The sequence below is a fragment of the Nelumbo nucifera genome, chromosome 4 (genome assembly GCF_055504915.1).
Source record: "Nelumbo nucifera cultivar China Antique chromosome 4, China Antique-T2T, whole genome shotgun sequence".
NCBI classification, from domain to species: Eukaryota; Viridiplantae; Streptophyta; class Magnoliopsida; order Proteales; family Nelumbonaceae; genus Nelumbo; species Nelumbo nucifera.
Genome location: NC_142652.1, coordinates 97,409,309 through 97,481,397, shown reverse-complemented (window position 1 = coordinate 97,481,397; position 72,089 = coordinate 97,409,309). Strand labels below are relative to the sequence as shown.

Below are 72,089 nucleotides of genomic sequence, written 5' to 3'. Positions count from 1 at the left end.
GAAACGAGGAGATCCAGCAATCAAGGTTTTATTTGTAAGCTAGACATTGAGAAGGCCTATGACTCAGTAGATTGGGATTTTCTATTAGAAGTGCTAAGGAAATGTGGATTTGGGGATAGATGGTGTAGGTGGGTGAGCGGATGCATAACATCTTGCTAATTTTCAGTTCTAGTCAATGGAGGGGTCAAGGGCTTCTTCCTAGCACGTAGAGGGCTCAGGCAAGGAGATCCTCTTTCCCCCTTTTTGTTCACACTTGTGGCAGATGTGCTCAGTAGAATGATTTCTAAAGCAAATAGGGAAGGGCTAATAAGAGGTTGGAGGATAGGCAGGAATAATGTCATAGTGACTCATCTTCAGTTTGCTGATGATATCATCATCTTTTGTGAAGGGGGAGACTTAGGGAGAGTGAGGAACCTAAAAGATCTTATTAAATTCTGAGTCTGCTTCAAACCTATCGATTAACTTTGACAAAAGTTGTGTGGTGGGAATCAATTTGGAAGATTGGGAGGTAGAGGCTATAGCAGGTTCTCGAGAGTGTTCCATATCTGATTGGCCTTTAACCTATTTGGGCCTTCCATTAGGAGCTAACCCAAAAGAAAGTCGGTTTTGGTACCCAATTGTGGAAAAGTTTGAAAAGAGGTTGGTTGCTTGGAAAAAAAGTTACATTTCGATAGGGGGTAGAGTGACCTTGATTAGGGCGACACTCGCTAGTCTTCCAATTTATTTTCTTTCTGTATTCAAGATACCCTCAAGGGAAGCCAAGAAGCTAGAAAAGGTGATGAGGGATTTCTTGTGGGAGCTAGGGGAAGAGAAGAAGGATCACTTGTGTTAGCGTAGAGGTATTTCTGTCTTTATACCTTGATTGATGTTGCTGATCTGTAATGTTGTGTTGAAACATGTGCTCTTAACTTAAGTAAGGGCACATAGGTCTTTTCAGTTATGTTTTAATAATAGTATAAATACTGACTGGCCGACTGGGAGAAGTTAAGTTGACTCTTTCAGTTCGAACCAGAATTCTCTCCTCTCTTTCTCTCTTTCTTTATCACTCTTTCTTCTTCTACATAATTGAACTCAGTCAGGCCGAACTCTAAGGCAGACCTGAATTATATCATGGTATCAGAGCTAGGTTAAATCTGCCTAGATTTCTGCTTGCCTAGGGTTCATTCTCTGCACACCCTATCTAGGGTTTTCTTTTTTTTTTTCTGTGTTCGATTGGAGATAAGGGAAAGGGCTGAAAAGGAGTGATCGCCCTCTTCCCTTGGGGGTCTCTATGCCTCCAGTCGGGTCGGATGTGGTCGGTTGTGATTTCTGAGATCGCCCTCTCCTAGTAGAGGAAGAATAGAGGGCTGAACTGTGTGTGGCTGTTGTGTGTGAAGCGGCTGTTGTGTGTGGACTGCTCTCCTACTCGCATGGGTGTTACTTCAGCGATAAGGTAAGAGACTTCAGTGCATGATATCTGTTATGGATTAAATAGGTGTGTTTCAGACCATTTGCTAGGGTTTCGGCCAGTTAGGACTAGGATTTATGCTGGTTTCTTTGTGCATTTTGAAGGAAGAGATATGATCATATAGTGGTGAGATTTCAGGTAGTTGTAGGAGTAGGGTTTATGGTGTGAGCACACTTTTCAGCAACAACAAGTGCTGAAATCAGTGTGACATGTGTGATTTAGGGTTTGTGGTGTAAAGAGCACACATTCCAGCAACAATTAGTGTTGCAATCAGTGTGACAGGTGTGACCTAGTGGTGTGGAGTGTGCAGATCTCAGTGATAATAGAATTCAGCAAGTGTGCAGAATTGGTGATAACATAATGGGAGACAATAATGATTATAAACCTAGTGTGATGGTGCCTACAGACTACCTGAATGTTCAGATGACCTCCATTAAGTTAAATGGAGAGAATTATGTGCCTTGGGCTAAATCCGTTGAAGTCTTTCTGAAGGCAAAGAAGAAGGTAAAACACATCAGAGAGGAGAAACCCTCCTCTGACTCTCACGAGTATGAAGACTGGGAGCAAGAGGATGCTCAGATCATCACATGGTTGTGGAACAATATGGAACCCAGGATTAGTGTGAACTTCATGTTCCTTGATACTGCCAAAGATGTGTGGGACCATGCGAATAAATTGTATTCGGGGCAGGACAATACAACCAGAGTTTATCAGCTTTATCAAGAGTACTTTAATCTGCAACAGGGCAATCAGAGTCTTGAGGAGTACTATGCCAACATGAGGAACATACGTAATGAGTTGAATGTCTATCATCCTCTTACTTCTAATGTCAAGATTCAGCAACAACAAAGAGAGCAGCTTGATGTGACTAGATTTTTGGTGGGACTAAAGTCTGAATATGAACCAGTACGGGCTCAGATATTAAGGGGATCAGCTCTTCCGTCCCAAGAAGAGGTATTTGCTCGACTTCGGAGGATTTCTATCGGATCTACTGAGAACTCTAATATCTCAGATAGATCTGCCTTTGTTGCATCGAGAGGCCGTGGTGGTAGAGGTGGAGCTCGGGGAGCTCAGTCTGGCCGTGGTGTTGGTAGTGGTTCTGCATATGGCCGAAGTGGCAATGGTGGGTCTACTTATAATCGTGGTGGTGGTCGTACTGGGAGCAGAGATTCAGGGGGAGCCCGTGGTAGAGGACGTAGCTCAGGCCCGAGGAAGTGCACTCATTGTGGTATGGATGGACATACCATCAACTATTGTTATGATTTACATGGTCCTCCCTCAACCTGGGCCAATCATGCTGCGACCGGTGACTCGTGTTCCAGCTTTAGACAGGAGAATCATTCATCTGCCAGTTGCCTCCTACATCCACAGATGGTCCCATGAAGGAGATGGTGAGTGTTCCCCGTGATGAATATGAGAGGTTTATCCAATCACAGCAGAACACGGCGACTTTTGCTCACTCAAGTATGGCTTATCTGGCATCTACACCCAATCCCAGGATCATTGACTCTGGAGCTTCCGATCACATGACTGGAACTCCAGGTGTGTTTTCCTCCTTATCTCATTGCTCAACATCACAATCTGTTACCCTTGCTAATGGTTCTACATCCTCAATTTGTGGTGTTGGTAATGTTGACCTAGATCCTGTATCCCTCTCATCAGTTCTGTATGTTCCTAAATTGCCTTTTAACCTTATGTCTGTTAGTAAGCTGACCAAATCACTTAACTGCTCCATTACCTTTTATCCTTCTATGTGTGTCTTTCAGGATCTCAAGACGGGGATGAAGATTGGTGGAGGGCATGAAGCAGGTGGATTGTATTATCTTGACGGTGGTGGTGGTAGAACTTCAGTAGCTCTCCAGTCATCTCTTTCTCCTCTCCAGTGGCACTGCCGATTTGGTCATCCGTCGCTCAAAGTCTTGAAGTCCTTAGTTCCGTCCTTGAGTCAGCTTTCTGTTTTGGATTGTGAGTCGTGTCAGTTTGGGAAACACCATCGTGTTCCCTTTAGTTCTAGGGTTGATAACCGTGTGTCAAGTCCTTTTTCTTTAGTTCATTCAGATGTTTGGGGTCCTTATAAAGTAATGTCATATAATGGATACAGATATTTTGTCATTTTTGTGGATGATTTTTCAAGGATGACGTGGCTCTATTTAATGAAAGAAGTGAATTGTTTACCATTTTTCAAAAATTTTATGCTGAAATCCGTAACCAATTTGGTACCCACATCAAAGTTTTTCGTTCTGATAATGGCCGCGAATATTTATCCTCATCATTTCAAGAATACCTAGACCAACACGGCATTATACATCAGACATCGTGTACCTACACCCCACAACAAAACGGGGTGGCTGAGAGCAATAATCGCCATCTCCTTGAAACAGCAAGATCCCTAATGCATCACATGCATGTTCCCAAACCTTTTTGGAGTGATGCAATGCTTACCTCTTGTTTTCTGATTAATCGGATGCCCACGTTCATCCTTGATGGTCAGTGTCCGTTTCAGGTCTTGTTTCCCACTTTGTCTCCGTTTCCTCTTACGCCGAGAGTTTTTGGGTGTGTCTGTTTTGTCCATAATCTGGGTCCCGGGAACGACAAGTTTGATGCCCGTTCTCTCAAGTGCATCTTCCTTGGATATTCTCGGACCCAGAAAGGGTATAGGTGTTACCATCCTGGTTCTCGACGGTCCTTTGTGTGTGCTGATGTCAGTTTCTTTGAGTCTACTCCGTTCTTTTTGGGGTCTGGTGATGCTTCTTCCTCCTCATCACCTCCTCCTCTTCCACCTCCCGTTGTCGATCCTCCTCCCTTTGTTCCAGTCATGACCAAATCCTTGCCTCCGGTGCCACCACCTGTTGAACGCCCACCTATCCGTCATGTGTATACACATCGCCCACGTGCACCAGCTACTACTCCTCCGGCTACATCTCCGTCGATGGATCCGACACCAGACCCCCACTTAGCATCTGAGATTGATCTACCCATTGCTTTGCAGAAAGGTAAACGTACTTGCACCCTTCATCCCATTTCTAATTATGTTTCTCTTACTCACCTTTCCGCTTCCCATCGCTAGTTTGTTACCTTGTTATCATCAGTTATTGTTCCTAAAGATGTCTAGGAAGCCCTTGCCTCTCCAGGGTGGTGCCATGCCATGGAAGAAGAACTCTCAGCCCTTCATCATAATCATACTTGGGACCTCACTACTCTTCCTCCTAGGAAGCAAGCTATTGGTTGTAAGTGGGTTTATACGGTTAAGTATCTGCCTGATGGTAGTGTTGAACGCCTAAAAGCGCGATTAGTTGCAAAAGGGTACTCCCAAACATATGGCATTGACTACATAGAGACCTTCTCACCGGTTGCTAAGATAGGGTCAGTTCGTGTTGTGATCTCTCTTGCAGCCATGTATGAGTGGCCACTATATCAGCTTGATATCAAGAATGCCTTTTTGCATGGTGACTTACTCGAGGAGGTCTACATGGAGCAACCTCCAGGGTTTGTTGCTCAGGGGGAGGATGGTAAGGTGTGCAGACTAAGGAAGGCTATATATGGGCTTAAACAGTCTCCTCGAGCATGGTTTGGTAGGTTCAGTGAGGTGGTAAAGAAGTTTGGCATGAAACAGTGCAAAGTTGACCATTCTGTATTTAGTCATGACTCTCCAGGAGGAAAAATACTGTTGGTGGTGTATGTAAATGATATTGTTATTACTGGGAATGATAGCATTGGTATTGACAGGCTGAAGACTTATCTGCAGGATCACTTTCAGACAAAGGATCTGGGTAAACTGAAATACTTCTTGGGGATAGAGGTAGCGAGATCCAAGTATGGGATTAACCTGTGCCAGAGGAAGTATGTGCTTGATTTGCTAGAAGAAACAGGCTTGTTGGGTGCCAAACCAATTGAAACACCCATGGACACAAATACCAAGCTAAGCAGTGATATGGGTGAAGTGTTTGAAGACCCTGGCAGATACCGACGACTTGTGAGCAAACTGAACTACCTAACCATTACCAGACCAGACATCTCATTTGCAATTAGTGTGGCAAGTCAGTTCATGCAAAAACCTCTTATTCCTCATTGGAATGCGGTTCTGAGAATTGTGAAGTATCTAAAAGGGGCCCCAGGTCGCGGTCTGATATACAAGAGTGGGGGAAAACTTGAAATAGAAGGGTATTCTGATGCTGATTGGACCGGTTCTATGTCTGATAGGCAATCTACTACAGGCTATTGCACGTTTCTGGGAGGTAACCTGGTGACATGGAAAAGTAAGAAGCAGTGCAGAAGCAGAATATAGGGCTATGGCGCATACCACTTGTGAATTAGTGTGGCTAAGGAACCTTCTACAGGAAGTAGGGTACAACATTAACACTCCAATGAAGCTCTATTGTGATAATCATGTTGCAGTTCATATCTCCTCTAATCCAATGTTTCATGAAAGAACCAAGCACATTGAGGTTGACTATCACTTTGTGAGGGAGAAGGTGCTGAATGGAGAGCTAGACACTACACATGTTAATACAGGAAATCAGTGGGCTGACTTGTTTACAAAAGGCTTGAGTCGGGGAAGAGTGGACTACATATGTAACAAGCTGGGAGTATATGATATATACTCACCAGCTTGAGGGGGAGTGTTAGCGTAGAGGTATTTCTGTCTTCATACCTTGATTGATGTTGCTGATCTATAATGTTGTGTTGAAACATGTGTTCTTAACTTAAGTAAGGGCACATAGGTCTTTTCAGTTATGTTTTAATAATAGTATAAATACTGACTGGCCGACTGGGAGAAGTTAAGTTGACTCTTTCAGTTCGAACCAGAATTCTCTCTTCTTTCTTTCTCTCTTTCTCTCTTTCTCTCTTTCTTTATCACTCTTTCTTCTTCTACATAACTGAACTCAGTCCGGCCGAACTCTAAGGCAGACCTGAATTATATCAACTTGATTAGGTGGGAGATAGTCAGCAGGAGTAAGGAAGAAGGGGGATTAGGATTGGGAAATCTAGTTCTTAAGAATGAAGCTTTACTAGGGAAGTGGCTTTGGAGATGGCCGTTAGAGAGAGAGGTTGTGGCACAATGTGGTGAATAGTATTCATGGCTGTTTGCAGAACGGTTGGGATGTTAGGGTATCTCGACGGGCAACTCTTGCAACACCCTGGAAGGCCATTCACGGAATTCTACCCCATTTTCTCAATCTGGTCAGGTATGATGTTAATTTTGGACACAATGTTCTTTTTTGGGAAGACATTTGGGTGGGCAACCAACCTCTTAAAGACCTTTTTCCCACTCTTTACTCTCTTTCCCTTTATAAGGAAGAGCCGGTTTCCAGTTTTATTTCCTACTCAGATTCTTCTTTGGCCCTAAATTGGGATTTTGGTTTCCGTAGAGGGTTACGTGATGATGAAAGTGCTTGTGTTTCAAATTTATTGTCTTCACTTGAGTCTATTTATTTAGATCCCCTCAAACCTGACACAAGAATTTGGACCCCTAACCCGAATGGTTTGTTCACTTGCTCCTCTTTCTCCAAGTCCCTTTGTTTCACTTCTACACCCCAGAATTTCCCAGTTAAAGAATTTTGGACTAGGCCCATTCCCCCAAAGATTGTTGTTTTTTGTTGGGAAGTTTATTATGGAAAGATTAACACCTTTGAAAACCTACAAAAGAGAAGACTAAATTGGTGCTTATCCCCTAATTGGTGTATTCTTTGTAAATCTCAGAATGAGGACTGTCACTACTTACTAATCTCTTGCTCCTTTGCTACAGCTTTATGGAATTGGATTCTTACATTGTTTGAGTGTAGGTGGAACCTGCCATCTGATACTAGTTTGTTGTTTAGTCCGTCTATTTTTGAATGACACACAAAGAGAGGGAGAATTATGTGCAAGTGCATAAGAGCAGCTTTGTTGTGGACAGTTTGGGAAGAAAGGAACACCAGAATCTTTTGTGAAAAAGAAAGGAGCTTCTTGGAAGTTAAAGAATGTATTTTGACAAGGGCAATTCAGTGGCTGAAAAATCTTTGATGCATACTCTTTTGATGACCTATGGAGAAGTTGGTTAGCAATGGCTAATACTTATACCAGGAAGGACAGACATGGGGTTGAATGGATGTCACCAGGGGAGGAGTTTATCAAGCTGAACTTTGATGGAAGTAGCCGAGGACATCCAGGACCTTCAGGCATAGGAGGAGTGCTGAGAAACAAAGATAGTAACGTGATATCTTTGTACTCAAGTCCCGTGGGTGTGGGAGACTCTTTAAGGGCCAAACTACTAGTTGTTGTACAAGGAATCCAGCTTGCAAATCAGCTAGGCATAGAGCATCTGATTATTGAAGGGGATACCCAGGTGATAGTGGGTTGGCTGGAGGATCCAAACATTGTGATTTGGGGTTTTAGAGATCTTCTCAAAAAGGTTAAATGGTTAACAAGGAATATGACGATCAGAGTTTAGTGGGTAGGCAGATCAGCAAACTCATTGCCTAATTCACTTGCAAAACAAAGAGTTTCCCGAGATACTTTATTTTGGGCTTCAGTGTAATTTCTTTTGTGCTTATAATTCTGTAATTAGCTTTAAAGGAAAGGTCACATCTCGTGCCTTTCCACGGGTTGCATGTAACTCTTATTTGCTGGCTTAATAAAATTTCACTCATTTATCAAAAAAAATGACCCATCGGCATTAGGACCCCAAATTCTAGAATCTGACCCACCTTCCCCCAAACAAACTAAATTCAACAATCCTAACAGCTCGGACATTGCAAGAAGTTCAGACTCTCTAAGATTCCTATTAAATCCAAAGTTCCAATTCAACCCTGGAAGGTGAGATGGTTGACTTAGGAACTCAGAAATAGGCTCACACATCTTCCCAAAATCTGATTTTGCTACTAGTAGACAAGTCATACCTGATAAAGTTTAGGAATGTAGGGAGAACATCATGGATGGCCTTCCAGGGAGCAGCCAAGTTAGCCCTACAGAGACATCTAGCATCCCATCCGTTGCTCGACATGCCATGAATGCTTGCGACCACTCTGTGCCATAATTTCTCATTTTCTTTTGGAAACCTCCAAAGCCATTTGCTAAGCAAAGCCTAATTCTTGAGTCTAACATTCCCGATTCCCAAACCCCCTTCCTCTTTAAATTTCCTCACCTTTTCCCGTCTAACCAAATGATCCTGCTTCTTTTCCCCAGGCTCCCAAAGAAAATCCCTCATGATTTTTTCAATTTTCCTCACTATCCCTTGTGGATTTAATTAGGGTTATTCCCCCCCCCCAATGAGATATAGTTCCTTTTCCATGTTGCCAACCGTTTCTCAATCCTTTCCACTACCAGAGACCAAAAGCTAGAAAATCTAGGGTTATCTCCAAGGGGTAAACCCAAATATTTCATTGGCCACTCACCTTTCTCGCAACCTAGGGAATTTGCTAGATCTCTCACTTGATCCTCTTCAATATTAATTCCAACCAATGAACTCTTTGATCAATTAATCCTCAAATTAGACATCCTCTCAAAGAGTTTCACAACCAACCTCAGATTTTCCACTCCCTCCCTGTTTTCTCCATCACAAAAGATAAGAATATCGTCTGCAAACTGTAAATGAGTTGTGACTAGCACATTATCCCTCCCAACTGACCATCCCCTAAATAATTGCACACCATTTCCTTTTGAAATCAATTTGCTTGGGGCTTCAGCAATCAGAGTAACTAGAAAATGAGAAAGAGGGTCACCCTGCCTAAGTCCACAGAATCCTTCAAAGAAATCATACATTGACCCATTAACTATTACAGAAAAGTGACTAGTTTGTAGGCATCCCATGATCCATTTACACCACAAATTTCCAAATCCACATTTCCTCATAATTTCAATCAAGAAGTTCCAATCCACTAAGTCATAGGCTTTTTCTAGATCCAGTTTAATAGCCACTCCCTTTCTCTTTAATCTCTTTTGAGCTTCCACGCATTCATTGGCAATTAAGATCTGATCAATAACCTGCCTATCCTGCACAAAGGCCCCTTGAGCTTGAGAAACGATTGGGGAGATCACCTTTCTAATCCTCAAAGACAACACCTTTGCAATCACCTTATAAATACTAGTGACTAGACTTATTGGCCTGAAATCCCCTGGTTGGTTGGCATTATTCTTCTTTGGGATTAGAGCTAAAAAAGTAGAATTCATTCTCGGACTTCATTAATACAATATTAAGTACAACTATCAACCCCTAAACAAGTATTGAGTCCCTAGTAATGTTTATTACAAAACTGCCCAAAACATTCTCTCCCTCTTAGTGCCTTGTTTAGCCAATGTATCAGCTAAGCCATTGGCTAATCTCCTTGTCCATTTGAAGAAAGCACCAATCTCCCTTGTTATATTGAGGATTTCCCTTATGGGTTGTCTATAAATCCAAGCTCCTAGCATACCTGATTGCAGCTAATCAATTAACAATTTAGAGTCTCCCTCTATCTCAACTTGGTGTAACCCCAATTGTTTGGCATATCTTACACCTTGAAGCAAGGCCATCACCTTCGTTCTCAATGAGTCCCCCACTCCTATTGACCATCAAAGTTCAGATTCATTCTTTGTTGTGTTGGTGGGGACTACAACTCCTACATAATAGGTTTTATGGAGGTTGTAGTTGCCACCACTCCCCAATTCCTGTAAATGTCTTCAGCAGAGAAGTCTTTAAATAAATTCGAAGTTTTCAATCATTGAATAATAATGGTTATTCTTTCTACAGTTTCCTCCTTGGATTTCTCTACTCCTTTGAAGATCCTATTCTTTCTTTCTTCCTAAACCGACCATAGGATAACTGCTCTTGTGGCCCTCCACATTACTCTTTTGTGCCTCTTTAGTTGCCTAAAAAAGCTTGGGTCAAAAAGGCTTACCACGTCCAGGGGAGGTGTCCACCTGCAACCAAAGATGGAAGAGAACCATGTCCAAAGAAAGCACACAAATGAACAAGAAATTAATAGGTGTGTGATCGTCTCACCAGAACACAAGCAAAGGCTACAAACATGAGGTGACAAGCAAAAACTTGGCCTTTTTCTTTGCAACATATCTAGAGTATTGATTTTTTGGAGAACCACCTCCCAACAAAAAGCTCGAATTTTTGGAGGTATAGGTCAACACCAAACCTCTTTTGAAGGAAAATTTCTTGCAAGGTTTGTTGATTGAATGAGGACATCAAAGGAGGAACAAGTGAACACACAAGATGGAAAAGTTTTCCAAATTCTACTGTCCAAACAAGATTGATCCAGATAGGATGACCCTAAAAGGTTAACTAATTCATCCACCAGTGTCATTTCCAACTCCCTTAGACCTCTCCTAAGACCCAGGTCCCAAGAATTATCAATAAAAACTAAAGAGATCACTCTCCTTTTTTGTTTTCTAACAATGAATAAATAGTAGGGAACCTATCACTAAGGGGACTCTCTCCAACCTAAACATCTTCCCAAAACAACACTTTGTTTCCTACACAAGCATCAAATTTAACATAAGGAAGGCAATATACCATGAATAGCTTTCCAGGGAGAGCGTCAAGAAGCCCTAGGGTCGACTCCTGCATCCCAAAGTTTATCATGTTCCAACGGCAATCTCCATAACCATTTCCCCAATAAAGTTGTGTTTCTTACTATGATATTTCCTATTCCTAGACCACCTTCATTTTTACTTCTAGAAACCACCTCCCACTTCACTAAATGGTCATTTTTGTGTCTCCTGATTCCCAAAGGAAATCTCTCATAATCTTCTCTAACTAGTTTGCCACTTTCATCGGTATCCTAAAGGTAGATAGGAAATACACGGGTAAGTTTGCCAATGTTGACTTTATTAAGGTCATCCTACCTCCCAAAGAAATGTAGTTTCTCTTCCAATCCACAAATCTTTTTGTAAATCTCTCAACCACTAGATACTAAAAGCTATCTGTATTTGGATTTCCTCCCAAAGGTAGTCCCAAATATTATAATGGCCAATCTCCTACTTCACACCCCAATAACCCAGCTAGCAGCTTCACCTCTTTACTCTTTAAATTTACTCCCACCATGCAGCTCTTGCCCCAATTAATTTTAAGGTTGTAGATCCTGTCAAAATTATGTATTATCCTTTTTAGGTTCATATGTTCTTCTATTCTTCGTTCACAAAAACAAGATAATATCATCTACAAATTATAGATGTGTAACCACCACTCCCTCCCTTCCAACTCTCCAGCCTCTAATCATATTGTTTGCATCTGACCTTATGGTCAATTTACTCAGCACATCGGCTACTAGAGTAAATAGGAAGGAGGATAGAGGATCTCCTTGTCAAAGGCCCCTTTTGGTAGGAAAGAGATCTCTTGCCACTCCATTTACCAAAATTGAGAAATGACATGAAGAAATGCAGCCAATCACCCATCTACACCATCTTGCTCCGAATCCCCTACGATTAAGAATGTCCATCAGAAACTCCCAATCACCATGTCATAAGCCTTTTCTAAATCCAACTTAAAAACAGTCCTTTTTGTTTCTCCCTCAAAGCAGAACAATTAGTAACAAAACAAAGAAATTATACTAAAAGAAAATGAAGAAAGAAAGAACAAAGTTAATTTTGATGTTATTTTTGAATAATTTCTAAAATTTTTAATGCCTAAAACTGGACACTTCAAAGGTATGCTTGATTTCCATTGTTTTTAAAATTCTACATGAAAATGAAAAAAAAAATGTCTAAAAAATTAGTATTTAGAAATTAGAACAATGAAGCAAGAAACTAAAACAAGATAAGGAAAATGTTTTGTGATGTACAATCTACATACCAAGTCTAGATACTCCACCTTCTTTTGAATAATGTTAATAGGTTTCTTCATAACATTTAAACACATCTCTCCACCATGGAATGAAATCCCAAGAAAGAAAAGCTTATAGCTTTCTTCATAACATATACACAAGTATCCCAAATATCCATCTTAAGCCCATGGATGAATAAAATTTCATTGATGAAGGTAGTGGAACTCATTGAAAACTGACTGAAAAAAACCCAAAAGACTCCTCAATTAAAGGACTAAAAATTATGCTTACAAGAAAAGCAATATAGCATTACGTCATCCAGTTCTCTACATACACGGATAATCTACAAATATTAATTGTGGTTGCAAGATAAGCTAAACCATTAGCATCCCTTAGGCCGTCTTTGATTTGACAGAAAATAAGAGAGATAATCTACAGAATTCCTTAAGAACTTCCCATAATTTTCTGTTTCTCTCTTATATTCCTTAAAACTTATCTTGACTTTCCGTTTCTCTCTTATTTTCTACCAAACTAAACAAAGCCTTGAGTTATAATGAAAGCCAAGTCCTTGTCTTTAATCAATTCCTTAACATAATCTACATACCTTACAAGTTGAAGAAGCAAGATGGACTAGAGGCAGACCAAAAAGGACATTAATTGAAGTAGTAAAAAAATAATTTAATCGCTCATGATTTAACAATGGATGACACTCAACAGAATGGAATGGAAAAACAGGATTCATGTAGCCAATCCTTAGAGGATGATGATCTACATACCTTACAAGTCTATGGAAACATAGTTCAGTGTGTTATGCCTTTGACCTCAAGAAAGATTTCAAAGACTTAAAAAGGGAACTTTTGGTCTTTTTAAACTATGATTTGCAAACAGGCTGGAAAAGATATGCTTTTCAACTTCAAACAAGACTAATTCACTAAGGATGTTTTTGCCTTGTTATTCCTAAAACATTCAATCAATACAACCCAAACCTTGCAGTTTTGATGTGTGTGCATGTGCCTTCTTCAATCTCTTTTGAATCCAAGATGATATTTTATGCCTCACAAATGGGAAACCTGTCTGATCTCAAGTATGCGGCACGATGATGAAGACAAAGCTAATCTAACCAGTCCATACAAGTGAAAAAAAGAATGCCAGCAATCAAAGATACATTTACTACAGTCAACTAAAGTCCAGCTGTCCTATCAAACCAAATTACATGGAAAAATAACACCAAAGAATTTGAAAAAGTAGATCAAGAAATAGAGAATTGGAAATAGAGAATTGGAAATACACAGAATCAAATAACAAGTTCATTGACCTAAACTATAAAGTTGAAGAAGAGCAAAACTGCTGAACTATATGACACTAAAATCAGGACTCGATGCAAATCCAGTTGCATTAACTGCAAGTAATTATTGATTGCTCAAGTCCCAAAATATTCTACAAGTGAAGGAATCATTTGCCTCCATGCCAAGGTTTATTATTGGCCGGGAAAGAAGCAAACATTCTCATTCAATGATAGACTGGATGACACCCGCACCAACAGTTTTCCCTCCTTCTCTGATGGCAAACCGCATACCTTGCTCGCAAGCCACCGGCATAATAAGCTCCACAACCATCTTAACACGGTCCCCCGGCATAACCATTTTGGATTCCTCATCCTTATCATTCATGATCTGTGCGACCTTCCCAGTAACATCGGTAGTCCTCATGTAGAACTGAGGTTTGTAACCAGCAAAGAAGGGAGAGTGTCTGCCACCTTCATCCTTCTTGAGTACATAAACAATGGCAACAAACTTGGTGTGTGGAGTAATGGTGCCAGGCTTGGCAAGGACCATTCCTCTCTGGATATCAGTCTTCTGAATACCTCGAAGAAGAAGACCGACATTCTCCCCAGCATAGGCTTCGTCAAGGATCTTCTGGAACATTTCTACACTGGTAACAGTCGTGTTTCTCGTCTCCTTGAGGCCAACAAGGTCGACAGTGTCACCAATCTTAATCGATCCTCTCTCAATACGCCCAGTAGCGACAGTTCCACGGCCGGTGATAGAGAAGACATCTTCAACAGCAAGGAGGAATGGAAGATCGGTCTGCCGTTGCGGGATAGGAATGTAGTTGTCGACAGAATCCATGAGTTCATAGATTTTATCAACCCACTGATTCTCCCCTCTCTTGATGCTGGGGTTCGCCATTAGGGCTTCCAGGGCTAGTAGCGCCGAGCCGGAGATAATCGGAATGTCGTCCCCGGGGAATTCGTAAGATGATAAGAGCTCACGTACTTCCAATTCAACGAGCTGCAGAAGCTCCTCGTCGTCGACCTGGTCCTGCTTGTTAAGAAACACAACCATGTTGGGGACACCGACTTGCTTAGCGAGCAAGATGTGCTCCTTGGTCTGAGGCATCGGACCATCGGCACCGGAGACAACAAGGATGGCGCCATCCATCTGAGCAGCACCAGTAATCATGTTCTTGACATAATCGGCGTGACCAGGGCAGTCGACGTGGGCGTAGTGGCGCTTCTCAGTCTCGTACTCGACGTGAGCAGTGTTAATGGTGATACCTCTGGCTCTCTCTTCCGGAGCAGCGTCAATTTCATCGTATTTCTTGGGAGCACTGTTGCCAACGGCGGCCAAGGCCATCGTTAGGGCAGCAGTGAGAGTGGTCTTGCCGTGGTCGACATGGCCGATTGTACCGATATTAACGTGAGGCTTCTTCCGTTCGAACTTCCCTCTAGCAGCTCTGACCGTCAGGGAGCGGTGACTCCGCCGCGTAGTCTCAGCTGATGTGGTGGTGGTGGCGGTAGCGGACCACCAGAAGATGCTGGAGGGGTTAGTGAAGGAGGAGGAGAGGAGAGGAGCTGCTTTAGAGGCGAGGGCTCGCTTGGTACGGGAAGCGCCATTGGAGACTGAGAGACTGGAAGTAGCAGAAGGAGAAGAGATCGAGGAGGAAGAGGATGTCAAGGGGAGCTTTGTTGAAGTTGCTGCAGTGGCCGTTGCGGTGGCTGTGGCCGTAATTGCCATGGATGCAAGTTTTTCTTCCGCTCTTCTCTACTTCTGATTCAGAGAGAGAGAGAGAGATGAGGGAAAGAGAGAAGATAAAAGGCGGATAAAAAGAGAGCTCAGGGCCTCATATCCGTCGGCCTATCCTCTCGGCATTCTGCAGAAGAAATTTGGAATTTTTTAATTTATGTACAGTGTGAAATTGCCCACGGAGTTTTTGTGGGTTCACATATATGGGCCGTCCAATAAGAGGCCCCATATTGTGAAAAGTGAATCCCATCTTTTATTGCTATTGATATTGATTTATGTACAGATCAGACGTTGGAGAAATAAGATTGCTGATGAGGAGACAGGAGAGTAGGCGTGTCGTTGACAGAGATCCAAGTGATGACTCGCCGATCGGCCACGTCTACGTTTCAGGCAATCACACGTTTTGAAGCTTAGGTGGAATTGAGTCCACCATAGACCATAATATTGGGAGAAATGTTGGTGCCACTCGTGTTCTACGTTGCCCATGGAAGATTCGCTTTGGGTGGATGTAAGAGATTGTGTGGAAGCATTCAAATGGAATCTTTCGTGTGGTGATTTCAAAATTCTCTAGTGGCGACAAAGTTTTCGTTTATTGTTCACGAAAAGGTTTTGATGCTGGCCCACATTATCCGTGAAGCGGTTTTTTTAACTTATATTAAGAAACACAAACATAAGAGTTCAACCAGTTGGGAATATTTTCCTAGGCTCATTTTGGAAAACATGTACAGTGTAAATACATAAAAAATAAAACAAAATATAAGGTTTTGCACTATATATATATATATATATATTTGCATTTGTACTCCTTCCAAACTAAGACTTAGTAGCAAAACACTATAGTTCTTTTGGCCTCTTAGGCCACTTGATGGGCGGCCATAGTAAGTTCCCTGCTCCTGATATTTATAGATAACAAATTTGAACATAAGTTATTAATGTTTTCTAAGAGGGGAGTGAAGGAGTATCAAAAAATTCTAGTTTTCCTTTCAGAGCTTCCACTAGAGATTTTGCATCAATATGGATGTCAAGGTAGGGCCACCCGAATTTCTGAGCAAAAAGAAGACTTTCCTGGACTGCCACGCATCTACAAACAGCATCGAGTTTGTTACCAATAACACATAATAACTTAGTATTATTATCCAAGATAACCAAAACGTAAGACCCCTGATTCAGTTGAGTGAAACCTCCATCACATATTATTGTTATTTTATCCTCTGATTGGATATTAGCAATTTGATCCTGGAGGATTCCATAGGAGAAACAAATGTCTTAGTTAATTTGATTTTCAGAATTGACATACACTTGCAAAAATATTTGGACTTGTCTAGAGACCCAAGAAGCATCATTTTCAACATTCTAAAAAAAAATCATTTTATTTTTTAGCTGCCAAATGAAATGACAGCTATATATGGCTAACCATATCAAGACTTGCTTAAGGATAGCTTTGTTATTGAATTTATGTGCCAGGAAAGACGGAACTTCTGAGAATGATGAAAGGGAATGGGGGATACCTATTGACCAAGGACTAGCAAAGAGGATAGCTTTTGCGAGGGAGCACCAAAGAAATAGGTGAAGGGAGTTCTTTATTTCTTGGTCACATAAGGTACAGGTGGCATTACTCAGGAGACCTCTACTCAAAAGGTCTGATTTACAAAGGACAAATTCCCTAATGAGTCTCCACAAGAACAATTTTATTTTTGGTGGGCATTTAAGTTTCCAAGAAAACTTTTTATCCATTTTATACTTTAGCCTTTGAGGTTGAGATTCAGATTATCCCAGGATGAGGTGTAGATTAGCTTTGTTGAAAACTCTCCACTCTTTAAGCCTTTCCAAAGAAATTTATCAAATTGATCAGTTGATATAGGGGTACTAAGGATGAGATCTTTGAATTCAGGAATTGTGGATTGAATCATATTCTAGTTCCATGTTGGTTGGAGGTTCTTGATGAATTATGTCATCTATGCTCATTTTGTTGTCTTTTCTTGGGGGGGATCTTGAGGAGCAATGAATTCTTTGGTTGATTGGATCCAGGAAAAATGCCTTGGAATTTTTTGATGGTTTGAGATCAATTTTTCTGGTGGATTTGAATGCACGGTTCCACTTGAATTTTCCAAACTCTTGAAGTTGAAGGAGGGGCTGTCCTGGGAAAAGATTGCTTCCCTCTAAGGTATTTACCAAAAAAACTTTAACCCAAAGTGTATATGGTTCTACAATGAATCTCCATGCTAATTTAGCCAGGAGGGATTTGTTTCTAAAAGCTAAGTGTCCTAAACCCAGACCAACCCCATCTTTTGAAGCACATAAGTTGTTCTAGGCCGCCCATTTTAGATGTTTTCCTCCTCCCATATCATTCCACCAGAATTGCTTCTGAATCTTTTCCATTTACTTTATACTTGATTGAGGCAATTTTTCAATACTCATGCAATAATGGGGACTGAATGAAGGGAGGACTGTATGAGGATTTGCTTGCCAGCATAGGAAAAGCTGCTTGTCAACATAGGAAAGGCTGCTTGCCTTCCACTTACTAAGTCGAGATTTAAACTTTTCAAGAAGAAAGCCATAGGAGTGGCTTCTTTTTCTCTTCCAAAAGAGAGGGGTTCTGAGGAACTTGCTTTCAGGGTTTAGGGAAGGAATTTTCAATTGTCTTTGAATCATCCTAGCACCCTTATTTGGGGTGTTTTTGCTAAAGAAGACTCCAGACTTTTGGAGATTAACCTTAAGGAGTTGAAAGCTTTCTAGGAGGTCCTTAAAGTCCATGGCCTCTTCTCTATTAGCATTTCCTAGAAGAAGGACATCATTTGCAAAGATCAGGTGTGAGATTGGGGGGGGGGGAGTCCCTTCCTACCTTAATTGCCAAGAGTTTGCCTTCATTGCTTGCCTGAAGGATGAGCCTTGAGAGGCCTTCCATAGCAATGACAAATAAGTAAGGAGATAACAGATCTCCTTGTCCTATTCCTCTAGAAATAGAAATGTTACCTTCAGAACCATTTATGAGGAATAGAAAATTGGGCAGTTGAAATATAGGCTTTTATCATTGAACACCAGTCCTTAGAAAATCCTAAAGTAAAAAAGGATCCAAGTATGTAATCCCATTTAAGGAATCGAAGGCTTTGGAGATACCCAACTTTAAGGCCATGCAACCTTATCTAACCTTCCTAGTCTTGAGATGGTGGAAGATCTTGAGCTAGGACAAGGTTGTCTTGGATCATTCTACCCTTAACAAAGGCCACTTGATATGGGGAAATACATTTTTTTATGAGAGGTTTCATTCTATTGGCCAACAGTTTTGATATGATTTTGTAGGTGACATCGTATAAACTAATTGGCCTATAGTGATTGACCTCGGTTGGATTTTTTGACTTGGGAATGAAAGTGTAAAGGTATGTGATGAGGGCAGATTTGGCCCTCCAATGAAATTGTGACACGTGGCACCTCGTGACAACTAGGCAAGCACCCAGGCAACAACTTACCAAGTTGGTGTCCCCCCCGGGCACCGGTCTGGCTGGCCTGGCGCGGCCTGTGCGACCTAGCCGGATCAGCCTGCCACAGGCGCCGACCTGGCAACCTGGCCCGGACACAGGCGCCGACCTAGCAATCTGGCCTGGACACAGGCGCCGACTTGACAACCTGGCCCGGACACAGGCGCCGGCCTGGCAACCTGGCCCGGATACCGACCCGCCGACTGACACCGGCGCCGACCTAACAACCTGGCCCAGACACAGGCGCCGACCTGACAACCTGGCCCAAGCGCCGACCTGGCTGCCTGGCACAAGCGCCAGCCTGACAACCTCGAGGAGTTCATCACCGTACCCCGGTTCTAACGGGATATGACGTCTTACCGTTTGATGGCTTTTCACCCACCTAACCCGCGAGGGCACCACTATATAAGGACTCCGACCCCCAAAGCCAAAGGGGAGGAAAAAGGATGGTAACCCCCGCTCTTTAGCTCTCTCATTTCTCTCCAAGCCCTCTGTAATCAGAATGCTAACTTAGGCATCGGAGAGTCCCCGCCGGGAAAATACCCCCGGGTCCTTTGATTCAGTTCTCGCATGTCCCTCAGCTCCCGCCGTCTACAAAGGAGAGAAAATCACCTCACGCGGAGGGTAGTCGGGTTGCGCTGCACCAGGGAGCTCCACCATCCTCTGAGTTGCAGACCGCCTAGTAGCAAGTCAAATGACGAGTTCGCCATCAAGCAGTTCGCCATCAGGCAGTTCACCACCAGGGAGTTCACCACCAGGCAGTTCGCCACCAGGCAGCTCGCCACCAGGCAGTTCGCCACCAGGCAGTTCGCCACCAGGCAGCTCGCCACCAGGCAGTTCGCCCCCAGGCAGTTCGCCACCAGGGAGCACCACCAAGCAATTCGCCATCAGGCAGTTTGCCACCAGGGAGTTCGCCACCAAGCAGTTCGCCTCCAGGCAGTTCGCCACCAGGCAGCTCGCCACCAGGCAGTTCGCCACCAGGCAGTTCACCACCAGGCAACTCGCCACCAGGCAGTTTGCCATCAGGCAGTTCGCCATCAGGCAGTTCGCCACCAGGCAGTTTGCCACCAGGCAGTTCGCCCCCAGGCAGTTCGCCACCAGGGAGCACCACCAGGCAGTTCGCCACCCGACAGTTCATCACCAAGTAGCTCTCCACCAGGGAGCTCGCCACTGAGTAGTTCGCCACCAAGCAGTTCTCCCCCAGGGAGTTTGCCACCAAGTAGCTCATCACCAAGGCACGTCACCACCGGGTCAAACAATGAGGTACTTAGCCAAAAAATTTATACATCACAAAAAATGGTACGTGACCAAAAATGGTTACATCAATTGGCACCGTCTGTAGGAACACGCTACGAAAAGCTAAGTTCTCATCCTACAAAAGCTAAGTTCTCATCTTACCAAAGCTAAGTCCTCACTTTTTTGAAACTATCACTTTATAGTTTACATTTTTTATGAACTCAAAAACTATGCAGGGAGCTAACAGACTAAGTAGCTCTACCAACCTTACTTTCAATTCAAATAATGTCTCATCAGTCCTCTCTGCAAGGTCCCCCCTACAAAGATGAGCTCTTCATGGCTTCCGCGGGAGTTGACGGCCAACAGACTACATAGGCGCCCTTACCGGTCGAGCCTTCCAAGGCTCCCGTGTGAGCTGGCGACCTAAAGTTAGTAGTGCTGCCCCCCGAAGGTCGAGCTCTTAGTAGCTTCTTGTAGGAGTGGGTGACCGGCATTACGAAGCTGATGCAACACAATTATAGCTCGACACCTCACAGGCAAAGCCTACAGGCCACATTACTGCTTAAGACCCGGTCGCCTCTCCGGCACGGGCAAAGTCAAAAAAGAGTAGACTACGAGTCACTCCCAAAAGCCTACGAGCCACATTACTGCTTAAGACCCGGTCGCCTCTCCGGCACGGGCTCAAAGTCAAAAAAGAGTAGACTACGAGTCACTCCCAAAAGCCTACGGGCCACATTACTGCTTAAGACCCGGTCGCCTCTCCGGCACGGGCAAAAGTCAAAAAAGAGTAGACTACGAGTCACTCCCAAAAGCCTATGGGCCACATTACTGCTTAAGACCCAGTCGCCTCTTCGGCACGGTAAAGTCAAAAAAGAGTAGACTACGAGTCACTCCCAAAGCCTACGGGCCACATTATTGCTTAAGGCCCGGTCGCCTCTCCGGCACGAGCAAAAGTCAAAGAAGAGTAGACTACGAGTCACTCCCAAAGCCTGCGGGCCACACTATTTCCAAATATCCAGTCGCTTCCTCAGTAGGAACAAAATCAGCAAAAGTGAACTATAAGTTGCCCCAAAGCCTAAGGGCTACACTACTGAACTGGCGGAGACCCCCTCGTCTTACTGGCAGCTCGCCACATACAGGCAGCTCCCAAAGCCTAAGGAATTGGATCAAAACTTACTAGCTCGTCGACTTACGGGCCAAAAGAAATCTACTCCCTTCGCTGAGTTACTCTCAGCTCGGGAATGGGGGGCAATTGATGAGGGTAGATTTGGCCCTCCAGTGAAATTGCGACACGTGGCACCTCGTGACAACTAGGCAAGCACCCAGGCAACAAAATACCAAGTTGGTGTCCCCCACCGGGCACCGGTCTGGCTGGCCTGGTGTGACCTGCACGCGGCCTGGCGCGGCCCGCGCGGCCTACGCACGACCTGTGCGCGACCTGGCGCGGCCTGCGCGACCTGGCCGAATCAGCCTGCCACAGGCACCGACCTGGCAACCTGGCCCGGACACAAGCACCGACTTGGCAATCTGGCCCAGACACAGGCGCTGACCTGACAACCTGGCCCGGACACAGGTGCCGGCCTGGCAACCTGGCCCGGACACCGACCCGCCGACTGACACCGGTGCCGACCTGACAACCTGGCCCGGACACAGGCGCCAACCTGGCAACTTGGCCCGGACACCGACCCGCCGACAGACATAGGCGCCGGCCTGGCAACCTGGCCCGGACACCGACCCGCCAACTGACACAGGCGCCGACTTGACAACCTGGCCTAGGCGCCGACCTGGCCGCCTAGCACAAGCGCCAGCCTGACAATCTCGAGCAGTTCATCACCGTACCCCGGTTCTAACGGGATATGACGTCTTACCGTTTGATGGCTTTTCACCCACCTAACCCACGAGGGCACCACTATATAAGGACTCCGACCCCCAAAGCCAAAGGGGAGGGAAAAGGATGGTAACCCCCGCTCTCTAGCTCTCTCATTTCTCTCCAAGCCCTCTGTAATCAGAATGCTAACTTAGGCATCGGAGAGTCCCCGCCGAGAAAATACCCCCGGGTCCTCTGATTCAGTTCTCGCAGGTCCCTCAGCTCCCGCCGTCTACAAAGGAGAGAAAATCACCTCACGCGGAGGGTAATCGGGTTGCGCTGCACCAGGGAGCTTCACCATCCTCTGAGTTGCAGACCACCTACGAGCAAGTCAAATGACGAGTTCGCCATCAGGCAGTTCGCCACCAGGGAGTTCACCACCAGGCAGTTTGCCACCATGCAGCTCGCCACCAGGCAGCTCGCCACCAGGCAGTTCGCCACCAGGGAGTTCGCCACCAGGCAGTTCGCCACCAGGCAGTTCGCCACCAGGCAGTTCGTCACCAGGGAGCACCACCAGGCAGTTCGCCATCAAGCAGTTCGCCACCAGGGAGTTCGCCACCAGGGAGTTCGCCACCAGGCAGTTCACCCCCAGGCAGTTCACCACCAGGCAGCTCGCCACCAGGCAGTTCGCCACCAGGCAGTTCGCCATCAGGCAGTTCGCCACCAGGGAGTTCACCACCAGGCAGTTCGCCACCAAGCAGTTCGCCACTAGGCAGTTCGCCCCCAGGTAGTTCGCCACCAAGCAGTTCGCCACTAGGCAGTTCGCCACCAGGGAGTTCGCCACCAGGCAGTTCGCCCCCAGGCAGTTCACCACCAAGGAGTTCACCACCAGGCAGTTCGCCCCCAGGCAGTTCGCCACCAGGCAGTTCGCCACCCGGCAGTTCGTCACCAAGTAGCTCTTCGCCACCAAGCAGTTCTCCCCAGGGAGTTCGCCACCAAGTAGCTCATCACCAAGGCACGTCACCACCGGGTCAAACAACAAGGTACTTAGCCAAAAAATTTATACATCACAAAAAATGGTACGTGACCAAAAACGGTTACATCAGTATGGTTGAGTTTATCCACAAATTTCTTATTTCTGAATAATTCATCAACAAGGGCAAAAATATCATCTCCTATGATAGACTAGGACTTTTGAAAGAAAATTGAGGGAAATCCATCTGGTCTTGGGGCTTTGAGACCTCCCATTGACAATACTATTTCCTTGACTTCTTCCTTAGATGGTGGGGCCAACAAGGCAGCATTGTCTTTTTCTATGATTATTTTCTCAAATAGATTCTCAACTCCCACAAATTCAAATGACCTCTGAGATTGGAATTGTTCTTCAAAATGCTCAATTATGTCATCTCCAAAATGGGTTTTATTCCATGATTTTAGTCTTCCTTTTATTTTATCAAGTTTCTTAGAGATTCTGAAAGTGGCATACCCTTAGACTTTTTTAGCTCATTCTTGATTTATTATTTTCCCACATTCGGATTCCATCAACCAGTTTTTAAAGAATTTGAAGGGCTTTGATTTTGAGATTGATTCTAGGTTTATTTTGATCTCCAAAGGTTTATGATCAGAACCCCATCTTTGACAGACTGAAGCTTTTGTAGAAGTAAAAATATTCAGGAATTCATCCGAAACAAACATTCTGTCCAACTTCCTTTCTCTTCCAACCATTCATTTTTGCCCATTAGTCCAAGTTCTAGAGCCCCCAACTATATTGATTTCTGTGAGGTGGAGGGAGTTCATAAAATTTTTGAAATTTTGAGCCATGATGGAATTATTTTGTGTGAGTCTCTTTAGTCTCATCAGTGTTACAGTCAAAATTAATGTCAGTATTGAGATAGTCAGGGGGATTCTAGTTCGGTGTATATCCAGTCATTCTTCATTCAAGATTTTCCAGAATTTTGCTTTTTGGTTTTTGTGGGGTTCTCCATAAAGAAAGAAAAGCATCCAAGGAAACTCAGGGGGGAGGGGGGGGGAGATTTTATGTGACAAATTATGCTCCTTGTTGACTTCTTAATTATTTCGATTTCAACATTATCTTTCCAGTAAAGAGCCAAACCACCCGTAAAGCCCTTAGCCTCCATGAATTTCAAGTTGGGATAGCCTATTTTCCTTTTTAAAAATTCTATTTTTTGAGTTCTCACCTTGGTTTCAGACAGAAAAATTATATTAGGAGTGAACTTTTTGATATGAAATATAAAGTTGTTGTGAAAATATTTTCTTTATATTCCTATACAATTCTAGGCAAAAATAGAAAGACCAATATTAGAGTAAGGGGAGAAGCGGATTACCTCCTCATGGGAGTCATCAGAATCTTGTCGGGAGGGGGAGGCATCCTAATTGCCCAACATGGCTTTGTCAACAACATTGTTGAAATCTTCTTGTTCTTCTAGGGAGACTCAGTGAGAGGATGGAGGAATTGGTTCATCTGGGAGAGGTATACCACTTGAGGGACCATCTGAGGGGAGATTATCAAACTACTCTAAATCTGAAGAGTGAAGAAGTCTTCCTCTATAAATCTTTTGGGTCTTTTATGACCCGACTCTGAATCCGAGGCTCAAGTCGGGTCTTCCTGTGTAGGTCATGGGATTTCTATCGAGGTGAGATTTGTCAAAGCTGGGTTTAAGTTGACACCACTCATGGCCCTTCAAAATTGATTCAAGATACGCTGCGCCTAGATGAGAGGAGCGTCATGATGAAAAGTCATTGACTAGGAGTTACCTACTTCCATTCTTAGAAGGCTGTCAGATTAACCTAACTCGTTGGAAGTACCTGCTCTACCCGAGCTTCCACCTACTCCATTTCCCAAGGAAACTCTCATTGCAGAGGATTCACATCTCTCCCGATGGCGGCCCATCCAGTCCTCCCTTGGAGGGTTTCTGGCTCCTTGACGTTATTCTTCCTCTTGTCTATGCAAGAGTTGTTCTTGTTTGACAAACTCTCCCAAGCCAAGGAGGCACTAGTCCAAGCGCATTGGAGTTTCCGCTTTGAGCTAGGGACCCGGGAAGTTCATGGGTCGATAAGCAAAGAAATTTTCTTGGTTGTTTGTATGAAAGTTGGAGAAGGAACATCTATGATGACCATGACAAATTCAGACACAAAGAAAGAAGACACTTGGGAGACTTTAATATATGTATATTGCCCAGACAATGGGACTAAAAAAACCACCAACCTTTAAAGGTCTATCAATGTCAACTACCACCTTAAGGCAGATATAGCTTCCATGGGTCTCAATTGATATACAATCTAGAAAGGAAGAACCTGCTTGTTGAGCTCTTTCGATGTTCACCATTTCAAAAGGCAAATTGTGGACCTAAAGCCAAACTTCAGCCCTCGTGATAACTGACTCTCGTTGATCTCTCCCTTCTTGCTTCTACTAGGAGGAGCCACTAACAAAAAATGTATCAGGGACCATTGTCTCTGACATTAGTCCTCTTGATATCAGAATTGGAATCTATAGTAGCCTCTATTAAGGGGTTGGACAAGGATGTTGTTTTCATTGGCACCCTAGGTGCCATGGACTCGACTAACAAGGTCTTGCATGGGAATGGTGTCTCATGGGAAAACCCTACCTATCATGTAGAGACACCATATTCCTCTAGTTTCCTCCGAAAGATTGTTTAAGAAATCAAAGATGACGATGTTCTACTTGTTGTTGTTTTGGAGGAGTTGGGGTAAACACATCATGCAGATTTTGTTGTTCGTTGTTTGACCCTTCCTCTCTTCCGGGTTGCTCAGTATGATCCATCCTAAAAGAGAGAAAAAAGTTAGAACCCTCACAAGAGGTAGAGAAACCCCAGAAAATGGGTGAGCAAAACAAACATGAGAAGACAAACCTGAGCAAAACAAAGCACATGAACCAGTAGCACTGGAAGTAGTAAGAGGATCGAAGAAGTAGAATTGCTTGGTGGTAGAGGAGAAATGGATGAACAGAGAAGAGCGGGGATGAAAAGAAAGACCAAGATAGGGACTTAGAAAAGCATAACATAAACGACTACTTGGAGTAAAGTTTGTTGACATCTCTAGATGTCAACATAAGGGAGGGAGGGCAAAAAACTAAAAATCTTAAAGTAGCTAAAGAAGCTAACAACTAACAATAATTACGAATGCAAATAAAAGAAAGAGAACTATAAGATCTTACAGACTGGAACACTTCCCTTTAATAGAGATGCTTGGTATTTCATGCCTGCAACTCCTCTCCATTCCTTCCCTTCATACGTTCCTTTGGCAATTGAATGTAGCATTATTAACTATTATAACAGTTTATTCTCCTGATCTTCCCTTGTGAATATAGATGTTGACAATGGATTCCTTTGTGGAGTGTCGTCCTTCAGTTGGAGCACCAGGGCCCTGATGGGCTGAATTTCATTTGTTGTAAAATGCAGCAAAAGTGCAAAATGATTAAGTGTAAAACCTTGGTTTAATTTTGCTTTAGATTTGACTCTTATTTGTTTGCGAGAAATAATATAAAGTAATTTTTACTATATAATAATGGAAATGGGAGGATTATTTGTGCAGGAGAGAGGTAGGAAGCAAGATGATGATGTCTCATTAAGGGGGCATTCGCTTTTGGATTTTGATAGGGGAAGTTGGTAACTGGTAGGATCGTCAATTGGACTGGATTTGGTCCAATCCAATATTGGTCCATTTACAAATATATATATATATATATATATATATATATATATATATATATAAACTGTGAAAAAACTAATGTATGTTTTGTTTGGTTATCCAACTTCCAAACTTTCGAGATTAACACTAAATTGCATAGTTTAGAAATCCAAAATAGCCCAAACCAAATAGCACCAAGAAAAGCAAAATTATCTAAGCCATAAGAGAATTCTAAGTCAAACAAAGTCAATCAAAGTAGGCACGTACCTACAGGAGGTAAACAATTTTAAATATGATAGTTTTGTTTGGTTTTTATTTAATTGTATTTTGCAAGTGGAAAGCTATGTTCTTCCATGATATTTTTTTATTTTTCAATGGTTAGGATAAAGGGTTATCACCTTTTTTTATAGTTGGTTGTTTTTTTTTTTGTTATTTTTGAAGCAAAAGGGAAATAATAGAAAAACGGAATATTAGTCATATAAGAGATCCTAATGTGCTTTGGGATTTGACTTGAACCTTTTATCAAACAGTTTGTCTTTGCTTATAATCTATTTCTCCCTAGAATTCGTAATACTTAATTTTGTTATCATTGTATCTATGGGGTTGAGTGATAAGTTTGATAGCTTAATGTATTTTGGTTTGGGGCAAGGCGGGCTGGTCCACTACATCTTTTCATTTTAATGATTGATAATTTGATATTAATAAAATTTTAAGCTGGCCACCCCTCCACCTGGAGTAAATTTTGGGGTTAAAAAAGAACAAAACACTTGCAAACATGACAAAAAGCGTCTAGTCACTTCCACCATGAACAAAGGTAAAGAGAATTAAAATGTCAAAGAAAAACAAAAGCAAGGCTTCCAAAGGCGAAGATGAATTGAGATGAGTACGTTAGACCAAGGGCCAAGATGAAAATGTCTCAAATTCCAACAAATAATGTTTCCTGATTTCTACCCCACAGAAGCCAACACATACAAATCACCAATCGAAACACACACTCTCTACCTAACTCAACAATTTATTAACTCTAGGCCTTCACAGTTGAGCATATAATGAATAATCATTTAATAAGAGGATGAGAGGGCATCGGTTCCAATGTCATCAGCTATCACAAGTCAATCATTCCATGAATCACGTTGGACTTAGAATGGAACCTTCACAAAATCTCCATGAACCATCATATTGCCTTTTCAGTAAGTACCTGATTTTGTATGTGCTGCAACCAACCAGTTTAAACAAAGTTCGTTAGTCCATCAATCAAATAAACGGACTTCAAATTTTACATAGGCACCGTCATATGCTACTATTATATTAGCATATAATTTCTCTATTTTACATAGTCCATAAATGCCAATCCAGGCTTTCCAATATTTTAAGTGTAGAGGACCTAGAGGTAAAATAGGCAGAAATAAGATAACATTGACCCTTGAATACTCAGAATTTACCAAAGCAATATACAGATTATAGGGGTTTCCAATCTTTAAAGGCAGGCAGGTCTATCAACTCAATTGCACATGAAATTTCTCTATTTACTATTATATTAGCAATTTATATTGCCTTCAGGCCCAGGCCTTCAGGCCAGGCCCATTCAAATTTTGACAAAAGCCCAATCCGAGCTTGCCCACGTTTCACCCCTAGTGTTAGATGCACATGTGCTAGGAAGCTGAAGAGGCTTTTTGAAATTTGAAAAACCTCGTTTTGAACTTCCTGAGTTTAGGCCAATCGAATCATTGACAAACTAGATTTTTGGAGTATATGTTCACATAAAAACATTGGTTTCAGTCACCTGTAGTAAGTAGGGTTCTTTGGTTGAGATTCATCAACAAGTTCTGCTGCTTCCTCCACCATAGCCTCAATTTCTGCTATTTCCCCACTGGTCCCATTTGATACAATTTCAGCTTGCGAGACTGACAATTTCAATAGAACAAATCTCCAAAAACAAGACCTAGCTTTTGCAGATTCAGCCAAAGCCTGCCACTGTTCAAACATGAACACAAAAGCATTATAGTATTTATAAGGGGAACTATATATATATATACACACAAAGAATATGGTGGCCTTTTCTCTGAGATAATATTTGTGGTACGAATGATTGAAATCACAGACATGAAGGGCCTATTCTGAACCACATAATGAGTGTCAACTACCTTGGACCTGGCTTGCCAAGTCACCAGATAATCAGCCAAGTTGAATCATTCCTCGATATGGTTTCTTTTATTTATTTGTCACATAACCATGTTGGCCATGCAACGTGTTAAGTGAAAATGGGAAACTACATTCCATGCCATCTAATCCAAACAAAACTTCTAGTGAAAAACAGTGGACCAACAAAAATACTGGAATGTGACACTAGAAACCTAGATGGTGAAGAGTTAAATTTACAAAAAGAAATGTCTTGAAGATCCAAGAATTTTATTAATTTCTGTGATTTACAATAAATGTCAGCATACTACTAAGAGATATAAAAGAAATGTGCATTTTACCTGAGCAAGCATAGAGTCTGCAAGAATCTCAGAGAGACCATGAACTTGATAGCCAGGTCCAAGAGCTTCAGCTTTGATGGTCTGCCATTCTTGGACAAGGGCCTCAGCCTCTTCTACAGGCATTGATTTCTTGTTTAAATCCTTATTTAAAGGAGAGCGATCATCAGAAGGCCATGAATTTTGTAGGATTTGTGCATCTTGGAGATAGTTCATCTGCTTCTTAAGAAAAACCAGCAGCTTCCTTAGTCTTCCACTGATATTACTCCCATCAATACAAGCAGGACCTGGATTATAATCCAGAGAAGGGTCGATGCTCCAAGAAATGATACTCTTGTCCATCTTTGGTTTACCAGAGTTCCAAGTAGACACATTTCTCATCTTCCCAAATTGCATGCCTAAGAGCTTACAGGTAGTGAAAACAACACAACCTATAATTGTAGCAATTGTTATCCTTCCAACCGTATCACCCAGGGCCCACCAGCTTTCCCAAACTTTGTTATGATGTGATCCTAGATTTCTCTTTAGCTGAAGAGATTGTGTGATAGCACTGTTTCCATCACTCATCTTGCTCACAGTGAATAGGTTTTGCAAGTTTGGTGGTGCCAATTGCTTCACAGCCAGCCCTAGATTCCGGGTAGAGTTCAAATGTGAGAGAGGTTCCACACAAGCTCTATTATCAGTAGGTGAAACAAAGGTCACCGATCTGGAACCCAAATTAGACATGGTCTGTGGTGTTCCTTTGTTTTTCTTGTTACCTTTGTGACTCTTATTTTCGCCACCAAAGAAGTTTACCTGCAGAGATGGTCAGTCTCAATATTGTTCCCTGTTTTAGATTTTTTTAGTTGATTCTCAATCCATAATTAGAAGTCTCACCAAAGATGGAGAACAATCCTGTGTATCAGGGAAAACACCAAGCACAGCATCCTTCATCCATGTTTCCTGGTCAATTTCAGCAGGTTGTCTGGCATAAGAAAATATCAACCTTAAGGCAGGCATGGAATCTGATAGAAGGGCAGATATGCAATGAAAGATCCCCTCACCCCCAACACACAAATGTATTAAAAGAACAGCACAAGCAGCACCTCGCAACCCTTCAGTGGGCCTCCCTTGTCAACCAAATAAAACACAGTCAATCAAGAACCCAGTGGTTGAATAAGGTCATGAGGGGAATCTACTTGCACTTTACTCAGGACTAATTGGCCATAGAAACAAGGCAGGGTCTACCTTTTTTTGGAAACAACCAATGAGGAGAGACTTTTGTAAAGAAAGTACCCAAAATGAGAGAGAGAGAGAGAGAGAGAGAGACCGAATCATTAACTCACTAGTAACTTTGTCTCCTCCTTCCCATTAATTCCTCCAATTGGCAATTATCTCTCCTCATTAATCATGCCATTAACTCTCCCTCCAATAACCCATGCCACTAATTCTCTCTCCTCTCAATTACTCCATAAAATTGCCTAAAATTCATTAACTCCATCTATATCTATACTCGTTTCAATTTAATTATAATTTTATATCCATTTCTTTTTATGTTTAATTATAATTATTAATATTTGATATGCAAAAGTACATTTCGTTATAATTATAACACATTTAAATTCCATTTCAAACTTAAAATTATAATTTAAAACCCACTTAATATATTTCCATTTAATTATAATTATCAATGGAAACGTATAATTATTAACAAATTTATTTTTTGAAAGATGATATAATTATTAATTATAAATAATAAAAAGTATAATAAAAAATTACCCTATTTTCAAATTATCCAATAAGAAAACTTAAATTAATTAGTACAAATAAAATATCATAAAAATTATAAATTATATTCCATTTACGTTCCATTTAAAACAATAAAAATCCACTAAAAATGTAGAGATACAGTAGATTAAGCTTGTGGTCCCATCTATTTATTTTTGTATTGCTATTTTTCATTACTGTTATTTGTTTCTTTCTTTTATATAGGAAGCAGGGCTAGTATTGTCTTTATAATGTTTTTTATTTGCTCTAATATAAATAGCAATCATTGGGGCAGCAGGACCACAAGATTCTGCACCCGTTTTTCTCTCGTTCTCTGTGTTCTCTCTTCTTTGCTTCTGCTCTCTTCTCTCTCTTCCTTTTTCTTGTTGATTTCTCATCATAACCTGGTTTGATTTTCATCTATTTCAGCCAAGTTGGTACCAAAGCTGGTTTATGATCGAGTAGGGTTCTCATGTGGACTTGATCCAGCCAACTACATGAGAATTTTCTAGGGCTGGAGTTCACAGCACTTGTCACCTGATTCTTGGAGGTTATTGGGGAGTTCAGTTGCTGTCCAAGGTGTTGTATGATCTTGGAGATTGCTCAGTTCCTAGATCTTTGAGTGGGTTCAAGTTTTAGAGGTTAAACCATTGATTGGAGGTGGTGTACGTATTTTCTGGGCATATTTTACATCTTTCCTGAGATTGACAACTAGCATAAGTCCTTCTGACTCTTCTGGAGGGAGTGGTTGGCAAAAAAAGGTTTCTCCAGGGATGATTCTAGGGTTTTCTGTGGAGACCGATCAGTTTTTTATATTCAGTTGTGATTGGGACATTGTGTTTTTTCAAGTTCTAGTGACAAGGAAGGTGATTGGGACCAGCCATAAGGCAAATGGAAATCTACTTGCTTGAGCATCCACCTAGGATTAATAAAGGAGTTGGGAGGTCTTTTGTTTCTCAAACTGTGAGTCAAATTATGCTTTGGCATAATCAATTGGGTCATTTATCTTTTGGATCTTTGAAGAGTCTTTTTCCTACTTTATTTGAGTCAGCCCAAGTGTTTAACTTGAGATGTTTGTTTCTCCATTTGTTCCACTATCTCCGCCACCAGTTATACCATCAACACCTCCATTTGTTGCTCCACCATCAGCTCCTTCAATGTCACTACCAGACTCATTACAACCTGCCTTGCAGTTTTTCCAATGCCAACGCAAGAGGGTTGATTCGACGGATGCTCCAATAGGGAAACCCGTACCACTCTTTGTTGGACCATTTGAGATTCTAGGCTCGACTGATACAGTTCCAGTTATTTCACTTGAGCATGCTATTGCTTCTGATCCCATTGATGCTATGTATGTACCGAACACTAATTTTGCAGCTGATCTTGATCAGCCCATTGCACTCCATAAGGAGTACAACCCATTGCATTTCACACCATCTTTCCTACAATAACCTATCTCCCTCCTACCATACCTTCCTTTCTTCCCTAAACTTTCTGTCTATACCCAGGAATGTTAGTGCAGCTCTCTCTAAATCTGAGTGAAAAACAACTATGCAAGAAGAAATTGAGGCTTTGATTAAGAATCAGAAATGGGGAATAGTTGATCTTAAAATAGAGAAAGAGACAATTGGATGTAGGTGGGTGTTCACTGTGACGTATAGGGTTGATGGTAGTATAGAGAGGTACAAGGCAAGGTTGGTTGCAAAAGGGTATACATAGACCTATGGTATAGATTTTTTTTTTTTTGATCGATAACAGAAATCTTTATTAATGAATAATACTTGTGAAAATTAATTACAGAAAATGGTGAGGTAAACTATCTTAACTCCCCAACATCAAAATGGCAACAAAATACTAAAAATATGCCCAAAATAAATAATCCTTAGCCACCCCTTGCTTAGCTAACCCATCAGCCATTGAGTTAGCACTTCTCTTCACCCAGCTGTATTGCACCTCTAAGTCCTTACACAGCCAATCAAATTTTTTCTTCTCATTGCTGTAGCTCCACAAACTACTGATATCTCCTTTTAGCCACCTAATCACCACCTTCAAGTCCCCCTCAATCACTAAGCATCTAATGCTTAATTCTCTTGCTCTTTGGATTCCTTCAAGATCTGCTAGACGTATGGTATTAGATTATCTGGAGACCTTTGCACCAGTGACTAAGATGAGCTTAGTTTGGATCCTTTTGTCTCTAGCAGCAACTTACTCATGGTTGCTCTTTTACTTTGATGTCAAAAGTGCTTTCCTTAATGGTGATTTGTAGGTGTATATGGACTTCCAGCTAGTTTTTATAAGGATGTTGGTGAAGGAAAGGTTTGCAGGCTGAAAAAGTCATTATATGGTTTGAAGCAATCACCTTGAACATAGTTTGACAGGTTTAAGGGGGCACTGATTCGTTTTGGATACACGTAAACTCAATTGAATCACTCTCTTTGTGAAGAGGAGAGGATCCCTTGTGTTAGTGTTGATTGTGTATGTGGATGATATAGTTGTTATAGGGAATGAACTAAGTGAGACTGATGCACTCAAGAAGTCACTGTAGTAGGAATTTGAAATAAGGCCTAAGTGAACTAAAATATTTTTTGGGAATTGAGGTTGCAAGATCCAAGCATGGGATATTCATCTCTTAGAGGAAGTATGTGTTAGACCTACTACAGGAAACTAGGAAACTAGGAGTTAAATCAGCTGATACTCCTATTGATTAGAACCACAAGATTAATGCTTTAGATAGTGAGTTGGTTAAGGATGTAGGGCGATATCATAGAATGGTAAGTCGGCTACTATATTTGTGCATGACACACCCAAACATTTCTTATGTTGTGAATGTTGAGTTAGTATATGCATGCTCCTCGAATTCAGCACCGGAGGCCATTGATAGGATACTTGCATACCTGAAGAAACATCTTGGCAAAGGAATTCTATTCACTGATCATGGGAACTTGAAACTGGAAGCTTATACAAATGCGGATTAGGCAAGTTGATGATAGAGACCTACATCACAAGTATGTACCGTTGTGGGAGGAAATTTTGTTTCATGGAAAAAAAACAATAAGTGGTGGGCAAGGTCAAGTATAGAAGCCGAGTATAGATCAATGGCCCATGATGTTTCAAAATTGCTTTGGATTACATCGTTGTTGAGTGAGATTGGGATAGATGCAAAAGAGCGTATGATGTTATACTGTGACAACCAAACTGCAATCAATATTGCCCACAACCCAGTTCAACATGACAGAATGAAACATATTAAAGTTGATAGGCACTTTATAAGAGAGAGGATGATAGCTAGAGCAGTGTTTTAAAAGCACAAGGCGCAGAGGTCAATTTACGCTTGAGGCGCAAGGCAAGGCGCGTGCCTTTTTAAGCAAGGCGCAAAAATAAAATAAAAAAGCTAAAAATAAAAAAAAAAATAAAAAAATGCAAAAAGAATCAAAAATTTATAAAACATAATATCAATAAAAATATAAACTTAAATTTTAAAATAAATGTTTTAAAAAACCTATTATCTAAAATTAAAATACATAAACATAACATGTAAAGCATATTCAAATGAGAATTTAAAAATAAAATCAAACATACAAAAAATTTTCAAGCATATAAAACCCACAATCTCTTTTTTTCTCAATTACATTACTTCAAGTAGCTAATGTGACATATTACATTCCTAATTCTATGAGTCGCCTTTGTGTCACGCCCCGGACCTAGCCGCTAGACTCAAAAAAAGGAAAAAAGCGTCAAATTTTCAAAAGGCACATGCCTGGGCTGAGGCGCAAGGTGCACCAAGCACACGCCTAGGCGCGCGCCTAGGGCCTGGGCAAGGTGCCTACCCTAAAATGTGCCTCGCCTGTGCGCCTAGGCGCGAGGGGGATGTTGAGGATTTTACAGTTTTTGTTATTTGTTTAGTTAGTAAGTGGGGACCACAACACACTGTTTGGAAGCTTTCGGAGTAGTGTTTCTTATGTTTTTATCGGGTTTTTTTGTATCAGCCATCCTATAAGGGCATATCAATCATTGTACATAGTTTTTATTTCAAGTATAAATACTAATGGAAGAGGGTGGCCAAATCTAATTGCTTTCTCTTCCTTTCTTTACTCTGTCTTCTTCTCTTCTCTCACAAAAACTTCATTTTTTCTTCCTCTTCTACAATTTTTTTTTAATATTTTATTTCAGCAGATTTCTACTATAATGTCATAGGGCCAGCTAGACATAACCAAAAAATGAAGCTTGACTTGGACTTAGACTGGCCTGACTCAATTGAGAATATCATAGAGGTCCTGCTTCAACTTCGTTTAACAAAGCCCATGTATCACACGGGTCCCAACTAGTCTAATTGTAAATTAAAAGGTGATTGGGGGGAGAAATCTAGCACATACATTAGGCTGCCAGTTGTATTGATCATAACATTCTTTTATGATCTAATAAAGAATCTCAGTTAAAATTCTCAAAAAAAAAAAAAACATAAGAAACCTAGTGATTGAAACTTTTTAATGTTGTATCATTTGAAACTATTACCCATGGACAATCAGATTAGGACCGTATCCAGTCCACCCCTCCCAAGATCCTAGATAAGTTGGGACCAACATTGGGTAACCGCCTTTACAGTAATAACAAATAATTGCTCAAGGACACATAAGAAAGAGAAGGCCTGTAAATAGAGACAGTAAATTAAGATCAAGGTGCTCTTTTGCTATATGCTGGAGGATCTGGAAGGAAGCTGATTCAAGAATCTTAGATGATTGAGCTTGACTCGCCCAAAGACCAGTTCAGGCATTGAAATGATGCTTAAGAGCTGGCCCTTAGTCCCATATGAGTTTAACGTTTTAAGTAGAGTTCATACTGAAATTGGGAAGATATTTGGGTGTTCCTTTATGTGTTCTTCTTCCTGTTGGTCAGCTTTTTACTGGTCAAGGACTTCCCTTTCTTTTTCAATAGTTTTGTATTGATTATATATTGATTAAAACAAACATGATGTCTCTTCCTTGGTTTAAACAAGCACCCAAGATGTGTCTTAAAGATCTATGGAAATTTCAATATTACAAGTAACAAACAGAATAAAAAAATGGCATATACCAGTGATAGGTTCATATCAGAACCATTTTTGACTTCTTTTGCACCAATAGTTGGTACTATATTTCTTGAAGCAGCACTTAAATTACTTTCATACTCCTCTAGTCTTTCAACAGCCTCTGCCATATCAACCTGAAAACAGTCAAGATTCTAGCACATTAGCTGACACCATATAGTTTGGGATAAGGCTTAGATGATGATGATGGTTCTAACACATTTTTCCCTGTTTTTCCTGCAGGAGGGGAGGGGGGAATAATACCTGCCCAAGAAGAAAGGAGCAAAGAGCTTCCTCGATCTTCAAATCAATACCTTCTGATGCTACCAAACACTCACAAATGGCCTTCGCCTTAGTAATCTATATGTAGTCATACCAAGAATAGCATAAGAGATGAGTGGGTACAAATATCATTCTTGGAAATAGGAAATTGTAAGTTGCTTATTATTACTTATCTTCTTTTTCTAATTACTTTGTAAAATCACTGAAAGAAGGAAACAATAGGCAAATACTTGGTTCTGGGGCAACAAGACTTGAAAATTGGTATGGGGCCCCATAACTTGCAGTTGTCCTTTATCCAGAGGATCAAAACCCACAATTGGACAGATTGCATCATGGACATGAAGTTGGATAAAATTCAGATTGAAACATGATAGTAGGTACATGCTTCTACAGTTTACATCCGGATGCTAGAAACCAAAGGTTCCATGGAAACTCTTAGAAAGCTCAAGAAGATAGTACATAAATCAGATGGCTGCAAGTGATCTATTTGTGCCGATTTTTGCTGCTGACATTCTTTTGTTTGGACCTATCCGGTTCTATTTTTTGAGCCTCAAGAATATACAACAGGTGGCAAATTAGGCAGACCCCAGGGTAGCAGCCACCAGCCCTTTGTCCCAAAACCCAGTCCACTACTACGAAATGTACCATTAGAAAATATTTCACTTATTAAACTATGAACAGAGAAAGCCAAGTTTGGGAGTAAATCCTAAGACAAGGGGATGGAGGAGTTTTTACCAGCGAGAAGATGGAGGAAAACTCTGAAGATTGAAGCAAAGACCTTCGTGATGGAGGAAATTTGGACTCGGGGAGCATTGGCTCTGAAGATAGTGGAGCTGAGACGAGCCTCCCTTATTCTTTCTGGACGAGCAGTTTTGTGGTTCAAAGGAGTGCTAGAAGGGGCAAAAAATGCGACACCAGAAAGAGGAGGGAAGAATTATTACACTGAAGTAGGAAGAAAGTATGTTGCAGAGACAAGAAAACAAGAAGGGCAGGTATATTGGAATTTATGAGCATTATGGCGAGGGTCTGAAACAGTTTACCTGTTTCCCTGAAGGAAGAAAGGCGTCGGGTTGGGACAAGGTCATACAAGCCATTCAGGAATTCTCCAAAACGGCTTTGGAAAACAGAAAAGGCGAGGAAAAAGCACTCAATGCAGGAAAAAGGCAGGAAAATTTACTGAGGGAATTGGGTGAATCAAGGGAAGAAACAACATAAGGAGAGGAAGATGAAGATCTACACTTAGCAGCACATTTGAGCAAGCTCAAAACGTGGGTGAATCAAGGGAAGAAACAACATAAGGAGAGGAAGATGAAGATCTATACTTAGCAGCACATTTGAGCAAGCTCAAAACGTGGGTGAATGTATCTAAAGAAGAGTGGGGGGAAGAGGCTGGTCATCACGGCAAAGGAAACTGTTGGGAATTGGACTAGCCTAGAAGAAGAAGTTAAGCAGGTTCTGAAGATTTCAGGAAAAGTGGAAACTCGACCTTTTGAAGGGAGTAAAGCAGTGTTAATTTTACACGAAGGAATGCAGGTGGACCTACCTATCTCGGCCATAACTCAACAAGGCCTGGTAACAGTGGAGAGATGGTCTCCCTGCACTAATAAAAAACTCGTCGAGCCAAGCACTCGTATTGAGCTGAGAATTCTGGGGATGCCTTTTCACTTTTGGACCTTGGAAATATTTACAAGAGTTGCAAAACTTTGTGGAGAACTGGAGGCCTTCATTGTCAATAACCTGAGAGCAGCTGTAGTTCATGTGGTAGGAGCAAAACCAGCGCTAATCTCTTGAGTGTTAGAAGTATATACTGGTGGGGTAGAATACAAAGCCTGGATTGCAACCTCCATGGAAGCTCAGTGGTGGGAGGAAGGACGTCCTGGGGAAGACGATGATGACGTGGCAGGAAACCGACAGAGAGAAATACGGAGAGTAAGAAGTTTCACCGCTGAGGAAACTCTGAAACTAGGGAAGGAAAAGATAAAGCAGCAGAATTCCTTTTTTATCAGAAAATCAGATCCATGATTTCAAACTTCAACGGCCAACCTCAAATCTTTTGCCCAGGTGGTAGCGTCTAATTCTGGGAGAGGACAGGTGGCTGCAGGGCCTCGAAATTCGATGAGGGTAGACGGGGGTCAACAGCTCTTACACTCTCATAGACTAGAATGGGAACATAGGCCAGGAAAGCAAATCTTAATACACTCAAGTCAAAAGAAATGTGAGCCATTGATGAAGGGAGAGATGGACAGAGTGGAACAGTGGCGACAAACGGGGAATATGGGATTGGAAACCTAGACTAGTCTCCTACTCTATAAGCCAAGAAAATCCGAATCCTCAGCTAATGGCCAGAGTGGAACAGTGGCGACGAACGGGGAATATGGGATTGGAAACCTAGACTAGTCTCCTACTCTATAAGCCAAGAAAATCCGAATCCAAGATATGATTGAGGGAATGATAAGGACGAAGATTGCGATTCTGATCAGGTCAGCCTGGATGAGGAGCACACTGACGAGGATGCCTTTTCAGAGCACTTCAGTTTAGGAAGCGTGGAAAGTAAAACATGTGCTCTGTTTGATCTAGAGGAAGATGACGGGTTGAAGCTATTGTTCCATGAAGATCCTGATGAAACGAAGAAAGGGGCTACAGCTAAAGAACAAACAATATTGGGAAGAGAGGATGCTATTTTGGGCCAGGGGAAAGCTCAACCACAGGAGGTTAGAGAACCAACTACAGCACAAGATCAAGAGCAAGATGGTAATGGGTGTAGTAAATCCAATCCACTGACTCTCGCCAAGGCCACAACAGACCCCATCTTTAACTCCAAGGATCACCCCCCCCCCGAAAGCAGTAGGCTATTTCTTGAAAACCAAGGTCAACAAAACCACACAGTTTGCTCATCCCAGCTCCAAGGTATCATACACCCTGTTTTTTGTGTGGGTTCTAACTCTTCTTCTATTCTTTCTTCTATGCCCACAGGTGAGATCAGCCCAACCAAAAAGTCTGCTACTGCCAGTGAATCGACAGAGGTGGTGGGTACTGATGAGTTGAGAGAGGTTGATGAAAAGGAAGGAGACAGCATTTGGGAGTTGATTATGGAGATCTTTAGGATGCTAGTGAAGGAGGAATTAGGAAAAGAAAAGAACAAGGATGAGGAGGGTGACACTTCTCTTCCTGAGCTAGAGGAGGTGAGGAAGGAGGTTGGGGTAATGGCAACTATTAAAAGAGGCCAACGGAAAGGCAAAAAGAAAGGAAGGAGTAAAAAAAGAGTAAGGAAAACCTGACTGAACCAAAGGACCTAAGAAATAAGGTAGGAGGATCCAACAAGAAAAGAAAGAAGAAATTAAGTGAGGTGGAGAGGCTCAGATGTGAAGTGGATTATGATAAAGGGAGCATTGGAAGAAAAGATAGGAAGAGGTAAGGACGGGGACATAGTTGAATAAGAGATCAGACTCATTTTGTTCACATGAAGATAATAAGTTTGAACATGAGGGGATTGGGAAGTGCGGACAAAAGAAGAGAGATAAGAGAGATGTTGAGAAAGGAGAAGCCAGACATTGTCTTGATTCAAGAATCCAAATCGATGGAAGTGGATAGAAGGTGGGTAAGACAGATTTGGACTGCTAGGGGAATTAGTTGGGCCTTTTCACAATCCTAGGGCTCTTCCAGAGGAATCATTACTTTGTGGAGAAATGAGAACATGGAATGTATGGACGAACTGATAGGAAATTTCTCGGTTTCCTTGAAGATAAAAAGAAAGATGGCTTTGTTTGGGTCCTAACAAATGTGTATGGGCCTACTTACAGGGAGAGGGAAGGTTTTTGGGAGGAACTAGCAGCAATTAGGGGCCTATGGGAAGGCCTATGGTGCTTGGGGGTGACTTCAATGTGATCGATCAGGTTCCTACAGGAAACAAACAACCCTAGACATAGGATTACCTCCAGTATGAGAAAATTCAACCTTTTGGTGGATTCCAATCAGTTGAGAGTGTTACCCCTACTACAAGCACAATTTACCTAGTCTAATTTTCAAGAGACACCCATTTGTTGCAAACTGGATATATTTCTCTTTTCTGTGGATTGGGAGGAAGGGTGGTGAGGTCTGGTAGTTAAAGCCTTACCTAGAACTACCTCAGATCATTGCCCAATCAAAATTTCCCAAGAAAGAGTGGGAGGAGGCCCTAGCCCTTTTAGATTTGAGAATATGTGGCTGTTACATCTGGATTTCAATCCAAAAGTGAAAAGGTTACAAATTTTACAAAAAATTACAAAGATTAAAAAGTCGGGCTAAGGAGCGGAATAAAGAGGATTTCGGGATTTTGAAGGAAAGGAAGGCACATTTCTCACAGAATAGAGCAGCTAGATGGGTTTGAAGGGGAAAGGACAATAAGAACAGAAGAGAGAGCTGAGAGGTGGAGGCTAAAGAAAGTGCTCGAAGAGATTTTGAGAAAAGAGGAGGTGAGTTGGCGGCAAAAATATAGATGTCGTTGGTTAAGGGAAGGGGATGGTAATACAAGCTTCTTTCACTTGGTAGTCAACGGAAGGAAAAGAAGAAATACCATATCCCAACTAGAGTGGAATGGCCAAAGTCTAACCAGGGAAGAGGATATTGTTCAAGCCTTTGTGGATCATTTCAAAGCCATCTTTGCTAGCCAGGGGGGAGTCAGAGACCCTTTAGAGAACCTCGTCTGGAGGAGAGGATCTAGGGCTTTGTTGGACTCCCTAGAGAGAAAGTTTGAAGTTCAAGGGATTAAGGAAGCAATTTTTTTTCTATGGAGAGATCCAAAGCCTCGGTCCAAATGGTTTTACGATGGCCTTTCATCAAGATTGTTGGGAAATTGTGAATGGCGATCTAGTGGAAGTGTTTGATGAATTTTTTGAAAGGGGTAAATTCAACTCAAGTGCAAATACGACCTTTATTGTCTTGATCCCTAAAAAAGCATATGCATCTCACCCAAAGGATTTTAGACCCATCAGCCGTGTGGGTAGCATGTACAAAATTACCTCCAAGGTGTTAGCTGAGAGGATTAAAAAAGTCATCCCCTCTTTAATCTCTCCAAATCAAGGGACCTTCATGTTTGGTAGACAAATAATTGACCAAATCCTCATTGCCAATGAATGTGTGGAATTCAAGAAAAGGAGAAAGAAAAAAGGCCTAGTGTGTAAATTGGGCCTGGAGAAAGCCTAAGGCTTGGTGGACTGGGATGTTCTTCTAGAAGTTTTAAGATTGAGAAGCTTTGGTGTGAGATGGTGTAATTGGATGAAGGGTTGTATCTCCTCCTGTCATTATTCCAAATTGGTTAATGAAGTAGCTAGGGACTTTTTTCCAACTAAAAGGGGCCTTCAACTAGGTGACCCCCTCTCCCCCTTCCTTTTCACCTTAATAGCAAATGTGTTAAGCGATTTGATTTCTAGAGTTGATGAGAATAGTCTAATTCGAGGTTGGAGAGTTGGGGGAAACAATGTGGTAGTTACTCGCTTACAGTTTGCAGATGATATTGTTATCTTTTGTGAAGGGGAAAGGGATGAAGTGACTAATCTACAAAGATTAGTAACACACTTTGAAAGGGTTTCCAATCTCAAGGTAAATTGGAATAAGAGTTGTGTAGCAGGACTAAACAAAGAGAGAGGGGAGGTAGAAATCCTTGCTACAATGTTAGGCTGTGAAGTAGGAAACTAGCCATTACAATATTTGGGACTACCCTTGGGAGGAAATCCAAATTCTGATAACTTCTGGGCTCCAGTATCGGAAAGGTTCACAAAGAGGCTTGTAGGGTGGAAGAGAAGTTATATATCTCTAGGAGGTAGGATAACTCTAATAAAGTCAACCTTGACTAACTTGCCAGTTTACTACCTATCTACTTTTATGGTCCCTACCAAAGTGGCCAATCAACTGGAGAAACTAATGAAGGACTTTTTGTGGGAGCTAGGAGACACAAAAAAGGACCATTTCGTGAAGTGGGAGGCGGTGTCAAGAAGTAGGAATAGTTGAGGGCTAGGGATAGGAAGCATTAAACTTAGGAACTTGGCACTATTGGGAAAATGGTTATGGAGGCTACCTCTGGAACAAGAGAACTTGTGGCACAAAGTGATTATAAGCATTCATGGCATGGCAGACAATGGTTGGGGCGCTGGTCTTGATCCTAGGGCATCATGGGCATCTCCTTGGGAAGCAAACCACAGTTTGTTACCTTCTTTCCTCCAGCATATCACGTATGATGCTTGTGCAAGCAATAAAGTATGATTTTGGGAAGATGTATGGTTTGGAGATACATCGTTCAAAGATAGATTTCCATCCATTTACTCCCTATCTTTTCATAAAGGGAGAGTGATCTCCTCTATGTATGGTAATGACAAATCTTGGGATTTGGGATTAAGGAGAGAGCTAAGGGAATCTGAAATGGGGCCGGTAGATGAACCTACTTCCCTTTTCTTAACACTGTTTTCTAGAACCAATCTTGCTTGGACGATAGAATTTGGCTGATATCCCCCTCTGGATCTTTCACATGTGCCTCTTGTTTCACTATTCTCCATTCGTTACATCAGCCCAGCCCCTTCCCCAAAAAGGAAGTTTGGTGTAACCCTGTCCCCCCAAAAATAAGAGACTTTTGCTGGGAGGTTGTACTCCAAAAGATTAACACCTTGGATAAACTACAAAGAAGGCCAAATTGCTGCCTATCCCCACATGTTTGTTGCTTGTGCTTGGGGAGTGGTGAGACAATTACTCACCTTTTAATATCTTGTCCTTTTGCATCTTTTGTATGGCATTGATTCTCCTCTCTTTGGGTGCAGGTGGACCCCTCCCCCGGATGTGGTAGGCCTATTTGACACAAGTTTCTTCACACTACCTAGGAAAAGGGGTAGAGTATTGTGAAAGGCAACAAGAGCAGCCATCCTTTGGTCAATCTGGGAGGAGAGAAATAATAGGATTTTCCAAGGGGAAGAAAGATCTAAAGAGCAGGTCATTGAATGCATAACCATTGAAGTCTTACACTGGCTGAAAGCAATTGACCTATTCAAAGGCTTTTCAGCTGAGGATATTCTCAGGGAATGGTCAGTAGTGGCAAATTCTTCAACTACAAAGGCTGTGGTTCAGCCTTATTGGGTACCTGCAGCACAATACAGGGTGAAATTGAATTTTGATGGAAGCTCTTTAGGTAATCTAGGACCTTCTAGAGCTGGGGGAGTTTTCAGAGATGGGGACGGTAAGCTGTTAGTACTATACTCTGGCCCCATAGGTGAAGGAGATTCTTTGAGGGCTGAATTGTTGGCCCTACTAGAAGGATTAAGGCTGGTGAAGCAATGGGGCTTTCAAAATTTTGAGGAAGAAGGAGACTCTAAACTATTAATAGGATGGCTGCAGACAAAAAGTTTGGGTGTATGGACTCTCAGGAAACAAATGAAGGAAATACTCTACCTAGCAAGGGAAGCTGGAGTAACATTCAAGTGGGTAAGAAGGTCAGCCAATTCTGTGGCTGATACGCTAGCAAAACAGGGGACCTTCAGGGAAAATCTTTTTTAGGCTCTGTAAGAATTAAAGTTGTTTGGGGTCAGCATTCATATTCTAAATGGTTGACAGTGTGCATGATTAACTATTAAGTATAATGAAAGTTACCATTTCCAATAAAAAAAAAAAAAACTATGAACAGAAAAATGGTTGGGAACCTTTCTTTTGTCTTCATGATTCTGTTTTCAAGAAAAATGAGCATGATTTCTGGTGAGCTATTAAAGCTACTTTTTTCTTGTTCTTGTTTAGAAACTGAAAAGAAAAAAAAAAAAAAAAAACATACCACCAGATCTTAGAATATGACATCAAATCAAAGTGGTGAAAGACTGAGAGGTATCTCCTAGTAAGATAAAGAAAGTACCAGATCTCTCTGCTTGCTCGAAAATCCAAGAGCAATGTGAGCTATCATGGCCATGTAGAAGCAATTGAAATCAATTACAACCCTTTGGTTCTGTGACTCAAGTGACTTTTTGTTCTTGCGTGTAATGGCTAACTCATCCCATGGAAGAAGATCTACTATTTCTGTGGCCATAAGTCTATTAAGTGACTGGCTGAAGAAGCAAGGCCAATCTTGGACTCGGCAGGAAGTTTCCACATCAAGGCCCTGCCTAAGCAATTCACGCAATGCTGCAATTGCACCTCTTCTGCGTTCAGCATTTTCAGGTGTGTGAGGCATGGCTAGTATCTCCAGTGTGCAAGCAGGTGCAAGCTCTTCCAGAGATTCCTCTATCTAGAATCCATCAGCAACCAAATTAATATAAATAAAAAAGGTAGATCCTGGGAACTATGGTATATCAGTTAGACCCTACCTAGATCTCTCAAGAAAACTCAACTAGATATGATGATCACAACTATATGATGTTCAGATTCTTTGCTTAAATGATGCATAACACACATAGAGATGGTTACAATCATATTTGGTGGCAGCCCTGAGGAGATAATCCTTAGTGAAACCTATTTAAATGTCAACCACAGGGCGTGCACCCTGTCCCTGGGGCTGCTCTGGTCAAGTACCGCGTTCTTCAATTGATAACTTTAAGGGAAAGACCAGAAACAGAAATTGTTTTTACCTGAGATAACAATGGCATTTTCCCTAAAGAAATTTTGCTCCTGAGGAGATACTGAGCACGAGCAAGGGCTTCAAATCCTTGGGATACTTTATTTTTCTCAAAACCAATCTTTGCAATGGCACACTTCAAGAAAGTACCTATGATAAGAAAATGATGCATAGAAAGATTTCTAGAAAAAAGAAAAACTGTTATAACATTCTGACCTTGCTGATTTGTTCTTACCTCAGCTAGTGCCATTGATAAAAGTAAATCATGGATATATGGCTTAGCATCTTGATGGTGTAGAGCCGCTTGGCCAATTTCTAGAACCAACTTTTCTTCTCCAACCTGGACAAAAGTCCAATCTAATCATACCTAAGTTGCAGAAATTTGTACCTTTTCAAAAAATAACTTGCAGAAATTTGGAACTTAAAATGGTAATATAAAGTGAATGACTTGGCATCAGGTGTCCACCAACCCTTTAACAAATGCATATGAAAGACACGGAGTTTTCAGACTTGGGACAATTGTTGTCAGATTAGGTAGTGGTGTTAGGAAGAAGATGCCTCACTGGTTTGATCATGAAAAAACGTGAAAAGATCTCTTGCTAAAAGGAGATAACCTTTGGAGAATGATGGATAACAATACAGCTATAATTTTCAATTCAGATAAATGGAAAGAGGTTTTGCAATACACTGTTCAGGCCTGGAAACTAATCCCTCGTAATATGGAATTTTCACCGAAGTAGTTCTAGTATACCTCTGTCCCATGCTTATTAGAAAAACTGGAAAGTGCAGAACCAAATTGCAATATGATCTTTTATGTTTTCAAATTAGGTGATAGAATCACTTCAGTACCTTTGTTACTCTTGATATCTTCTAGTAGTCTAATTAACAACCCCCCCCTAACACACAGGCAAAAACAAACATAAATTGAGATAAGCAAAGAAGCTATGTTTATTTAAATCCTGAGTAGGAATGGCAACGGGTAGGGTACCCATGCAAATTGCCCTACCCATTCCCGAACCCACCTATGTATCCCTGATTCCAAACCTGTCTAACCAGGCTGACTTGATATACGAACAGGAGGTAACAGATAAGCTGAGTATGGTTACAAACCCCAGGGGCAAGTCAGGAACCCACCTTGGAAACAATTTCTCTACATAAGTGCATAGGGTAAACTTGTCTCAAGTCTAGACTCTAGGTATGCAAGCCATGCAACTGCTGGTTCCAGTCACCAACATGTTTCTCTCATAAAATAATTCCGTATTCCTTTACACAATAATCTGAGATGGAAGTGTCTAGAACCCAGATTACTACACCTGTTAACAGAAATCTAAGCAGAAAGTACAACAAAACAGTAAGGGCATACCTCCTGGAGGAGGCAAAGGGCACCAGGCAACCAAGCCCATGGAATGCGAAGTGAAGATTTAGGTGGGATTTTTTCCCTTGCATTACCAGCATACTCTGGTTCAAAAAGAAGCTTATCTCGCACATCCATTAAAAGATCCTGCAAACCCAGCATAAGTCCCAAAAAATATAACCAGTTTTATACCTGTTTAATCCATCATCATATGTCCAAAAGAAAACTTCATAAACCAAATACATTAGAACATTTTACCCTTTACCTGACGGGATACAACAACATCCATGGTGTATCCTTCTTCAATCACAGCACTTTTCAAATCCATTACTGACTTAACTATTTCATCTTTCTCTGCTTGATCAGCAACACCAAGAATCTGCAAGTTTATTGTAATTGAAGGATAACTAAGAAAAGTGGAATCAAATGAGATCCAACATAAAAATGATTTAAGTACAGGTTGCAACATCTGAACCTTTTCCCTGCTTGCTACTGATAATAGACAGTTTATTCCAGAACATCCCCAACATCACCCCAAATTTATCAAATAAGGAAAATTTAATCCAACCATTGATGCCTCTATGCATAAGTGAGTTTTATAAAACAAAGATAAATGAAAAGGCAATCTGATGACTTCTTTTGGAGTTCATATTCATGTCACTAAGTGCCCAAATAGAATTATTTCAGGTATAATTAGAAAGTAAACCATTCTTTTATAATTAACATGATTTTGTTTCATTAATATAAACAGATATGTACAATGCAGATCCAATTCATCCAATAAGAGGTTAGATTTACCCCTCATTAGAGTCGATAGTCGGGTATTTTAGTCTTTATGCAATGTTTTATTAATAGTTGTTTTGTCTATTTTGTCTCTTTTAAGTTATGTGTCCCATACATAATTAAGGACATAAGCGTCTTTGTACCTTAGATCACAAAACATATAAATAAAGAGATGGTCGGCAAGGACAAAGTGTGGATTCTCTCTAGCCATTTCTCCCTATCTTCTTCTCCTTCTCTTCTCTTTCTATTTTGCTCTAGGACTGAACCATTAACATGTTATCAGAGCATTGGTAATCAGCCATTTCTTTCTCTTTGTATCACCTCTCACCCTATTCCTTTGAAGATATCTCATCACCCATTTGGAGGATCAAGCAGGGACCAAAAAGGGTTGGTCGTTTTTCTATTTAGGAGGTAATCATGCCACCAGTAGTTTCTGAAGTGATTGTTTCAGTGAGTTGTTAGAAACCCTTTACTTACTGACTCAAAGAAGGCCGGTTAGTGAACAGTTCATTCGTACCTTGTTTTTGGAGTGGTGATTCAATCCTATTGGGAGTAGAATCCAATCCTATTACCAGTGTTGATCAACAGATGCAAGAAGTGATTTCCGCTTTTCTTTTGGTGCTGAATGTGTGTCACAGCAGTGGATCTCGTTGCTGAAACCTATGACAGTGTGTGTTTCAGCAACGATTGACTACTAGTAATATAGTGTGGTGAGTACTGAACAATGTGGTGTGGTATTTTTTTTTTTTTGATAAATAACAGAGACTTTTATTAAAAGATAACAATGTGGTGTGGTATTAGTGATTGAAGGCTTTATTCTCTTAAACCCATGGCAACGACAAGAGAGAGTAGTGACAATAAATCCAATGTCAAGATTCCCCCCAACTACCTGAACATACAAATGACATCTATCAAATTAAATGGTGAGAATTATGTGTCACGGGCTAAGTTAGTGTAAGTTTTTCTTAGAATCAAAAAAAGGTAAAATATGTGAAAGATGAAAAACCCTCAGCTGAATCTCAAGGGTAGTTGGAACAAGAGGATGCATAGATTATGACATGGTTGTGGAATAGCATGGCGCCTAAAATTTGTTACAGGCCCGCGAATAGGATCTCGTCACGAGTCGGTCCACAGGGAAAACCTCCTGTTTTCCCTTGTTCCTCCCTTTTCTTGAGGAACCTATCTTGGCGCCTTAATGGTGATTTGTTCAAGAGATCACCAACTCTCCTCTACTCTGTCTTGACTGAGAATTTCGATGCCTCTATTGAATATCATTAACTCCTTTAAATAGGAGATTACAAGAAGATAAGAATCCCACTTTTAGGAGGACTCCCTACTGATCTATACTACTGAATTTAGATAAGAACACTGAACAGATAAGACTCCCTACTAGATAAGATGGAACTGTATCTAGCTAGATAAGATCAGTACACTGAATTAGATAAGATAGAACACTGAGTTAATCGCCCATTACTGTTGCTGTCCATTAAACTCTGAATTAATCGCCCATTACTGTTGTTGTCCATCACTGCTGCTGTTAGCGGCTGTAAAAGCATCCACAACATTACTCCCCTCCTGGACTAAGAGCTTGTCCTCAAGCTCGAATTCAGGATGGGTGTCTTGAAACACAGTCAAAGGAATCCAGGATAGGTGGAATGATTTTACCCTCCTGGATCGGGTTCCAATGAAGAGGGTTCATCCTCATCTTCCTCTTGTTCAACCAGGAGGCAGAAAAGTCTCTTGCACTTGTGCCCTGCTGAGTAAAGTTCATCACAATTAAAACATTGTCCCCTCGCCCTGCGTTCCGCCATCTCAGCCTTGGACAAGTGCTTAATAGAGGGTGCCACCACGTTGCTTCCCAAACTGGATGCCGATCTGGAATCGTGGCTCGGTTGTGGTTTCTATTCCCGGCTGGCTGCAGAAGATGGGGCCATGCCGAGTGGTTTTGGGGGTGCCCATGCTATTTGAGGCCTCTCCATACTAATACTTCCGTGGTTGAGTTGCAGCTTGCGTTCAAAAGCGCGAGCCAAATTCATAGCAGTAACCAGATTGGGGGGATTTTGCATCTCCACATCCACCCTCAAAGTTTCTGCTAACCCCGCGGTGAACATGTCGACCTACTGGTCTGGTCGTACCGATGATGCTCTTGCAAGGAGGGTCTGAAACTGACACTGATATTCAGCCACCGTTCCCGTCTGTTTGAGGTTGATTAGTTCGCCTAATGAGTTGCTTGTTAATGGGGGCCCAAATCTGAGAAGATAGTAGGATTTGAATTGGGTCCAACTGAGCTCGGGTTCCTCCTGCTCTAATCTATAAAACCAGAGCTGCGCCTCCTCTGTCATGTAGAACGCGGCTAAGCTTACCTTGTCTCTGTCCTCTGTCCATTGGTTGCGGAAGAACTGCTCACATCTGTACAGCCATCCCAACGGATCTCCCACGCCGTTATAGGAAGGGAACTCCAGCCTGTTGTATTTGGGAACGATCGCGGCTCCCTGGGCGACGACCTGCCGCTCGCCAGACGATTCTGCCGTGTCTGGACAACGGCCATTTGTGGTTGCAGCCCCTTCTGGATTCCTCTCCTTGCTAGAAAAATAGAGCTCCATCATGCACCTTAATTCTCGGACATCTTCCTTGATCTCGCGCACCTCCGTGCTGTTTTCCACGAGCTTGTGCTCCAGTTCATGAACCCTAGTCGTCAACTGCTCAAGGTCACCCATGACGCCTTGCTCTGATACCAAATTGTTATAGGCCCGTGAATAGGATCTCGTCACGGGTCGATCCCGGGGAAAACCTCTTGTTTTCCATTGTTCCTCCCTTTTCTTGAGGAACCTATCTTGGCACCTTAATGGTGATTTGTTCAAGAGATCACCGACCCTCCTCTACTCTGTCTTGACTGAGAATTTCGATGCCTCTATTGAATGTCATTAGCTCCTTTAAATAGAAGATTACAAGAAGATAAGAATCCCACTTTTAGGAGGACTCCCTACTGATCTATACTACTGAATTTAGATAAGAACACTGAACAGATAAGACTCCCTACTAGATAAGATAGAACTGTATCTAGCTAGATAAGATGAGTACACTGAATTAGATAAGATGAGAACACTGAGTTAATCACCCATTACTGCTGCTAGACCTGTTCATGGGCCGGGCCGGGCCGGGCTTGAACATGCTTATAAGTCCGCGAGCTTAAATTCGGGCCAAAAAGCCCGGCCCGCAATAAATTAGAGGCGGGCTTGGGTTTTGTCAAAATAGCCCGGGTTGACCTAATATTAAACTTAAAATTAGTTATGTGATTATGTCCATTTGAATAAATTTTTTGATTTAAGAATGTAAAATTGTGTTTTAAAATATAAAAGAAAGGGAAAAATACCATCTTGTAGGCCCATTGTTCATTTAAATAGAAAAAAAATACTATCTGAATTTTTAATTCTAATTTGAATAGGGAAAATTGTTTTTTTTTTCAATTAGGTCGGGCTTCGGGCTCAGGTTTCGGGCTTTTTACCGGGGCCGAGCTCGGGCCCAAGTTATAGGCCCGTTGGTCGGGCCGGGCTCGGGCTCGGGCCTAGTATATTTTCATTAGTGACAAGTGAAAGCCCGGCCCGGCCCGGCCCATGAACAGGTCTAACTGCTGCTGTCCATTAAACTCTGAATTAATCACCCATTACTGCTGTTGTCCATCACTGTTGCTGTTAGCGGCTGTAAAAGCATCCACAACAAAATTAGTGTGAATTTTATGTTTGTAGATACAGCCAAGGAAATTTGGGATCATGGTAAGAAACTCTATTTTGGGTAAAATAACACTACAAGGGTGAATCAACTTTATCAAGAGTACTTTAATCTACAGCAATGACATCTATCAAATTAAATGGTGAGAATAATGTGTCACGGGCTAAGTTAGTGTAAGTTTTTCTTAGAACCAAAAAAAGGTAAAATATGTGAAAGATGAAAAACCCTCAGCTGAATCTCAAGGGTAGTGGGAACAAGAGGATTCATAGATTATGACATGGTTGTGAAATAGCATGGAGCCTAAAATTAGTGTGAATTTTATGTTCGTAGATACAGCCAAGGAAATTTGGGATCATGGTAAGAAACTCTGTTTTGGGCAAAATAACACTACAAGGGTGTATCAACTTTATCAAGAGTACTTTAATCTACAGCAAGGAAATCAGAGCCTTGAGGAATATTATGCTAGTGTGAGAAACTTTTGGAATGAGGTTAATGTATATCATCCTTTAACATCAGATGTTAAAATTCAGCAGTAGTAAAGGGAACAACTTGATGTAACCAAATTATTAGTGGGTCTGAAACCTAAATACAAGTCGGTTAGAGCACAAATATTAGGTGGTTCTGCTCTTCCCTCTCTTGAGGAGGTGTTTGCCTAACTTTGTAGGATTTCTATTGGGCCTTCAAAGAATCCTACTATATCTGACAAGTTTGTTTCATAATGGCAAGAGGGGAAGGTCATGGGAATAGAGGAGGTGGTCATGGAGTTCAAGGAGGCTGAGGTGATTCTATGGTTAAACATACTGGTGGGCGTAGTGGAGGTTGAGATTCAGGGGGATGTTGTGGTAGAGGATGCAACAATGGTCCTAGGAAATTCACATATTATAGGAGAAAAGATGTGAAAGGTAGTGAGTCTGTTGGATCTGATCTTAAGGGATCAATTATGTAGGCTAAATCTTCGGATTCCCAATTGAGGAAGGAACAACAAGAAGACAAGGTGAGTGTTTACGGTCCTGTTGCTGAAGAGATTTTGTTCTCACAATCCAGTGTGGACAAGGAGGGTGTTTCTAGCCATGCGCCTCTTCAGAAATTAGTGGAAAGAGAGGTCACAATTGGTAAGAGTTTGGGTTTATTTTTTGGGGGTGGTGAGGAGTTTGCTAGAGGAGCCTCTAACAAGTTTGAGAGGAGGAAAAGGGATGAGAAATTGAAAAGAAAAGTTCGATCAGAAGGAGGCAAAGATCGGGATGAGGATAATTCAGGGCAGGAAGATGCTTTCATGGATAAAGATTGAAACTTTGTCTGTTTTGTAAGTTGAGGGTCGAGGATCGTTGGATTAGGTGTCTAGCTGGTGGTCGCCTCAATGTCAAGGGGTTTCTTTCTAATTTCTTGGTTGTTTTTGTTGTTGCTTTCCAAATGAGTTTCAATTGTTGAGTTTGTAGGTTGTTCATTTCAATGTTCAGAGAACCGGACCGCATCGACCGGGAAGAGAGAGAGGTTCAACCCGTGTCCAACCGAAGGTCAAACCATGATGACGTAATATATGTGTGTGTGTGCAAAATTTATATATAATATATTATAAATTATATAGTAGATTATAATATGGGAAAATTCCCGATCAGTACCCTATACTTTGGCTCGAGTGACAATTTGGTCCCCAAACTTTAAAATGCGACAATCCAGTACCCAAACTTTCAAAATGTGACAATTTAGTACCCGAACTTTCAAAATGTGACAATCCAGTACCTGCCGTTAATCAGCCGTTAAGTGACATTTGAAAAGTCAAAAATGCTCTAAGAATGCCATCTAATTCTCCTTATCAACCATCCAAACATTGACAATAAAATGAACAGTCTCAAATTCTAGAGTCTTCTAAACAGTCACCAACTTTTTTTAATAGAAGAGGCTAGGATTTGGGACTGTTCAGTTTTTTGTCAACGTTTGGATGTTGACAAAGAGAATTAGATGGCATTCGAAGGGCATTTTTGACTTTTCAAATGTCACTTAACGGTTGATTAATGGACTGGTTAACGGCAGGTACTGGATTGCCACATTTTGAAAGTTTGGGTACTAAATTGTCACATTTTGAAAGTTTGGGTACTGGATTGTCGCATTTTAATGTTCGGGGACCAAATTGTCACTCAAGCCAAAGTACAGGGTACTGATCAGGAATTTTCCCTTATAACATATTTAAAATATATAACTATATTCTTCTATGACATATATATTTTATTTTAGTTTCAATTTTTTATACTAAAAATTAATAATTTAAGCAAAAAGGCGTTTTTTTAGCAAAAACAGTGGGGCAAAGCACCTTTTTCACCTTGAAAACACGTAGATCGTGAAAAGTTAGACAAAATAAAAAAAATAAAAAAAAAAGATCACCCTAATTGGACATCCGAGCGCAAAGTTATGTATGACCTTTAGAAGTTCACATTTTATGTGCAAAAAAAAAAATGTCAAAAAATCGGCAGCGGTTGGTTTTCTAAAACTAGGACCGAGTCACCTGTTTTGACCGATTTTTTACCCACTACGATTCTAGGGGTATGACCAAACCAGTCAGGGGTCTAGTCACAGTTCAACCGGTCCAACCAGCTGGTCCAGTATGGTTTTCTAAACACTGGTTCATTTGTGTGTTTCTGTGTTTTTGGGCTTTGCTATGGTTTGTTGTTGGCCTAGTTGGGGTCCTCAGTCTATGAGTCTCTCTCAGGTGATTCCTTATCACCTTTCTTTGTATTTCTTCTTCTTTTTAATGAATTCTCTCTTTATTCTTCAAAAAAAAATAGTGTTAATTTCTGTTATGATTTGCATGGGCCACCCTCAACATGGGCTAGTCATGTTGTGACAAGTGGTGGTGAAATCAGTGAAAATCAACAAGCTAACCAGACACCTTCTACATCTACAAGAGCATTGGGTTAAAACCTTGAACTGTTCAAGAGTATTCCCACGGATGACTTCTTAAGCAATTGGAGAGAAGTGGCACTCTCAGAACCACATAGAGAAAATACAAGAATGGAGTGCAATTATCAATATATATATATATATATAAGAATGGAGTGAAAACCACTAGGTTTAAATAAACTAAAGCTAAACTTTGATGGTAGTTCATTTGGCAATCCAGGAAGAGCAGGAATAGGGGGAGTTTTTCCAAAATCACTGTTGTAAGGACTGAAGTTTGTTGAACAATTAGGGGCAAGAGAGTTGGAAATTGAAGATGGCTCCCTTCTGATCATAACATAGGCAAACCAAATTAAGTCAACACCTTGGAAACTCATATTAACTTTCAGACAGATTCACCAACTTGCAAAGAAATTTAACTCTACTTTTAGATGGGTTAAAAGGGAAGCTAATGGGTTGGTGGATGTGTTAGCCAAGCAGGGAGCTGATAGACCATCTGTATTTTGCGTATTGTTGTAACCTAGTGCTTACGGGATATGTATACCTGTAACTCAGTTTCAAATATTTAAATTAATAAATGAATTTATTTGCTGGTCAAAAAAATATAGAAAGGATCTCAACTGTTATCAGGTTTAAAGGTTAGTCTGAATAAGCACTAGATTTTGGGATTGTTTTTCCCTCTTAAACCATGAGGGATACCTATGTAGTTTGAATCAAGTGTCTCTGGAGGATGGAGGAAGATAGGAGATTTACCACTGGCTGCACAATGGAGGAAGAAGATCAAGGTCGAGACCAAGAAATCTGGAGGATGGAGGAAGATAGGAGATTTACCACTAGCTGCACAATGGAGGAAGAAGATCAAGGTCGAGACCAAGAAATTTGTGTTGGAGGAAGTGAGGACCAGGAAACAAGTGAACTAAAAATCTTTTACTAATGAAAAAGACACAACTTAGTAGAAGTAAGAAGAAAAGTTTGAGGGTATTTTGGTAAAGTGATAATTAACTTTAATAAAAAGACCAAAATACACCTCCCAACAACTATAAAATGGCTAGTTTTTAAGGGTATTTTGGCCAATTGAATTAATTTCAACTCCTATAAATACCCTTTTATCCTCCCTCACTCATCACACCAATTCTCATATTCTCTCACTTTCATAATCTCATACACTCTTACTCTCTTAATCTCTTGCTCCTTAGTCCCTAATTCTCAACTTTATTCAAGTTTCAACAAGAAGGTAGGGGTGCACAACTTGTGTGGGCCCAGCCCGAGCCCGAACCGGCTAAGCCCAAAATTTTACACGGGTTGAGCTTAAATTTTCGGTCCTCGGGCTGGGCCCAGGCCCAAGAAGTCGAACTTTTTTATTTTTCAGGCCGGGCCCGGAACTAGACCTTAGGTAGCCCAAACCCGGCCCAACTATACACATTCATACATACATATACATATTTACATATATATACAAGCACATTTGTATATGTATACATTTGTATACATATTTACCTATTTACATAAATATATGTATACATATTTGCATAAATACATACATACATAAATATATGTATACATATTTGCATAAATACATACATACATAAATATGTATAATTTTAGAGTGGGTTCGTTGACCAACCCAAGCCTGAGCCTAAACCGAGTGCATCAAATTATAATGAGGGTTGGGCTCAGGTTGGGAAGATCGAGCTTGACCTTGGGCTCGGTTCGGGCTCAGGCCTTAAGCCCAGATTTTAGGGTTGGGCCCGGATTGACCATAAACCCAGCCCAACACGCCCAACTTGCACCCCTAGAAGAAGGTTTGCTCAAAGTATCTCAAGTTAGCAATTTGGGAGGCTTAGAAGCTTTAGTAGTTGAAATCAAATTGGGATTCTAGTCTCTAGATCGGTGGACTGCGTAAGTTGCAATTAATTTTCATTTTTTTAGGGTTTTAATACTACAATTTTTTAAAAACAACAAATTTCCCTCAAAATCCCTTTCCCAACATGTTTGGCTTCAAGGATGTCCAATCACAGTATGACAGCAATAAAAAATAAACAGATTTTTAATAGAAATAAAGAGAAAAGAAGAAGAAAGGTTTCTTGGAGAAAGGAAAAGAAACAGTATGGCTACCCACTAATTAGCTTTTATATTCACTAAAAGGGATACAATGTCTAATATGCCCTTGATAGGGCGACTACCTTCAAATAACATAAACTGCACTTAAAGAAACATTGAACTGATGGGCCTTGGGCCCAATAACAGTAATTTAAAAATTAAAACATAAACTACTAAAACCTCAACACTCACCCTCAAGTTGTGAGTAGATGTCACACATTCCCAACTTGTGTAGATCATGTTCAAACTTGTTCTTTGCAACCCCCTTGATGAGTACATCAGCAAGTTGTAAGCCAAATGAAACATGTGGCAAACGTACTTCCCCAAATGGCACCCTTTCTCTTATGAAATGCTTGTCTACTTCTATGTGTTTTGCCCTATAATGCTAAACTAGGTTGAGCAATGTTAATTGCTGCCCGATTATCACATACAGCAACATAGGTTCCTTTACATCAATTCCAAGCTCTCCCAATAAGGGCCAAACCTAGAGAAGCTTTGAAACACCATGTGCCATAGCTTTATACTCTGCCTCTACACTCTACCTAGCTACAACTGGTTGTTTCTCCATGAAACCAAATTACCCCCAACAAGAGTGCAAACTCCTAATGTAGATCTCCTGTCATCCAAGCACCCTACCCAATCTGGATCTATATAAGCCTCCAATTTCATGTGTCCATGATCAGCAAACAATATCCCCCTTCAAATAGGCAAGTATCCTGTCAATAGCTTTCCAATGTTGAGCCCGTGGAGTATGCATGTACTGGCTCACAAATATAACAATTGGCCCACCTAGCTTTGATACCTCCCAACATCCTTTACCAACTCACCATCTAAAGCATTAATTTTGTGGCTTTGGTCAATAGGTGTATCAACTAGTTTGACTCCAAGTTCTCCAGTCTCTTGTAGAATACCCAACACATACTTTCTATGGGAAATGAAGACCCCATGCTTGGACCTTGCCACTTCAATACCCAAAAAAATACTTTAGTTCCCCAAGGTCCTTAATCTCAAATTCCTAATATAGGTTCTTCTTTAACGCATTAGTCTCACTCAAGTTATTCCCTGTGACTACAATGTTATCAACATGTACTATTAGCACTAACACCAGTGATCCCCTTCCTTTCACAAACAAGGTATGATTTGATTGAGTTTAAGTGTACTCAAAGTGAGTCAATGCTCCCCTAAAACGGTAAAACCAAGCTCAAGGTGACAACTTCCATCCATATAAGTAATTTACATACCTTTCCTTTGCCTACACCATCATAGAATCCAGTTGGAAGGTCCATGTACACCTCTTCTTGCAAATCTCCATCGAGAAAAACATTCTTCACATCAAGATGAAAAAAGGGGCCAAGAATATGTGGTTGTTAGATACAAGAGAATCTAAAATGAACTCATCTTGGCTACCGGAGCAAAAATCTCCAAGTAATCTATCCCATAGTTCTGAGTATACCCCTTTACAACCAGCCTTGGCTTGAACCTTTCTCTTTTGCCATCAGCCCTATACTACATAGCATACACCCATCTACATCCAGTTGTCACCTTATCAACAAATAGATCCACAATTTTCCATGTTTGATTTTTTATCAAAGATTTTATTTCCTCCTGCATAGTCGTCCTCCACTCAGGTTTAGAGGGCCTCACTAACATTCCTAACCTTAGATACAAAATCAAGAGAAGAAAGAAAGGCACGGTAGGAAGGAGATAAGCCACTATAGGAAAGATAAGGTGATATACAATGGGTTGTGAACCTTCTCTTCCCCTTCCGAAGTGCAATAAGAAGGCCTAGGTCATCTGTAATAATGTTAGGCATAGGTGCAGCATCAACAAAAACAGAAACATCAATGGGAGAGGGGCATACATGAGTCTGTGTTAGCTAAACTTGGATTCTTAGATGAGCCAATGGGATGCGGTGCAGATTCCCCTACTATGGAATCAACACCCCTGTGTTGTCGTATATGCTAATGTATAAAAAATTGAGAGAGAGGAAATAATGGAGCAGGTAAAGAAGTTGGGATAACTAGAGAGGTAAAGGACCTGGAAAAAGAAGTGGTGTGGATTGCTCACTCTCTCCCCAAAAATAATCCCCTTAAGGAGGACTACCTGAAAAGAAAAGTGTAGACTCAAAGAAAGTGACTTTCCTAGTGACATACTAACTCCCTGACATCAACACATAACAACAATACCCCTTCTGATTTCCCACATTCCCAAGGAATATACACTTCTTGGCTTTAGGATCTAGTTTTGAGCGGTGAGAACCAAGAATATGGACAAAACATAAATACATAGAAACCTACAAAGGAATATGAAACGTCTCCCCTTCAAGAAAAAAAGGAGGTTATATGGTACTATATACCCAAAAACACAAGAAGGTACCCTATTAATCAACTGTCGTTAGAACTACATAACCCCACAAACGATAACCGAAGGGCTAACCATAATACTTCTTGCCACTTCCACAATGTATTTGTTCTTCCTTTCTACTACACCATTTTGTTGTGGAGTATACAAACAACTACTTTGATGAATCATTCCATGCTCTAATAAATAAGATGCTAGGTATTTTTCAAAGTATTCCCTAGCATTATCCAATTTGAATACCTTGATTTGGACTCCAAAATACATAAGAACCATCTGATGAAATTGTCATACCAAACCGGGCACCTCATCACGAGATCTCATCAAGTATACCCATGAGTATCAAGAATGATCATCCACAAATAAGAGAAATAACGATATCCACCCATAGAATAAACATGGCATGGTCCCCAAACATCAATGTGAACAATAACCAAAACTGAAGAACTTCTTTTATTACTTGACTGAAAAGAATGTTTACAATGCTTCCAAGTTGATAGCCCTCATACTTTAAACTAGGAAACTTAACAAACTCAAGTAACTTTGCAAACAAAAAACATAAAGAACCAAAAGAAAGATAACCTAACCGATTATGCCAAAGCAATAATCTAACTCACTGACTCAGACACATTACTCTTGTTGTTGAGATGATGACTTTGGTAACTAGGAAGCATATGGAGTAGGTAGATTCCATTCACCTCACAACCACTCACAATCGTCCTCTTTGACTCCAGATCCTGTAAAACACAATTACCAGAAAGATTTTCTTTTTTTTGAAAAAGGTAAAATAATTTTATTAGAAATAAAACTATATTAGAGAGAGACCCCAATAAAGAGTCCCAAAGGCCAAAAACCCAAAACTACATTACAAATGTAACAAGCTTCTAGAACTCAGCCAGGCTCCAAACACCTTGGACTAAAGACCTTTTGCAGCTGAATTCCAAGAGAGTAGTTTAACAAAGGAACAGGAAATTAGATAGTCTACATGCTTTAATTTGTTTTCGAAAACTTTTCTGTTTCTTTCCGCCCAAATGGTACTAACCACTGCTGCAAGAATAGAAGACCAAACACTTTTTGCCAACTTGGACAAGCCTTGAAGTTCCCAGCACCATAACAAGTCCAAAACAGTAGCTGGCATGACCCAAGAAAGGCCCAAAGAAGAAAAGAAGTGCTCCCAAACTGCAGCAAAAATAGGGCAATGCAAAAATAAATGAATGTTGTCCTCTTCCACTTGACCACAAAGCACACGTAACATGTCATGGAGCTGAATCCCTCCTCTCCAGATTCTTTTTGGACAGACACTTATCTAATACTACAGCCCAAACCAAGGCATTTATATTAGGAGGGGAAAACGGGTTCCAAATTTTATTAGCAGAAATATGTTGTAGCCCCAACTGTTTGGCCAATCTTACTCCTTGACGTAGAGCCAAGATTTCTGCTCTTAAGGAATTTCCAACTCTTACTGGACCTGAATAAAGAGCCATTATTTTACCTTCATCATCTCTCAAAATACCTCCTATTCTAGATGGGCCTAAATTACCTATGGAGCTTCCATCAAAGTTCAGTTTTACCCTTTGTTGTGTCGGTGGGGACCAAATTTCCTGTACCACAGCTTTAGATGAAGTTGTAGCCGCCACAGCACCCCAATTTCTGTAAATGTCTTCAACTGAGAAGTTCTTAAACAGATCACAAAATTTCAACGAATGGATGATCTTAATGGTTACTAGTTCCAGGCTTCCACTACCTCTTCCTTCGATCTAAACACACCTTTAAAGATCCTATTGTTTCTTTCCTCCCATACTGACCATAACACAGCTGCTCTTGTGGCTCTTTCAAGGAATTAATTTTTTGGAGATACAGCACTACCTCACACTCCTTTGATGGAAAGCTCCCTGCAAGTTTAAATGTCTGACGTAGAATGTTGTAGAAAGAAGAGCAATTGAAAAAACGAGAAGGAGAAGGTTTCCAAATTCTGCTATCCCTACAAGACTAATCTCTAGAAAGACTGTCCCAACTGAGTAATCAATTCGTCAACCATCCCTATTTCTAAATCCCTTAGACCTCTTCTCAAGCCCAAATCTCAAGAATTATCAACAAACATTGATGAGATCACTTTTCTTTTGTTTTCTAACAAGGAGTATATAGAAGGGAATCTATCTCTAAGGGAGTTTTGACTAACCTAAACATCTTTCCAAAATAACACTTTGTTTCCTGCACAAACATCATATTTGAAATAAAGAAGCATAAGAGGCAAAATACCATAAATAACTTTCCAAGGAGAACACCAAGAAGCCCCATGGTCGAGTCCTGCATCCCAGCCGTTATCTGCCAATCCATGAATACTAACAATCACTCTTGACCATAACCCATCCTATTCCACCAATTCTCATTTAATGATATTTGAAGGAATTGATTAGTAGTGGCAAATTGTTCATCCTTAAAGGCTAGAGTGAGTATGGGTTGGGAACCCCCTCCTAAAAGATTCTTGAAGCTGAATTTTGCTGGCAGTAGTCTTGGTAATCCAGGCCCTTCAGGAGTGGGAGGGGTATTGAGGAATGAGAGTGGTAATATGGTTCTTATTTATCCGAGTCCCCTAGGAGTTGGAAAGTCTACTATGGCAAAACTTCTAGCTGCTATCCAAGGTGTACAACTAGCAGTTCAGTTAGGTGTGGAATAGTTGCAAATAGAAGGGGACTCCAAAGTGGTAGTGGGTTGGCTACAAAACCCGAACTCTATAATATGGTGCTTTAAGAATGAAACTAAAAAATTCATTTGGCTGACAAGGAGTTTGACAATGAGAATATGGGTGGAGTGTGCTTACCATATGTTGCATCTTACTTGCAGTTTGCTGATGTTCTTACAAAAGGTGTTACAAGAAACAAGATGGAGCATGATCTACGCAAGTTGGAAATGTGTGACATCTATTCCCAACTTAAGGGGGAGTGTTGAGTTTTGGGCTGATAACATCTGTTTTTATTTACAAAGCATAGTTAAGAGAGTTATTGGACCCAAGGCCCATTAGTTTATGTTTAAATTTAGAGTGTTTACTTAGTTTTTAGAAGTAATCAACTTACTAACGGCATACTTGTCTTTGTATTCAATTTTATTTATGAGTACATAAGCTAATGAAAGGAGCGGCCAGATCTAATTTTGGCTTCTCCCCATTCTCTTCAACTTCTCTCCTCTTTTCTTCTCTACACAAACCTTCTCTTTTCTTTCTTTCTTTCTCTCTTTCACAAATTTTATATCAAAACAGAATTTCTGCACTATTCTACTTTATGGATGACAGAAAATTCACCAGTGGCTATTGTACTTTCGTGGGAGGCAACCTTGTTATTTAGAGAAGTAAGAAAGAAGTGTGGTGGCCAGATCTAGCGCAGAAACAGAATACAAAGCCATGTCTCATGGAGTTGCTAAACTCCTAAGGATTAAGAATTTGCTAAGTAAATTGGGTTTCCCTCTTGATGGTCCTGTGTCACTCTATTGTGGCAGTAAAGCTGCCATCAATATTGCATCGAATTCGGTAGGGAGAAACTGAAGAAGGGAGAAGTGTGCACTCCATATGTAAGCTCAAAAGAACAACTTGCAGATGTTCTTACCGAAGGTTTAAATCACTTGTGGCATAATGATCTTTGAGATAAGTTGGGGATGATTGGTATCTATGTCCCAACAGGGGGAGTGATGTAATATTCTTAGTTATGTGCTATAAGGGTCTCCAGTGCATCACCCATCTGAGCCCCTACCAAATAGTCTATGGGTTCAACCCTGTAGGACCCTTGGTGCTAATTGAACTCCTTGTCCCAACAAGGCCCAATGACAAGGTGGACAACATGCTCTCCAAACATGAATAGATTTATGCCAGAGTCAAAGCTCAACTGGAGGATTTTTTTTTATCAGTAACAATAAACTTTATTAATGATGTGAATATTTATGAAGCTTTAGATACAATAGGGGAGGTAAAAAGTCTTAACTCCCCATCAACAGAATACAATGACAAAAAGTTAAAAATTAGCCCAAAAGATAGCCTCCCTATTCACCCCCTACTTGGCCAGCCCATCAGCAAATGAGTTGGCAAACCTCTTCACCCAACTATAGTGTATCTCAATGTCTCTGCCCAACCAACAGAATTTTTTCTTTTCATTGTTATAGTTCCACAAGCCATTGTCCTCTTCCTTAAGCCAGCTAATCACCACCTTCAAGTCACCTTCCAAGACCAAACATCTGATATTTAGTTGCTCTTTGAATTCCTTCCAGAGCTGCAAGGATCTCAGCCCTAAGAGAGTTTCCTTCCCCAATGGGGCCGGAGAACAAGGCAATAACAACCCCCTCCTCATTCTTGAACACTCCCCCAATCCCAGAAGGCCATGGATTCCTCAAAATACTGCCATCAAAATTCAGTTTTGATGGACTAGGAGTCCTCTTACACAAAGAAGAAGCAGCTATCTCTTTCCAATTTCTTAATAAGTCAGCCACAGGAAAGTCTGAGAACAGCTCCAAAGATTTTAGCCAATGGACAGCCCTTAAAAGTATTAGATCTAATAGGTGTGCCAGGGTTCTGTCCTTGTCTGAGAAAATTCGTGAGTTTCTTTCTTCCCATAGGGACCAACATACAACTGCCCTTGCTCCTCCACATAATCTCCCCTCTCTTCTTAGGCCATCTGAAAAATGTAGGAGAGAACAGCCTCTAGACACTCTCGGAGGGATTCCAAGAACACCCAAAGAGGGAAAGAGCCCACTCCCATACAATTTTAGTGACCTTACAAGAAACCATAAGGTGGTAACCAATTTCCCCATCAGCTTTACATAGAATACACCAATTAGGAAGTAAGCAAGAATTGGGTCTCTTTTTTTGAAGTAAATCATTTGTGTTAATTCTTTCCAGGAAAATTTCCCAACAAAAACTACCAATCTGAGGAGGAATGGGCTTGCTCCAGATCTCTTTAACCGGAAAGTACACCCCAATTGTGACAGGAGGCTGAGTTAAAGTTTCAAAAAAGGAAGCAGAAGAGAAAGTACCTGAGGTGGAAGGAGTCCAGAATCTAGTGTCCTCCTTATTAGGATCCAGGAAAACATTCTCAAGGATGGTTAACAAAGATAAGATGTTGTCCAAGTCTGTATCCCTAATTGCCCTTCTCAGGCCTAGGTTCCAACCAAAACCAAAAGTGGAATCTGAAAGACCTAAGAAAGAAGAAATAGGTTCATTTTTCAAGTCTGACAAAGCATACAAGGAGGGGAACTGGTCCTTCGGAGGTGAATCCCCTACCCAAGTCTGTTCCCAAAACTTTATTCGATTGCTAGAGTTAAGGCCATACCTGACCCAAGGGGAGAAAGCTGGAAGCAAATCATGAATGGATTTCCAAGGAGAAGCAGCTGTAGCCCTTGTAGCGATTCTAGGATCCCAACTGTTGTCTCCCAGCCCATGTATGCTAGCCACAACCTTAGCCCACAACTTATCTTTTTCCGTTGTAAACCTCCACAACCATTTCCTCAGCAAGGCCATATTCCTTTTCTTAATGTTACCAATCCCAAGGCCTCCTAGCTTTTTACCTCTAGTTACCACCTCCCAACTCACCCTATGATCTCTCTTTTCCTCTCCAAGCTCCCAAAGAAAATTCCTCATTAATTTTTCCAAAAAGTTGGAAACCTTGGTGGGGATCTTAAACACTGACAGAAAGTAGACAGGAAGGTTAGCTAGGGTAGACCTAATCAAAGTGATTCTCCCCCCTAAGGAGAGATAATTTTTCCTCCAGGATGCAAGCCTCTTCTCAAACACAGAAGAAAGTTCGCTTTGAAAAAGGTGACTTCATGTACCATTTCCTATCAAAAAAAAAGGTGACTTGATGTGGGTGATCCTAAACCCTAAAAGATTTCCAACAAACAAACCATGCAAATTGCAGAATAGGAAACTTGAACCTTGTTGTATCATTAAGAAAATCAATAACAATGCCTATTGAGTTGAGCTTCCCCTCCATTTCAAGACCTCTGATGTGTTCAATGTTAACATTTATATCCTTACCATGGTGAAAATGAGGCCTGTGAGATCTCAAGCTCAAGGTCGAGTTCTCCTCAAACTGGGGAGGATGATGCAGCCCACGAGGCAAAGGAAGCAAAACAGGTGAGGCTTCAACCCATGAGGCCCAGGGGAACGAGTCTTAACCCAACATGGAAAGAAGAGGTGAGGCCAGAACCTCACATCCCATGAAGTTGCGAGATGCAAGAATCGACAAACCCTAGAACCTCGTGTCGCACGAAGAATAACGACCTTGCAAGGTCGCAAATTTGTAAGACCAAGATTCCAAACTATGAGACCTAAGCCCACGAGACCAAGCTACGAGGCTAGCACAAGAGCAAGTTGCAAGGCTCCTTCGTCTGCTTTGCAAGATCTTTACCCTACAGTGTTCATTGACTGGTCCATTACCATTAGCACGAAGCCCGCCAACTAGCCAATCAGAATCAAGCAGAATTTGCCGACCCTCTACCATTGCAGATTACTATTTCCAGTTTTCATCTTCCGGTTAGAGTTTTCCTCCTTGTTGGGTCAGCCCATTTTGTATTAAAGCTTTTGGTGCCAAAGTTGAATCCTGTTTCAGTTGCAGCGTTAACGAACAACTTTGGTGTATCCTTTGGACATCTTGCAAAAGAAAAGACCCAACCTTAGTATTCCCCAAATTGATGTATCCTTTGCAAAGCTAATGGATAAAACTATCACCATCCCTGCCTTCTTCTTGTCATGGAGCTTTGGAGAAAATTTTTTGGTTTATTTGGTTGTCGGTGGATGTTGCCTTTGCAAATTGGGGGACTCTTTGACCCTACAAACTTCAAGTGGCCAAAGAGGGAGAGTTTTATGGAGATGTATTAGGGCTGTTTTGGTATGGACAGTATGGGAGGAAGGAAATAACAGAATCTTCAATGATAAAGAGAGGGATGAGGCTTCTGTCTGGGGTTGTTTGCTAAGCAAGACTCTTAATTGGGTCAAAGCATTGAATCTTTTTTTCACAATTCTCTCTAGTTGACATGTGGAGAAAATGGGAAGTGGTTGCAAATTCTTCTTCGGTTAAGAACAAGTTGGTTGTTGCCTAGAATCCCCTGAAGAAGGCTTTATCAAGCTAAACTTTGATGGTGGCAACCTTGGTAATCCTGGGCCTTCTGGTATTGGAGGAGTTTAGGATGCAGATGGTTAGATTGTTGCCTTGTTTTCTGGTCCAATCAGAGTGGGGAATGTAGTTAGTGCAGAGGTCCAAGCAGTTTTACAGGGAGCACAACTGGCAAAATAAATGAACTTCGCAAGATTGGTCGTTGAAGGAGACTCTAAATTGGTAATTGGGTGGCTGAAAGAGTCGGAGACTGTAGCGTGATCATATAGGGGGGTGATGAGAATATTTAAGTGGTTAACCTCCAATTTAACAGTTAGAGTTCAATGGGAGAGGAGATCAGCTAATGGGCTGGCAGACCTTTTAGCTAAGCAATGGGTGCATAGGGATCACTTATTTTGGGCTCAGTTGTAATTTTTATTTGTCTTGAGAAAGCATCTCGTGCCTCTTTGTGGGAACTCTATTTTGTACCTTATGTTTGTTCATCTTGATTAATCTTAATAAATTACTTTATTTATTATCAAAAAATGATTGTAACAACTGTTTTTTATCAGTTCTTGCCTTTTGTTCCCTTTCTCTGTGCTTGTTTTCGAGCCACAAAGACCCCTGAAATCCTTTCACCTCCTGCTAGAGTAGAGATTCAAGGTCATCTCCTTTATAGGTTGCAAAACTGAAAGAGTGGTGTTTGCACTCTTGCAGCTCTGGTTATTTTAGTGTTTGTTGCCATCAGTTGTCTTTAGTGAAACTCACTCCGTTTAAGGACTACTGGCCGCACCAAGATGCAAGACAACATTTCCTCCACTTCTCAACAAAACCAGTTTGGACATTAAGATATAATTCAAAGAGTTCTAAACCATATGGTCATATATGTCTTCTAGATCCAATTTCCAAACAAATCCCCTTCTCCCTATTTTTATTTTCACCAACCACTTTCACCTTTCTTACACATAAGGTGTGTTACAGTACCATCTAGAGCTTCTATCATTCTACACAAGAGAACCTACCAACTACCCTATAGAGACCGAGTAGCAAGCCAATTGATCTAATGTCCTTCAGTTCCACTGCTTCCATCTTCTTCGGGGTGAGAGAGATGAAAGTAGCGTCCATGGTGTTGTTTAGCCATCCCCTTCTAAAGGAACTCTCCGACCCCCCCCCCTCACCACCACCACCACCAGCATAAGCTTCACATTTACCTTCTTTCAACAGTGTCCATCCAAATGCCCATTTCAGAATATCGTTCTACAAAGTTCAAATTTAACTAAAAGAGTGGCACATTGTAACCATACGAGCAAACTCAAAGTACAAATTTACGAACATATAGTGAACCCAGTTATGATGACTGTAAGTTAAGTTTCAACCAACGAACAAGACACTAATGAGCAGAGGAGGAAAACTTAACAAATAAGTAAACAAAATAGACACCTGGTAGCAAGTAACTGGAATTTCGACGCCCGTCCGAATCTGGCCGTTCTCAACAGTCTGCAACCCCGTCGCATTCAGCCTCCCTCGTACGACGACAGCTCTCCGTCTCAAACGGAACCCTTCTGGAAAAATTCCCGTCGAATCTCTGGAAATGGTGTTCCCAGTGCTGGAGAGAGCAACGGGAACACTTGAACTCAAATTTCTCTGCTCCTCGAAAACGACATTCCGAAAACAACACCAAGGAGGAATGTTCATCATCAAATGAGGCAATGCCATATCCAGAACTCAACCCTTACCGTAGTATTTTTCATCCTACCAGAGAAACCATTGCCATTGAAGGAAGCATCGTTTTTGCCCCAAAAACTGCAGATTGAGACGAACTGCGAACGCTCTAGGATCAAAAATTTGAGACATTGGGATGAGATCGTTTACGATAATTCAGAGAGATCAACGATTAGGGTTTCGAGTAACATTTATTTTTTGGAAAATTAGAAAGAAAGTGAGAGAGATTTTCTTTTGTCTGCAGCACAACCGTTGCAGACTGCTAGCTCACTTCTGAGTTCTGGCAGCAGCGCTCGCTTCGAAAGCTGAGGAAAGAGAGAAAGCTGGAGAGGTAGAGAGATTATCGAATTTTAGATGGGACCCACAGAAATTGGCGAATCCGCGCGTTACGCATAGGGCAAATTTACCCCTAATTTTTAGAAAATTGAATAACTCTACCCTTGCTCTTATATCCTAAATTATTATGAAAATTGACTTAATCCTGCCAATTTTATTGTCCTTAACGTTCCATTTCTTTAAAACCAAGCATTACCTTTTTTTTGTGGTTGATTTTATTATCCTTTATTTTTCATTTTTTTTCAATGCCTAAAAATTTGAGTTCTTTGTAAAATTTTATAGACGCCTCTACCTGTAATAAAGGATTCTGTAGAAGCTTCTACCTGTACAAAATCTTTTCATCGGTACACACTCCATTGCTTAGCTTTAGTTTGCCTTTCTTAATAGCAAAAAAGTGAAGAAGAAAGAATGCAGTATACACTAAGCCGGACTCGTTATATTATCATATAACTTTCCTTCATATTAATCAGCACTGTTGGGTTGGGACGATTGATGAGGGTTTGGCCACACCCATCATCAAAGCTTTAAAAACGGATCCAGAAATGGAACCGTTCTAGCTACCGGTTTTTGGGTCAGTGGTTCGACCGTCCAGGTCAAATGGTTCAGACGGTTTACATTAGAGCAATATAATATATGAGAAACAAAGAAAGGAGGACTGGAGGAGTGGAGAAGAGTCTTTTGTCGGCTGAGAAAGAAGAGAAGAAGGAAAGAAAGAAAGGAGAAAGGAAAAGAAGAGAAAGAAAAAGGGAAGGAGGGAAGAAGAAGGAAGAGGAGGAGAATGATTCGGCGCTCACCGGCGACAGCGATGGCAATGACAAGATGTCGACGACAGTAACAGCGCAGATGACATATCTGAGATCTGAGATACGAGTTCTCAGATCTCAGATCTGAGATTGTTTTTTCATTTTTTCTCATATCTAGATCTAAGATCTGAGAAAAAATGAAACTTTTTCTTAGATCTCTGCAATTTCTTTTTCTTCTTCTTCTTCTTCTCTCTCAGGACATCAAATATGAGTTCGTGTCTCAACTCAGAGTTTCTCCCCTCTTTGTAATTTCTCAAACTACGAACCGCTGTCCGGGTCAAATGAATCAACGGTTCGACCACCCTGGTCAGCAGTTTTTTGACGAATTCAACGGTTTTTTATCCAAGAGTAGGTCAGGGGTGAAACGGAACCAGTTGCTTGGACGGTTTCTGGGCCGAACGGTCCGACCATTCGAGTCAACGGTGGTTCAAAAACATTGCCCGTCATAATCGATGCTTTATGAGAGCATTATATGAACTTCATACAAGCGCTACAGATGCAGGCTTTTTAACAAACCCATTGGGATGGTGGAATGGTGCACCACCTTTTTTTTCTACCTTTGAATCCTGATAAAAGAATAAATGCTCATCTCTTTGGTCACTGCATCTCGTCTTCGCAATCCTTCCTCTCCAACCAAAATGAAAGCCCAATCTTAACTATTAAATCCATCTATGAATTCCAGCAACAGCAAGGTGTCAAGCATTTCATCTTGAAAATTTAAAGAATAATGATGGGTAAAATAGATATTTTCATCTTTTTGATTAAAAATGCTAACAACATGGAGGATTTAGTCAATTGTTGGAAAACATAGGGGTATTTAAAGGCAATATATAAATAGTAGGGGTAGAGTTAGTCAATTTCCTAAAAACTTAAGGGTACTTTTAGAGATTTGCCTTTAGAGTAATGGTTGAATTTTGTGATACACTTTACATTTCAAACATTACTATCATGGATCTCAACTATCCAATTCATAGACCAAATCATTAGTTGACTATTGATCAATCAACAATACTTCCTCATTTACAATAAAGAAAACAAGGAGGATCGTTTTAACAATGTGAGATCAAGTTGGTCCACTTGGAAATGGAAGAATTAGATGTTCTACATTTTGGATAGAGATGATCATCTCATCAATATAAAAGCAACACACTGATACATCCATGCATTAAAAGGGAAAAAAGAAAAGTTACATGACTACATGGTGCATTACCCCCCCCCCCCACCCCCCACTAAGTGGCATGACGCCCCTCTCCGCTTTACTAGAGTCCTACTCCAACTAACTTATATTCTCTCCACCACTTTTCCATAAAAAGGCATTTTTTAGAAATTGTATATCCAAATAAGAACCTTCATTATTCTTTCTTAAATTATCTCTAATTCTTATCTACCCTCTCCTCCACTTTCTCATGTATATATATATATATATATAATATTTATACCTGCGTCAACTTCAAGGACACGACCTCATTAAGGCCTTCCCTAAGGATGAATTCCCACTACTCAATATGTAGATATTCAACTATAGGCAACAAACCATTCCCCCTTCCTAGATGCATACAATAGCTATAACCATATCTTCATAGACCCTCCACTTGCTCATCACACAGCCTTACGCCTATTGGCAATTTCTACTACCAAGTGATGTTTGGATTAAAAAATGTTGGGGCAACTTACCAAAGGGTGATGACTTGCGCTTTCCATGACATGATGCATAAAAGAGATAGAGTGCTATGTTGATGGCATTGTGGTGAAATCAAAGAAAAATAGATGATCACATCGAGGTCCTTAGAAAGATTTTCACAAGGTCTAAACAATATAACTTGAGGCTAAATTCACTTAAATGCGCCTTTTGGAATAGAATCAGGAAAATTCCTAGGGTATAAAGTTGATCGGGTAGGCATTTCACCTAGATGATGCAAAAGTCAAGGAAATCCTAACAGAAATTCCCAAAGCTAACAAAGAAAACCAATAGCTTCCACTAGTTACAAGAACATAACAAAGCCTTTAAACAAATATAATAAGCATACGCTAAAGCACCAAGAAGCCATAGGATGCTTCATTATGCAAGACAATTAGGAAGGCAAGGAGTGTCCTATCTACTATGCCAGTAGAACTGTGAAGCAGATAGAAAAGAATTACTAATACATGGAACAATAATGCCTACCTTTAGTATTCATGGCGTAAAAATTCAGATATTACATCTTGTGCCAGAAAATTATCTTGATCTCAAAGAGTGATCCAATCAAATATTTCATGGGCATACCCCCTCTCTTAAGCAAGTTGGTAAAGTGAATGATGCAGTTCAGCGAGTACACCATTGAACATACCTTGCCTAGAGCCATTAAATTCCAAGTAGTAGCAAACCTCATTGTAGACATTCCTACTGAAGACCCCCTAGAAGTCTCAGAGTAGATACTAGGAGACCTTCCCCTAGTTGTAGTTGTTAATGATGGATAATGAGAAATAATCCTCAACGGAAGCTGTGTTATTTCCAGTGTTGGAGTAAGAGTGATCGCGACCTCACCTTCCAGAGAAACCGTAGCCAACTCTTTTAAACTCCAATTCCCCTGTTCACAGAACGTCATAGAGTATGAAGCCCTTGTCCTAGGGTTAACTATAACAAGAGAGCTAGGCGCGAAGAAAATCATGGTTATAGGTGATTCATAGTTGGTCACTTGGCAGATGAACGAAACAACCATAGTAAAGAAAATCCCATTTACCCTACAAAACCCTTATCCAAAAGTTAACCCAATACCTAACCATCACCTACCAACACAGAAATCATGCCAAGACTCACTATACAAACTGTGAGTTATGTCCAGATGCAAGGGGTACCATCTATAAACAAACTATCTCACTAGGTAGAAACAGAAGACCAAATAAGCAAGCAAGACTAGAGATACCCTATAATTTAGAAGCTAAAAAATCTACCTCCTCACCACAAGACGTTAAAAATCCTCTTGTGGTACTAATTAGTAAATGGAATCATCCACTATATGTTGGCTGACAAGGTATACACTCACTACCTAGGAATCGAAGAAGGGAAGGTATTACTAAAAGAGACACACAAAGTATGTTGTGGGAATGTAACTACCTCATTGTACAGGAGACTGTGGGGCATGGTCTACTATGGCCAAATATAAAAGCCAATGTGATGAAGGTACAAAATGACTATGAAAGATACATACCAAAGATAGACAAGATTGAGTATTTGGTGGTCGAAAAGGCTAACTGGAGGGACTCCTACGTTGCTTATTACCTAACAATAGGTGCCCTTCCAATCGATATCATTGAGAAATTTCTCCCATTTATAGTCAATAGGTCCTACATGCAAATGAATTGCTATATTATAGAACCTTTAGTAACAAACCCTTAAGATATATGGGCAAAGAATCCTACAAATTTTGGAAGCAACCTACATAGAGAGGCAACAACACACCAGGGTTAGAACCCCTTATGTAGTCACAACTAAACATGTAAAAAAAGTGCACATCTATCAGATACATGGGCAAAGAACCCACGAGCCATCCAATGAACTCTACCCAATAATTGCACCTTGTCCTTTTCACACATGGGGAGTAGATCTAATTGGAAAGATAAACCCACCCTCTAGAGGTTACTATTCCATTATAGTTGTCACTGACTAGTTCACAAAGTAGGCCAAGGCTATCCCCTTGAAAAGAATAGTAGTTGTTAGACAGTGTATGCCCTTAGCTCCAATCAGAATGGTGTACATTATGACATTTAATGTAAATGAATAAAGTACATATTTGATTCATGCTATTATGGTGTATTTCTGTGTAATACTCTTAAAGTTGACACTTATGAGACTCGTGTTAGTTTAAAATATTCACAGCCGTTGGATAGATCTGGGGAGATTTATCCTGCCAAAGCTAACACTGATGTGCCACCAAGTTGGTTGGGGTGGCTTGTCTCAACTGCCAGGGTGAGACCTGAGGTACATGCAATGTGGGTTTTCTTAAAACCCTGAACCGGACCAGAATTCCAGTATTGCCTTGGACCTTGGAGATAGATGGGCAAAACTGGAATGTTACACTTGACCCCTAAACTCAATTATGATACTGCACTAGGTGTCAGATTGGGCTGCCTTTGATATGCCAATCAATGAGATCCTTAGAGGGGGTCAAAACTTGGTGTATGTTGGGTCAGTCCGAGAATTCATCTGAGTGGGTGATCATAGTGACAGGATCAACCCATTTGTCGGACAAAGTGAATGATCGGGGATGTACTCTCTCTGATGAAAGCCTAAACTGCCGGCAATTGATTTCAACCATTGAAATTTGTTTTGCAAAATATATTTATATAAAGATATACATATATATGTATATATATACATATATTGTGGTTTCAAAATGTTTGCAAAAGGTTTTAATTCCTAGGATCCATGTGAATAGAGAGTGCAGC

General features: G+C 41.0%; 2 protein-coding genes across 3 annotated transcripts; both read right to left on the bottom strand.

Moving 5' to 3' along the window:
• Positions 1-13,323: 13,323 nt before the first annotated feature.
• On the bottom strand, positions 13,324-15,329 carry LOC104610853 (elongation factor Tu, chloroplastic-like). The gene has a single exon (XM_010277676.3). The coding sequence runs from the start codon at positions 15,192-15,194 to the stop codon at positions 13,683-13,685; it is 1,512 nt and encodes a 503-aa protein (XP_010275978.1). The 5' UTR covers positions 15,195-15,329; the 3' UTR covers positions 13,324-13,682.
• Positions 15,330-27,220: 11,891 nt separating this feature from the next.
• On the bottom strand, positions 27,221-66,832 carry PARC6 (plastid division protein). Of its 2 annotated transcripts, XM_088904367.1 has the most exons (13): positions 66,244-66,832; positions 46,134-46,247; positions 45,878-46,015; positions 44,750-44,854; positions 44,528-44,650; positions 43,819-44,187; positions 35,940-36,035; positions 35,684-35,812; positions 29,744-29,809; positions 29,626-29,662; positions 28,871-29,493; positions 28,174-28,364; positions 27,221-27,603 (listed from the first exon to the last, which is right to left on the bottom strand). In XM_088904367.1, exons 1-13 carry the CDS (start codon positions 66,517-66,519, stop codon positions 27,519-27,521), a joined length of 2,352 nt encoding a protein of 783 aa, XP_088760493.1. In that variant the 5' UTR covers positions 66,520-66,832; the 3' UTR covers positions 27,221-27,518. The 2 variants fall into 2 exon arrangements, with proteins under 2 accessions (XP_088760493.1, XP_010275977.1); XM_010277675.2 differs by having other exon boundaries at positions 28,871-29,662.
• Positions 66,833-72,089: the final 5,257 nt, after the last annotated feature.

Coding starts and splice junctions, on each gene's coding strand:
- PARC6 (XM_010277675.2), bottom strand. CDS start 66,519: ATGGCATTGCCTCATTTGATGATGAACATTCCTCCTTGGTGTTGTTTT. Junction 35,813..35,939: donor GCTCCTTTCTTCTTGGGCAG/GTATTATTCCCC, acceptor GACTGTTTTCAG/GTTGATATGGCAGAGGCTGT. Junction 29,810..35,683: donor CTGATATGAACCTATCACTG/GTATATGCCATT, acceptor GAAATTGACCAG/GAAACATGGATGAAGGATGC.
- LOC104610853 (XM_010277676.3), bottom strand. CDS start 15,194: ATGGCAATTACGGCCACAGCCACCGCAACGGCCACTGCAGCAACTTCA.